General features: G+C 39.3%; 2 protein-coding genes and 1 long non-coding RNA gene across 3 annotated transcripts; all 3 read left to right on the top strand.

The window, feature by feature from the left end:
- The first annotated feature begins 17,211 nt into the window (after positions 1–17,211).
- On the top strand, positions 17,212–22,021 carry LOC142181560 (uncharacterized). Its single transcript, XM_075254476.1, has 3 exons — positions 17,212–20,300; positions 20,837–21,116; positions 21,464–22,021. Exons 1-3 carry the CDS (start codon positions 17,212–17,214, stop codon positions 22,019–22,021), a joined length of 3,927 nt encoding a protein of 1,308 aa, XP_075110577.1.
- A 441-nt stretch (positions 22,022–22,462) lies between these two features.
- Positions 22,463–23,207, top strand: LOC142181559 (uncharacterized). The gene is made up of 2 exons (XM_075254475.1): positions 22,463–22,784; positions 22,930–23,207. Exons 1-2 carry the CDS (start codon positions 22,463–22,465, stop codon positions 23,205–23,207), a joined length of 600 nt encoding a protein of 199 aa, XP_075110576.1.
- A 20,264-nt stretch (positions 23,208–43,471) lies between these two features.
- LOC142181567 (uncharacterized) lies at positions 43,472–47,939 on the top strand. The gene is made up of 2 exons (XR_012710206.1): positions 43,472–46,962; positions 47,614–47,939. It is a non-coding gene; the product is annotated as an uncharacterized LOC142181567 (long non-coding RNA).
- The last annotated feature ends 9,776 nt before the right edge of the window (positions 47,940–57,715 follow it).

Here is a 57,715-nt window from a genome sequence, read left to right as displayed (position 1 = left end):
GCCAGAATTCACACTTTGAAAATTTCGCATATAACTTCTTTTCTCTCAAGGTCTGAAGCACAGTCCTCAGGTGCTGCTCATGGTCCTCCCGACTCTAGGAGTACACCAGAATGCCATCAGTAAATACAATGATGAATGAGTCAAGATAAGGCTGGAATACACTGTGCATCAAGTGCATGAATGCTACTGGGGTGTTGGTCAGCACAAATGACATCACAAGGAACTCGTAGTGACCATATCGAGTTGTGAAAGTAGTCTTCGGGATATCTAGCTCCCTAATCTTCAACTGATGATAGCCTGAAAGCAAGTCAATCTTGGAAAACACTCTAGTGCCCTGTAGTTGATAAAATAGGTCATCAATACGAGGCAATGGGTACCTGTTCTTCACTGTAACTTTGTTCAACTGGCGATAATCAATGCACATGCACATAAAACCAACTTTCTTCTTCACAAACAAGACTGGAGCACCCCAAGGTGACATACTGGGTCGAATGAATCCCTTATCAAGCAACTCCTATAAATGCTCTTTTAACTCCTTCAACTCAGGTGAAGCCATATGATACGAGGAATAGAGATGGGCTGAGTTCCCGGTGACAAACTAATATCAAAGTCGATGTCCCTATTGGGCAGCATGCCTGGAAGATCCGCTGGGAATATATCTGGATAATCCCTCACTACCGAGACTGACTCAATGGTAGGTGTATCAACACTGACATCCCTCATATAAGCTAGATATGCATCGCATCCATTCTCAACCATTCGTTGAGCCTTTAGAAATGAATTAACTCTATTAGGAACATAATCTAAGGTACCTCTCCACTCTAACCGCGATAGTCCTGGCATAGCCATCGTCACGGTCTTGGTGTGACAATCAAGAATAACATAATGGGGCAACAACCAGTCCATGGCCAAAATAATATCAAAGTCTACCACTCTAGGCAATAACAAATCGGCTTTGTTTCAAAACCACTAAGAACAACCAAAAATGACTGATACACATGGTCAACAACAATATAATCCCCCACAGGTGTAGACACATTGTTACATCTCACATTTTCGTATGTTAAAATTTTCATCTTCGGTTATTTGACGTAGACTCGGGGATGAGATTATCTTGACGTTAACATACTTACGCTATTTATAACAAGCGATAAATAAGTGTTATGAATGATAAAGGGGTACACGGATTAAAGAAAACGAGTTTCGCTGAAAGTGTCCAATTTGGAATAAAATACGGGTCAAGCAATAATACCCAATAATTATGAACTAGTACCATGCAAGGTACCATATGACCACGGTAGTATAATATATAAAGTATATATGAATTATTTTAAAAATAAATAGAATTTTAAGTAATTTGTGGTAATTTTTAAATTATGCGAGTATTTGATTAATTATCGAGTAAAAGAATATTACTTAGTTAACTAATAAGCGGACAAAACTTAATCAATTACAAAAAGAAACGTGGCACAAGGCCACTATTCAAGAAAGGTGAGTCATTATAACATGGGGTAGGTGTCTACCTAATAATTAAAGTAACTTACCAAGTCATGACTTAGTATTAAAGTCTTAATAAGACGTGTAGAATCTAAAGACAATCTGTCCTTAAGCTTCAATTCATTGTTTTGCTTGAAATCAAGAAATTGGAAACAGAAATTCATTTTCGTCCAAACTTTAGCCAACCTTTCGATTAAAGTTTCAAAGAGCAACCAAATTTCATTTCAAGATTTCAAGCAGAATTTTGTCCATATTTCGCAGAAGCAGATTCGTTCAAATAATTTTAGGAACAGGTATGTTAAGGCATTCCCTTCTTTCTTTTGGCATAATCCAAATTATACTGAAGAAACGAGCAAACACACAGTTTCCATAAATTACTCTATTCATAGAAATAATAGCGGTGTCTATATTCTTGATTCCCCATGAAAAATATTACTATGTTCTGTTCGTAGGTCTCAGAAAAATACACAGGTGAAAAAGTTTATCCGGAAGGAATATTGAGATTACTACGTATTTTTCATGCATTTCATTCATTTATACATGTGCATTGACCTATGATCAAATGGCGTTATATATGCGTATATATGCAAATATATGTATATGGGATATGGGAAAAGGTTACGGCGTTATATACGCATCACCACCTAATCAGCTGGTATATGTTGATGATATTGCCCATAGTGGCCGAGATGATATGATGGCATGCCCTCAGTGGCTTAATGATATTATGTACACCCATACCTATGCATGGCACGGTATTTATACATACGTGTATGACATTATAAATGTTTCAGAATTTACAAAGTTATTCAGATTTAATGATGTGTTTCTGTATTCCATGTTTCATCTATGTCTTTTACGTACTACTTTTCATGCCTTACATACTTAGTACATTTTTTTACTGATGCCCTATTATACAGGGCATGTGTTTCATGCCCGCAGGTGCAGGTAGGCAAGCTGACGGTCCCCCTTCTTAGGATCCCTGATCAGTGAGAGTTGGCGTGCTCTATTTGATCCGGAGCTGCTTTTGATTTTGGTACGATACATTTGTATATGGGTATGACGTGGATTAGTACCGTCTTTGTACATCTATGTTTCTATTAGAGGTCTGTAGATAGTATGTCTAGTTGGATTGTATGTGGCCTTGTTGGCTTTCAGTTTTGGATGTATAGTTGTCTATAGCAGCCTTGCTGGCTCGCCCATTGTATTCTGCATGTATACGTACATATTCCTTGATGGTAGGTTTCCTTCACGTATGTTAATTTCGTAATGCAGAAGATGTTATTCAAGTTCATATCTTAGACGCATGCTTAGGGATGTTTGACAGGTAGGACTCAGGCACCCCTCGCGGCCCATCGGTTTGGGTCGTGACAAAGTGGTATTAGAGCAGTTCTATCCTAGGGTTGTCTACAGACTGTGTCTATTAGAGTCTTGTTTATGGGTGTGTCGTGCACCACACTTATTAACAGGAGGCTACAGGACATATAGGATGTTATCCTCTCTTTTTATCTCAGATTGTGCAATTCAAGAATTCATGTTCCTAATGATACGTTATATTTTCAGCGATGCCTCCAAAGCCGCCCAAAAGGGAAGGTCCGTGGCTGGTGAGACTACTAGTCAAGCGCCACGAGTTACCAAGGCTCGGGGAGAGTCTCATGGTAAGGTTCCACTTTAGACTTCACATACCACGGCTTTTCTAGAAGAGCTCCGAGGGGCACCAGCTCCAATGCCTGCCCCTATACGTTCAGCACCTTAGTCGGATATGTCGGGTCAGTAGATGAGAGATGCTATTTAGTTATTGACCTTATTAGTATTCGCGCAGGCTTGGCATCAGGAAATAGGTATTGGTCATGTAGATAGGTCCGTCAGTGCAAGGGTTCGTGACTACATTAATTTAGACCCTTCGGTATTCACTGGAGCAGATCCAAATGAGGACCCTCGGGTATTTATTGATAGAGTGCAGAGGACATTACGAGTAATGAAGGCCACTGCGACTGAGTCAGTTGATCTAGCTTCCTATAGACTCCGAGATGTTGCAGTTAGTTGGTACGAGTCTTGGGAATTGTCCAGGAGTGAGGATGCCCCTCCAGTGGTATTGCAGAAGTTACAAAAACTTTTTTTCGTCATTATCTACCACCAAAGCTTAGGCGGGCCAGAGTTGATAGGTTCTTGACCCTTCGACAGGGTAACATGAGTGTTCGGGAGTACAGTCTTCAGTTTGATTTGTTGGCTAGGTATGCTCCCACTATTGTATCTAAGATGGAGGATCGGGGTCACTGGTTCGTGATGGTATTAGAGCCTCACTTGCTGAACAATTGTATGTCAGTCTCACTTCAGCTAGACATGGATATTTCTCGTATTCAGGCATACGCTCAGGGTGTAGAGGAGCGTAAACAAAAATAGAGGGTCAATCGTGAGCATGATAGGGCCCAGAATAAGAGAGCGAGGTCTTTGGGTCCTTCTGGTGAGTTTTGAGATGGTCAAAGGCAGTAGTACTCGAGGTATCCATCCCAACCCTCGGCTAGCACGCCCCCTCAGTTTGGCGGTAAGAGATTTGATCGTTCTACATATTCAGGGTCTGGTCAGAATTTCAGTGCCTCAGGTTCTCACTATAGAGGTGAGTCAAATCAAATGAGGTCACCCTTGCCACGATGTACTAAATGTGGTAAGCAGCATACCGGGCAGTGCCGTATGGGATTAGGTGTTTGGTATACTTGTGGTTATCCGAGCCATGTTATGAGGGATTTTCCGATGAGAGGTAATGCAAGTATAGCTTAGATGTCGGGATCTGCAACTGGTTCATCATCATTAGTACGCCCCCTGGGCAAGGTCCCCAAGCACCAATGAGTCGTGGTAGAGGCAGAGGCGGAGCATCTAGCTCGAGCAACCCTCAGAATCGCATTTATGCGTTGGCAGGACGACAAGACCAGGAGTCATCGCCTGATGTTGTTACATATATATTATCAGTCTCCTCATATGATGTATATGCACTGATTGACCTAGGTTCCACCTTATCATACATTACTCTGTTGGTTGCTAGTAAGTTTGAAATAAAACCTGAATTGGTTAAACCTTTTGAGGCGTCTACACCTATTGGGGACTCGGTGATAGCTAAACAGGTATATGGGAGTTGTATAATAATAGTTTATGGTCGACCTACCGTAGCCGACTTAATCGAGTTAGATATGGTAGAATTTGATGTTATAATGGGCATGGATTGGTTGGCTTCTTGTCATGCCAACGTTTATTTTAGATCAAAGATAGTCCAATTTCAATTTCTAGGGGAGCCCGTTTTGGAGTGGAAAGTTAACACGGCATCGCCGAGAGGTAGATTTATTTCCTATCTCAAGGCAAGGAAGATGATCAGAAAGGGCTATATTTATCACTTAGTTTGGGTTCAAGATGTGGAAGTAGAGTCACCAACCATTCAGTCCATCCCTGTGGTGAATGAGTTTTCCGATATTTTTCCCGATGAACTTTGGGGTCTCCCGCCAGAGCAAGAAATTGAGTTTCTATTGACCTACTACCAGATACACACCCAATATCTATTCATCCCTATAGAATGGCCCCCGCAGAGCTGAAAGAATTGAAAGAACAATTAAAGGACTTACTTGAAAAAGGCTTTATCAGACCTAGTACATCATCGTAGGGAGCACCTATTTTGTTTGTGAGAAAGAAAAATGGTTCCTTACGAATGTGTATTGATTATAGGCAGTTGAATAAGGTGACGATCAAGAATAAGTACTCGCTCCCGAGAATTGATGATTTATTTGATCAGTTGCAAGGTGCTAAGTGTTTTTCAAATATAGACTTGAGGTCCGAGTACCATCAGGTAAGGGCTAAGGATGAAGATATTCCGAAGACAGCATTTAGGACTAGATATGGGCACTTTGAGTTTCGGGTTATGTCGTTTGGTCTGACCAATGCCCCAGCAGTATTTATGGATTTGATGAACCGTGTGTTCAAGCCTTTCTTAGATTTGTTCATAATTGTATTTATTGACGATATATTGGTGTATTCTCGTTCAGAGGATGAGAATGTTGGTCATCTGCGTACTGTGCTCAGAGTTCTACAAGAAGGGAAGTTGTATGCAAAATATTCTAAATGTGAATTCTGGTTGAACTCCTTAACTTACCATGGGCATATCATTTTAGGTGAAGGAACCGGGTGGATACACAAAATATTGAGGAAGTAAAGGCTTGGCCTAGGCCCACAACACCGACAGAGGTTCGTAGCTTTCTTGGTTTGGCAGGTTATTACAGGAGATTTGTGGAAGGATTTTCTTCCCTTTCAGCACCTTTAACAAGGTTGACTTAGAAGGGATCAAAGTTTCAATGGACTGATGCTTATGAACGGAGTTTCCAGGTATTAAAGGACATATTAACTTCAATACTGGTTCTAAGGCTCCCAAAAGGGACCGATGGTTATGTTATCTATTGCGACGCTTCAAGCATTGGATTGGATTGTGTGTTGATGCAGCATGGTAAGGTTGTGGCTTATGCTTCTAGACAACTAAGAAAGCATGAGAAGCACTACCCGACCCACGATTTAGAGTTAGCTACGGTGATTCATGCACTAAAGATGTGGAGGCACTACTTGTATGGCATTCATATTGATATCTATACGGACTATAGGAGCCTCCAATACATCTTCAAGCAAAAGGAATTGAATCTTCGTCAAAGGAGATGGTTGGAGATACTTAAAGACTATGATGTTGATATTTTATACCATCCGGGGAAGGCGAATGTAGTAGCCGATGCCCTCAGCCGTAGATCTATGGGTAGCTTGTCGTATTTACGGCTAGAAAAGAGGGGGATAGCCCATGAGGTTCATCATCTAGCTAGTCTTGGAGTTCGGTTACTGGACTCAGGTGACATTGGAATTACTCTTCAAGATACGGCAATATCCTCTTTAGTAACTAAAGTAAAGGAACGTCAGTACGAGGATCCTGTGTTAGTTCATTATAGGGATACCACCCTTCAAAAGGAGAAGATGCCATTTGAAATTACAGAAGATTGGGTCCTCAGATATCATGGACGATTATTTGTACCTAATGTTGCAGGGCTGCGTCGGCAGGTTATAGGGGAAACTCACTCTTCTCATTATTCTATACATCCAGGAGCAACAAAGATGTATCATGACATTAGGGAAGTATATTGGTGGGACGGAATGAAAAAGGATATAGCAAAATTTGTTGCTCAGTGTCCTAACTGTCAGCAGGTTAAGATTGAGCATCAAAAACCCGGTGGATTATTGTAGGCTATGGAGTTTTAGACTTGGAAATGGGAAGTAATCAATATGGATTTCATCGTAGGATTACCTCGTTCCCAGTATAAGTTCAATTAGATATGGGTGGTTATTGATAGGTTTACGAAGTCAACCCATTTTCTGCGTGTCAAAACTACATATTCCTCAGAGGATTATGCAAGGCTTTATATTAAGGAGATAGTACGACTACATGGTGTCCCTGTATCTATTATCTCAGATAGAGGAGCTCAATTTATAGCTAACTTCTGGAGGTCCTTCCAGAAAAGACTGGGGACTCAATTAAGTCTTAGTACAATATTTCATCCCCAGTCAGACGGACAGACTGAGCGTACTATTCAAACACTGGAGAATATATTACGAGCTTGTGTAATAGACTTCAAAGGTAGCTGGGATGATCATCTGCCGCTTATTGAGTTCGCATATAATAATAGTTACCATTCCAGTATTCAGATGGCTCCATATGAAGCTCTTTATGGACGGACGTGTAGGTCTCCTATAGGGTGGTTGGATGTTGGAGAATCTAAATTACATGGGCCAAACTGTGATGACCCGGCCAGTCGTCTCATGAGTTATCGCTCCGTTTTTCCCCCATTTCATCTTCTCTACACTTCGTTATCCGTATTCTATGTGATCGGGTTGATTAGTTTGAGTTCGTAGAGGATTTTGGTAAGAAATAAGACACTTAGTCTCTTTTAAGAAGGCTTAAGTTGGAAAAGTCAACCGGACGTTGACTTATTGTTAGAAGGCTCGGATGTGAGTTCCAATGTTTCGGTTAGCTTCGGGAGGTGATTTTTGACTTAGGAGCGCGACCGGAATGGATTTTGGAGTTGTAGAGAAGATTTAGGCTTGAATTGGTGAAGTTGATAGTTTGGCGATTTCCGGTTGATAGGCGAGATTTTGATATAGGGGTCGGAAAGGAATTTTGAGAGTTATTGTAGCTTCGTTGTGTCATTTGGGATGTGTGTACAAAATTTCAGGTCATTCGGGTGAGATTTGATAGACTTTTGATCGAAAGCATAATTTAAGAGTTCTTGAAGTTCTTAGGCTTGAATCCCCTGTTAAATTGGTAATTTGATGTTGCTCTGAGCGTCCCGAGGTTTTGAACAAGTTTGAACGATGTCATGGGATGTGTTGGTGCAATTTTTTTGGAATTCCAGGAGTTCCGGGTAGGTTTCGAGATGTTTTAGGCCAAAATCATAGTTGTAGCAGGTCCAGAAGGGTTGCAGGCCTCGGAACTCACCCGCGCGGACTGCACAAAAGGAAGTACGGCTGCGGTATGTGCTGTGCGGACCGCACAAAATGAAGTGCGGACGCGGTGGTTTTGTGCGGGCCACGGTGGTTTTGTGTGGGCTGTGGTGGTTTTGTGCGGACCGCGGTGCTTTTGCGGGGACCGCGGTGGTTCTGTGCGGACCGCGGAGGCTGAAATCTGAGGAGTACTCTATAAATACGAGGTTTTGGGTTTTATTTAATATTTTGACTTAGAGAGCTCGGATTTTGGCAATATTTTCGAAGGTTTTTTAAAAGATTCATTGGGGTAAGTGATTCTAACTCAGATTTGGCTAGAGTACATGAATCTATCATTGAATTCATCATTTAATTCATGATTTGGGATGAAATTTGGGAAGAAAATTGTGAAACCTTTCAAAAATATAAAATGATGATTTGAAGGACCAAATGATATCGGAATTGGATAAGTTTGGTATGGTTAGACTCGTGAGGGTATGAGGATTCTAAAAATGTAAATTTTACTCGATTTCGAGACGTGGGCCCGGGGCTCGGGTTTTGCTAATTTCGGGATTTTTGATATTTTTCGAATGTTTTTGCTTGGGCCTTTTTCCCTTAGTATATTGTGACGTATTCGTTCTGATTTTGGATAGATTCGACGTGCGTGGAGGTCAATTCGAGAGGCAAAGGCATCGCGAGCTAGAGAATTAGTCGGTTCGAGGTGAGTAATGATTGTAAATGATGTCCTGAGGGTTTGAGACCCCGGATTGCACATCGTAGTGCTATATTGAGGTGAGACACGCACTGGATGATAAGCGTGGGATATTTTACTACTAGGGATTGTGACTTGGTCCGTCCCAATTGATGATTTTTACCGTGTATTTGACTAAAAGTTTATTTGTTATCATCATGATTTGGGCTGATTGCCATAGTTGGGCTTCGTGCCAACTATCTGAACCCTTTGGGGATTTTGACTGATTTTCCTCGCTATACTTGTTAAAAATCATATCCTCAGTCATGTTTCTATCTGTTTTAAACGATTCGAGCTGGTTTTATCATACTATTCCTAAATGAAAGGAATTTGTGGGCTGAGATCCCTATCTCCTGTTATTGTGCCCGAGAGGCTGTAAGGTTAATAACTGAGAGGGGTTGAGAACCCAATGGTAAGGATATTATATATGTTATGGATCGGTCTGCACGCCGCAGCAATACTTATATGGATCGGGATGCACACCGCAGCAATATAGCGTTTGGGCTGTAGGAGCCCCTCCGGAGTCTGCACACCCCTAGTGAGCGTAGTCGACTATCTATATGGATCGGTCTAAACGCCGCAGCGATGTACGGATCGGGCTGCACGCCGCAACGGTTATTCTGATTGTTGTTATTATCATAAATACATGGGTCGAGAGCTGAGAATGAGCACTAGTGATGAGAGTGAGCCCGAGGAGCTGATACTGTTCTGAGTGATTGATACTGTGCCCGAGGGGCAGATTTCTACTCGTTATTTACCTGCCAAATTACCTGTTTTACCTGATTTAAAGAGATTTCACTTGACTTCCTCACCGATTTACTACTTTACGTGATTTTTATTGCTTTGATATAGAATTGCTTTATGCCTTACGTGTTTTCATGCTTTCAGCCATTATTTATAATTATTACTCACTGAGTCGGAGTACTCACATTACTCCTTGCACCCTGTGTGCAGATTCAGGCATCACAGAGTCCGCTCTTGAGTGTTGATCCTCCCACTCCAAGTAGTGATTCGGAGACTACAAGGTAGTTGTTGGCATCCCCAGCCCCGTGCCTCCCTTATCTTATCATTTTCATGTTCTTAGAACTATTGTATCCGGATTTCTAGTTGCTCATAACTTGTGACACCCCAGTTTGGGCTATGTCGGAATGGTTCTTACTGAGGTTATCGTTAATCCCGCAAATTATGGATATTATATCATGCTTTAGAACTATTTATGATATTTAACTGTTTAAAAGAGGTGTTCTATTTGGTCTGGCTGGCCTTGTCTTCACGAGAGGCGCCATCACAACCGGGTTTGGGAATTGGGTCATGACACAAATCTGGTTCTGCGGGCCATAGAAAAAGTAAAATTGATCCGGGATCGACTATTGACAGCTCAGGGTTATCAAAAGTCATATTCTGACGTGCAGCGATGAGATTTAGAGTTCGGGGTTGCTGACTGAGTATTCTTAAAGGTGTCACCTATGAAGGGTGTGATGAGGTTTGGCAAGAAAGGCAAACTTAGCCCACGGTATATTGGGCCTTATAGGATCATTCGAAGATTGGGCCGAGTAGCTTATGAGTTAGAATGGCCCTCAGAACTGGAGTCTGTCCATCCGATTTTTCACGTATCTATGTTATGAAAGTGCATTGGCGATCCTACCCGAGTGGTGCCCACGAATGATGTACAGATTACAGAAGACTTATCATACGAGGAAGTTCCGGTTGCCATCCTAGACCGACAAATCCGCAAGTTGCGGAATAAGGAGGTAGCCTCCGTAAAAATACTTTGGAGAAATAACAATGTGGAAAAAATGACTAGGGAGGCCGAGGAAAACATTAAGTCTAGATATCCCTACTTATTTCCTCCTTCAGAGAAAGGTTCGACTGAGACATCATGACCATAAGGTACGTGTATAAATTCTTGTGTCAGATATTATCGTTGGTCATGTGAGACCATTATCGTTATTCATAATTATGGTCTTGTGTGTCGTTAGATTATTAAGCTTCAACAGGAAGAGTTGGTAGTGGTGTTATTACAAGGCGACCCTGCCGAAAGTTACATAGATCACGAGGAGTTGAATATTCGAGGACGAATGTTTCTAAGAGGGGAAGGATGTTACATCTTGCGTTTTCGTACGTTAAGTTTTGTCTTCGGTAAATTGACGTAGACTCGGGGATGAGATCATCTTGACGTTAATGTACTTACGGTATTTATAACAAGCGATAAATAAGTGTTATGAAGGATAAAGGGGTACACGGATTAAAGAAAACGGGTTTCATTGAAAGTGTTTCCAATTTGGAATAAAATACGGGCCGAGCGATAATACCCGATAATTATGAACTAGTACCATGAAAGATATCATATGACTACGGTAATATTGTTGACAACCAATTTTGGCCCTCCTTTTCCTAATCTATTTCTCTATGCTTCCTAATTCTTAATAATTTACTAAATATATTTATCCAAAATATTTGTTATATATTTTTTTTCTAGCCTCAAGATGTTTAAAATAAAGTACAATTATTAGCCTTAATATAATTTAGCATATTAATTTATTGTTACTATATCGTTATTATTTTAGTTACTTAATCACCATCATATTATGCTATTGCATCGTAGTAATTAATACATGTATTGTTTGCCAATTATAATTTAGTTCTCTATTTTCTATTCTATATAAATGCATACGTACTAAATATTATTTTTATAACAATGTAATATAATATATTTTATTATAAATTATTAGAATTATGGAAGCATAGTAAAATTTAAAGTGAAAAGGGACTTTAAATCTAAATTGGATCATCTTGATAAAGTCCAATATTATTTAAAATGGGGCCAATTCTTATAATACATATTCTAGATTTTCTGACCAAAAGAGGAAAAAATCAGATCAAAACAGCCCAAATCGGAGGCCCATATCTATCAGCCCATCTACTCTATTCTACCTCCACGTAGGCGCCATATAAGATCCATGTCAGCAACACCTAGGCTACCAACAACTAAAAACACATGCCTAACACACTATCTCCTCATCCTTTCACACTTTGACCCCACATCTTGCCATATGAATTCATCAGATCAAGTCATTTTTAAATTAATGGTCAAGATCAAATTTCTCCTATCTTCTAAAGAATTCCAAAATAATTGCTAGCAATTATTTATTTTATTGTTTATTTTTTTAATTAAGTTCCATCCCTTTTCCTCTCCCATGTCACTTTCAATCTCTGCCATTTTGACTTTTCCTCCATTTTTTGGCCAATTCTTGATTTTCAAATCCCTGTGTGTTGGAGCATATCCCACCATTTTCGGGTGTAACCTGAAGCATATCACTCAAGAATCCCGAAGATCGAATCCATATAAAAAAAGTTTCAACGTTAAAATTCAAACGGATCCATTTGATTTCTTTTGAAATCTGAACTTTCATGTTCCCGCTCAAAGGAACCAAGAACCTTAATTTTACACCTATAAATACCAGAATTTGTGGCTATTTTCAGCATGTTGGACGCCCCCTCCTACACCGTTCGGTTGACTTCTCATAGTTTATTTTTGTCTTTACTCTATTAAAAATCTAGCTTTAATCCTCTCTACCTCTTGGTCTTTGTTGTCCTATAGCCATAAAAGAGCCTTCATTTTGTTTGTGTCGGAGTTCGATGATTATCTGAAGTAGTCAAATCCGAGGTCGAAAATAGTAGATTTAGTTGACATGCCCCAGTTCCTGCACCACAAAAGGTCAATGACTGAATTTTTTCTTCTCTCTCTGTCTTCAAAGTTTTAAAATGGCTGTATGTTCTTTTGAATGAGTTTTAGTTGGCGCTTGTTAAAATCATGAATTTGAGCCAACTCGTTTAGAAGCCATGGAGTTATAGATATCTTGTTAAATCAAAATAAAAGTCCAATAAAGTATGAATAGGCTTATGGCAGTTAATACATTAGTAGTTGATGAAATGGCCTTTTATTTTATGTATGTTATAATTTTCTCTTTTCTTTTGTCAAAATTACGTTGTTGCATTTTGTCTAGCATGTACCAAATTTCGCTCTTCACTCCACGCATTAAAGTTACAGCTTCTACTCTCTCTTTTCATGTCTCAAAATATATTCCAAGTTTTATTATTTTTTTTAGCGTAAATGCAACAGAAAATATATTGTTAGAAATTAACTATTTGGGTGCTTAGTATAAATATTTTCATGTTTAGCAATAAGTTTTAAAAGTGGTTTGCTTCATTGAGCTTGTGTCTAAAAAAATAATAAGATTTAAGACCTTTTATATAGATACTACAAGTATAAAAGTCACTGCCTTAAGATAACCTTTCAAATTATTTTCCTTTCCTTATTGTTACTATTGAGTGTGGCATTAGTAGAGCATGTGCTAAGAAAGCATGTACTAACAAAGGATATTATTTGTCTTACAAAAGTCTGCTCTGCTTTCTCATTCCTTTTTTTTTTAAAAGCATACTACTAGGACTTTAATATCCAATTTTTAAGACATAAGATGGAAGTAGGACCATATTGTTCTAAGTTTTAATAATCATGTTGGCTATATTAATCTGTTTCATCTTTAGATTTCTGTTAATTCAATATTTAGACTAAGAAGATATGCCTAAACTTAGATATTAAAGAAGTTGTTGGTATAAGATTACTCAAAAAAAAAATTAAAAGGAAATATTTGTTTTATGTGAGCTAACAATCCTGCTATACGTTTAGAATCCGATTCAAAGTTTACTCTTCTTTTATATATCTCAGTTTATTGTCAATATCTTTATTTCTAATTCTCATATTTTCTTTTTTGTTTGACATATTCACTTGGAGCAATATGAGTCTTAATGCAAGACTCAACCCATACCTTGCACGGAGTCATTACTATTGAGCCTTAGACTATGATGGACATCTAGAAGAAGAATAAGCAAAAGCTTGGGGTCGCTTATGGCGGACTTCGTGATTTACATTTTACTCTATTTCAAATTTTTAATTAATTTGATTATATTCCTTTGATTAGTTTAGTTCTATACTTAACTTGGGATTGTTGATTTACTTTGACCTCTTCACTTAGTGTTCTCACTTAGTTATTGGCAAATATTATCTATTTTATTTAATAGTGCTCTTAATTTTTTTTTTGAAGAACCTTTAAGCTTCAGGTTTCTATTATATAAGTTCGGAATTGAATCATTTTTAAAACAAAAGACGCACTTCGATTGAAATTGACAAATTATTTTCTATAACATCATAAAAAATATGAATATTTTTTCTAAAAAAATGCAAAAAAAATAAACGTGATTGTTTTGTTGGTAAACGTCTTTTTTTAAAGGTTATGATGATTTTTCACCTTGATTCTTTTTGAAGATAAGCAAAGCAAAAGGCACCCTTTTTTTATATTTTAATCATCAGCCAATGTCTTTCCCAAATGACTATACCCTTTCAAATTTATATATGATATTAACTAGTTATAAGCTTTGTTTACGTAATAATATTCTTCAAAAGTTTATTAAGGATTGTAAGCTATATTTTGTTAAAATACCTCAAATAATTTTTTTTCATATTTTTATACAACTTATTAACCTGAGCTTGGTCGGTTAACCGTTATTAACGGATGTTAAAAGATGCTTTACAAATCCTTCCTTTTAGAATATTTAAAACCCTAACTTAGAATCTTTAGGTTAAGACCATAAGATAGAGTTTGACTTAATCTTTAAAAATAGGTGTCCTAATTCACCTTAGAATAATTAGGTGGCGACTCTCTTTGATTAATTAAACCCTTAGAATTACCAATATGTTATATTCTAGTTTGACCCGTGTTACAATAGGGTATAACAGCTTGGCGACTCTGCTGGGGAGAAGATGTGTCAGCTTGGCAACTCTGCTGGGGATTTTAGGTTTTAAACCATAACAAACTTAGGTTAATGAAAATGGCTTTTGTATTTTGTGAATGTTTTTGTTTGTTGCCTTATTTGAAAATGTGCTACTTCTTGTAAAATGTAAATACTATATTTTATAAACTGTCATTCCATTTTCACTTCCTCCACTTTTGGAAACTTCACACTGAGCACACACCCAGCGGTTACGTGGTTTGCGGCCGTGCACTTTTTCAAAAATACCTTTTAGGGGAAAATTTGTGGGTGAGTCGATCAGCGGTGCAATCGACAGTCACATCTTTCCACTCTCAAGTTGTCCACTTGGGAAAAGACCAGTCTAGAAAACCCATTCTTAGCCGACCTAGGATAGAGCTAAACCAAATCCCTTCTTAGGGGCATGCATCACGCAACCTTAGGAGGCTTAATACCCTAGGTGTATTAAGTCCATTAGTTAGCCTTATCTAAATGTCCAAGCGGGTTTATAACCTCGAGTGACACCTATTCATCCTTTATGTGCATTATTTGAAAGATAAACACAGTGATTATGTGGACCATTTACTCCTAAAAGGGGAAAACATGTAGGATTAACCTTTTCTGTAATGCAGGAAATCATGAATCAAGTTGTTTACCCAAAGATTGGCATGGTGTTGGACATCCCTCCCAAACTAAAGGCATGGTGGAGAAACTTAGGAGAGACTGCACAGTCCAAAGTACGAAAGAAGCTGGGTCACCTACCATTACTTATGGAAGTTACAGCATGTAGGGAAATTATTGAAGCATCAGTCACCTTTTGGGATGAAGAAAAAGTCTTATTCAGATTTGGGGAAAATGAGATAACACCATTGTTAGAAGAAATTGGAGGCTTCATAGAGAATGTGAGTTTGTTATGGAAAGGCAGACATTCTTGGCAAAGCGCTGGCATGATTATTCCAAAAAATCCCTCGATAAAAGAGTTCCTTGAAAAGTTTGGTTTTGAGAAAGAAATTGGACTAGATAATTTGAAAGAATCCAAGATACCCCTGGACTATCTATTCGACATCTTTGGATGTTCAGATGCTTTTCTACGACATCGAGAGATGTTCTCCTCACATGCTTCTTGGAGCGAAAAGAGGGTATTCGTTTTTTCGGTTTGTTTCTTCGGACTCCTAGTATTTCCCCGAGGAGCAAAACAGGAGATTTATACCCGACTTGTCATGGTTACTGATGCATTATTTAATGGCATTGATGGAAAGCCATACACCATAGTGCCAATGGTTGTTGCAGATATATATCGAGCTTTGGGCCTTTGCAAGAAGGGATTTAAATATTTTGAGGGATGTAATTTGTTGCTGCAGTTGTGGTTTATGGGGCATCTCCAAAAGATCAATGGAAGCCAAGAGCTTTACAAGCAAAATGGTGCTAATCACATCATGTCATACGCGATCCCAGTGGTTGCATTCAAGCATCCAAATAGTGTTAAAGGATGGGGCAAGTTACTTAGCAAGCTAAATGACACCACGATTCAATGGATGTTTTCTTGGTATCCTTCTGAGAATTTTGTAATCCGTGGAAAAATTCTACCTTACCTGGTTCTCATCGGGCTTTGAGGACTTCAGCCATATGCTCTATTACGAGTTATGAGACAAGCCGTAAGAACGCAAGTCATACCGCAAGTTGATAACATGGATCATTATCTAATCGACTATGATAATGATAAGATTCATTTTGCGAAGGAAATTCTCAGGATGTGGAGAAACAAGAGAGCTGTAGTCAAGGATACAATCGCACCAGATAGGTATCAAGCTGGATGTGATACTTTTTACTTAGAATGGTTACACGCCAACCTTGAAGGTTCTGTCACAAAAGGAATTAACATGGGAGGTCGAATCAAAGATAAAGCAGCCGAAGCTGAAATCAAGTATCGTTGGCTGAAAAGAAAGGTGCCCGAGTTTGAAGCAAAGCACAGGGAACAACATGAGAAGGACAACAAAGAGATTGAAATGTTGAGACAATGAGAGGAAATGCAGAAGCAACAAATAGAAATGTGGAAACAGCAAGCTGTGAAAATGGAGCAAGGACTCAAAAGTTTGGATGGAGACCTCGAGGAGCAATCCATAGAATGCTATTGCCGAGGACTCAATGAAGGAGGAAAGTTAGCCATGGTTTACCTTGTGAAGAATTGCCATAAAATCGACGAGGCAATAAGAGCAGCGAAGAGGCTAAGGGGAAATGGAGAACCATCCTGAGTCAATTAGATTAGAACTATATTGTAATCTTTATTTTAATTAAGGCTATGCCATTGTAATCGTTTTAGACTAAGGCGATGTTGGTATTCAATGAAAGTTCATTAAGGAGCAATGGAATGATATATAATGGTGTGTTTATCTCTCAAATTTTTGCTAGGCCTACCTCTGGCACAAAGAGGTCCCGTGCATACCAGGAAACGCTTAACATTGCTTGACTTGTTTGTATTATTACGTGATTTGTTTGTTATGTGATATACTTGCTTTTATATCTAATCACCACTTACTAACATTTTCTTTTATTTCCTTTTTAAAGGTTTTCTATTTTATTACTCCCCAAGGTTGATTTGTGTTGACTGTGAACTGGCTGAACACCCATACTTCACGAGATCCAAGGCACGAGCATCTACCAACATGACTAGTTCAAACACATCTAATATGACAGGCTTGGGACTTGTCACCATTCAAAGAGACGAACCTGAGGCTTCGGAAGGACGGGAGGTTACCCTTCGTGATGAGCACATCGCCCAGCTGTCGCAACAAGTGGCTAACCTGCAAGGTGAAATTGAAAGGCTTCGGAACCTTACCAATCTTTCTATCAGCCTCAACACACCACTTCCTGAAGAAAGGACAAACGCACATATCCCCCCATCTTTCCCATCTTTTGACTCACCTATCCCGGAACACCTTCCACCAAACCCTCCTCTTCACAACTACAAGCCAACATCCACTAATGCACATGCTAACCCGCAACAAGCCAACCCATCGACTTTCAACACATCATATGTTTCCCAACCACTACTTGCCCAAAGCACCCCGCTCACTCAAAACCACCATGTAACCCAACACCTACCGATGGCACACGTTGCTATTCCTAACATGCAGCATGTGCCGTCGGTATATGCAGTGGAAGCACAACCTTTTACTACCCCTATGCCTCACCAACTTCACCCTGAAATGTATCAGTATCAGGAAGCAGAAAAAGAAGTAAGAGACAAAGCCGACGAGTATATGGCGAAGGAGATCCGTGAGTTAAAGGAAGCATTCAAAAGTCTGAAAACCATTAGGAGTATGGAAGGTTTGGAATATGAGGATCTATGTGTCCATCCCGATGTCGATTTACTCGCAGGATATAAAGTACCAAAATTTGACATGTTTGATAGAAAAGGAAATCCACGAGCTCATTTGAGGTTGTATTGTGATAAGTTAGTTGGAGTGGAAAAGGATGAAGCTATCATGATGAAACTTTTTATAAGGAGTCTTACAAGGGAAGCCCTTGATTGGTACACAAGTCAAGACCCAAAGAAATGGCGCAACTGGAGAGTTATGGCACAAGAATTCATGGACAGATTCAGATTTAACACAGAGACCAACCCAGATAGATTCTATTTGATGACGTTGAAGAAGAAAACAACAGAATCCTTTAGAGAGTATGCCATGATATGGAGGGCAGAAGCAGCAAGAGTCCAACCCCCGATGGGAGAGGATGAGATGACAACTAACTTTATTCGATCTCAAACGGATGCAACATACTATGAGAGATTGATAAGCATGCTAGGGCAGAAATTCTCGGAAGTTGTTAGGATGAGAGACGTTATAGAGGAAGGTCTCAAATCTAGAAAGATTACAAACTTGGCAGCACTACAAGCAATGAGTAAGGCAATCCAATCAGGAACTATTGGAGGAGCAAGTAAGAAGAAGGAGAAAGAAGTATCCGCCGTTATGACCATCCAAGACCGCAGGCCCAACCAAATATTAACCGACCAAAACCCGTTACCCCAGCCTTCATACTATAGCCCATACACCCAAACTCCTCAACCTTATTACCAGCCTTCGCCCATTCCCTATCCTGTTTATAATGCCCAACCAAACTATTATCCACCCCGAGCACCCACACACCTGAATCCATCATATTACCAACCCACATATCCATCTCAACCCCGCTACCAATCACAAAATCGTCCAAATGCACCTAGACCTCGCCCGAGCTTTGAAAGAAAACTAGCCAAAACCTATACTCCCCTAGCTGAACCTTTAGCCCAGTTGTATGAAAGGTTGAAAGCCGCAAGAGTACTCCAACCAGTCCCAGGAAGAGTTCCTAACCCTCTCCCAGAATGGTATGATGGGACCAAGCATTGTGCATATCACTCTAGTGTGACTAGACATGACACAAAAAATTGCCTTACTCTCAAATATAAGATTGAAGAGTTGATCAAAGCAGGAACCATTCAGCTTAAGGGAGCTCCCCTGAATGTGAACAACAACCCTCTTCCAAATCACGATGATACTGGTATTAACATGATATCTACCGATGAAGATTGGAATTTGGAAGGAACAATTGTACCAATTGAAGACGAGAAAAAGGCTGTGTCATCTACCTTCATTGCTCCTGTCATCACAGTGCAAGTGCGAGCACCAATTGAGGTAGAAGTACTCCCTCCGAAACCCAAGATCATGGCACTAGTTGCTCATACACCCTCATTTAGAACCAAAGTAGTTCCTTGGGACTATCAGTCTGATGTAAGGAACAAAGGAAAGGTAAAATTAGTTGTAGAAGTTGTTGCTGCAGGTATGACGAGATCCGGTTGGTGTTATGTTCCTGAAGAAGCATCACGAGAAGCTTCAAGTAAGGATAACAACCAGAAGAAGTCCGTGACAGAAGCTGAAGCAGAAGAGTTTTGGAGAAAAATGCAATGTAGCGGATACTCTGTTGTAGACCAACTGAAGAAGACGCCGGCTCAAATTTCCCTCATGTCATTATTAATGAGTTCCGATAGCCACAGGAATGCTTTGGTAAAATTACTTAATGAAGCATATGTTCTAGCCGAGACAACTAGTGAACATTTGGAAACTATGGTAGCCCAAATTCTAAAAGCCCACAAGATTTCTTTTCACGAGGATGAATTGCCCCCTGAAGGTCTAAGTCACAACAAAGCATTGCATCTCACTGTCAAGTGCAGGGATAAGTGTGTTTCTAGGGTTTTGATCGATATTTGTTCTGCACTCAATATGTGTCCTATCAGTAACCTCAAAGCTTTGGGAACTGCCATTGGAAAAGTTCGTGAAAGTCGTGTGAATATTAGAGCTTTTGATGGAGCGCAAAGGAGCGCTATTGGTGAAATTGACTTAGCATTACAAATTGGGCCTGTAGAGTTTGTCATTGAATTTCAAGTGTTAGACATATCTGCTACTTATAATTTGTTGTTGGGAAGGTCGTGGATTCACATGGCTGGTGCAGTCCCTTCCACTTTGCACCAGAACGTGAAGTTTGTGTGGAATCACCAGGAAGTTGTGATTCATGGAGAAGCAAACAATCTCATTTACCTCAGGAATTCAATCCCTATCATTGAAAGTGTGGAGAGGCTGGATGGAGCCACTTTCCACATTGAAGAAATTGTGACTATTACTCGAGGTAAAGAGATAAAGTTGCCAAGTGTGTTCGTGATAGTGGCATCAGAAATGTTGAAGAATGGTTTCGATCTTGGTCGAGGACTTGGAGCAAGGTTGCATGGAATAGTGGAGCCAATTCAGTTACCGGGGCAGAACAACACTTTTGACCTAGGATACGAACCCACTCCAAAAGAAGTTTCGGAGGCTCGCCTCAAAAAGAAAAGTGACATTGTCCTATCCCGCTGCTGGGCCAGTCATTTCCCAAGACAGTTACTATTCATGAGCTAGATGAAGATGCTGAAGACGACCTCGTTGAAGGAATCAGGGACCTATTCATTGCCGATTGCAATATGATTCTGAAAGATTGCTCTGAGACGCCAACTATTTGGGATGCCGCACCTGGAGATGTTTTGAACAATTGGACTTGTACCCTGTCCCCGGTTCGCCGGGAGTCTTGGTAGATGGATTGTATTAGTACTTTTTAAGCAACATGATTCAAAATTGAGGCTTGAATCGTGTCAATGATTTTTATGTTGTTTGCCTCAATCTTTTGGAAGCTTAAATGCAAAATCTGAATATGCTTTTTCGTTTTACATTTAAATTTTTTTTATCTTTATTAATTTTCTTTCTTTTTTATTTTATTTTTCAGCAAACAAATTAATAAAGATGCTGACACCGTGAATGTGACATGCAATGAAATAAGTGAACAAAATAACAAGCAAGATCTTGAAGAATATGAAGAAGATGTGCCGCCTGCGGAATTAACTAAAGAACTTGAGCAGTTTGAGAACAAGTCAAAACCAAATTCGGACGAAACAGAGCTTATAAATTTGGGGAATTCAAAGTCTATAAAAGAAACAAGAATTAATGTCCATTTGACACCTTCAAAAAAAGAGAAATATGTGGATCTTCTGAGAGAATACGTCGATGTGTTCGCTTAGTCGTATGACGACATGCCTGGTTTAAGCACTAATATTGTTTCCCATAAGTTGCCAACGAATCCATCTTGTCCCCCGATATAGCAAAAAACAAGAAAATTCAAAACGGACTTAAGTTTGAAGATCAAAGAAGAAGTCTCCAAGCAATTTAAGGCAAATGTCGTCTGAGTCATGAAGTACCCCACCTGGTTGGCCAATATAGTACCAGTACCAAAGAAGGATGGGAGGATCAGAATATGTATGGATTATCGGGATCTCAACAAGGCTAGTCCAAAGGATGTTTTCCCACTTCCAAATATTCACATACTCATGATAATTGTGCAAAGCATGAGTTGCAGTCATTCGTTGATTGCTTTGCCGGTTACCACCAGATTTTGATGGATGATGATGATGTTGAGAAGATAGCGTTTATCACACCTTGGGGGTTGTATTGTTATCGGGTGATGCCTTTTGGACTCAAGAATGCAGGTGTTATATACATGAGAGCTATGACAACTATTTTTCATGACTTGATCCATAAAGAGATTGAGGTCTATATGGATGATGTCATCATCAAGTCACGGAAGAGTTCAGATCACTTGGTAGACCTGAAGAAGTTCTTTGATAGGTTGCGGCGATACAATTTGAAGTTGAATCCCGCAAAGTGTGCATTCGGAGTTCCAGCTAGAAAATTATTAGGTTTCATTATCAGTAGAAGGGGCGTAGAGTTGGATCCTTCAAAGATAAAGGCTATCCAAGACCTGCCACCTCCAAAGAATCGGAAGGACGTGATGAGCTTCCTTGGTCTCCTCAACTACATCAGTCGTTTCATAGCCCAATCAATAGTGATTTGTGAGCCGATATTCAAGATACTGAGGAAACATGCCACTACCAAATGGACAGAGGAATGTCAATGAGCTTTTGATATGATCAAGGAATATTTATCTAACCCACCGGTGCTGGTACCTCCGGAACCTAGAAGGTCGTTGTTGTTATACATGTCTGTATCAGATAATGCATTTGGATGTGTTTTGGGGCAACATGATGAAATTGGGAGGAAGGAGCAAGCTATATACTACTTGAGCAAGAAGTTCACACCATATGAAGCAAGATATACTTTGTTGGAACACACATATTGTGCCTTTACTTGGGTTGCACAAAAGTTGAGGCATTACTTGTCAGCATACACCACTTATCTCATTTCCAGAATGGACCCACTCAAGTATATCTTTCAGAAACCTATGCCTACAGGGAAGCTGGCAAAGTGGCAGATTTTGCTAAGTGAGTTTGACATCGTGTACGTTACTCAGAATGCCATCAAAGGACAAGCTTTAGCTGACCACCTCGCAGAAAATCCTATGGATGAAGAATACAAGCCACTTAGGATGTACTTCCCAGATGAAGAAGTATTGTTCGCCGGAGAAGACCTTTTAGAAGCATATTCTGGTTGGAGAATGTACTTTGATGGAGCCGCAAACTTCAAAAGAGTCGGAATTGGAGCAGTACTAGTTTCAGAATCTGGACAACATTATCCAATCTCAGAGAAACTTCGATTTCCATGCACCAACAACATGGCGGAATATGAGGCTTGTATACTTGGGCTTAGAATGGCCGTTGATATAAACATCCAAGAGTTATTAGTTATAGGTGATTCATACTTGCTAATTCATCAAGTACAAGGTGAGTGTAATACAAAGAACACAAAAATCCTACCGTACTTACATTGTGTAAAGGATTTGTGTAAGAAGTTTATCAATGTGGACTTCAAGCATGTTCCAAGAGTTCAAAATGAGTTCGCAGATTCTTTAGCAACTGAACTGCATAGACCCCATCAAGGTGAATGTGCAGGATGAACCAGCTTACTGTTTCCATGTGGATGAAGATCCAGACAGAGAACCATGGTATTATGACATTAGTAGGTATCTCAAAACAAGGGATTACCCTAAAGGAGCAACCAGTACCCAGAAGAGAACGCTTAGGAGATTGGCAAATCACTTTTTCCTAAATGGTAAAATCCTATATAGGAGGACCCCAGATTTAGGACTGTTGCGGTGTGTAGATGCAAGGGAAGCAACCAAGCTGATTGAAGAGATACATGCATGAATATGTGGGCCTCACACGAATGGGTTTACTTTGGCAAAGAAAATTCTACGAGCAGGTTACTTTTGGATGACCATGGAAACAGATTGCATTTGTTTTGTACAAAAATGTCATCAGTATCAGATCCACGGTGATTTGATTCGAGTCCCACCAAATGAACTCAATGTGACGAGTTCTCCTTGGCCGTTTGCAGCTTGGGGCATGGATGTCACTGGCCTTATTGAGCCGGCCGCCTCTAATGGGCATAGATTTATCTTGGTAGCTATTAATTACTTTACAAAGTGGGTAGAAGCCTCTTTTTACAAGTCAGTTACAAATAAGGTGGTAGCAGATTTTGTCCGCAACAACATCGTTTGCCGATTTGGAATTCCTGAGTCAATCATTACCGATAATGGAGTCAATCTCAATAGTGACTTGATGCAAGAAATATGTGATAAGTTCAAGATGACTCACTGAAATTCCACTCCCTACCGACCTCAGATGAATGGATCCGTTGAAGCAGCCAACAAGAACATAAAGAAGATATTACGGAAGATGATTGATAATTACAGGCATTGGCATGAGAAGCTGTCATTTGCTCTCCTTGGATATCACACTACAGTCAGAACATCAACTGGGGCAACGCTTTATATTCTGGTCTGTAGAACTGAAGTCGTATTACCAGCAGAAGTTGCAATACCATCTTTGAGGGTCATCCAGGAAGCCGAGCTGAGCAATGCAGAATGGGTGAAGAATCGGTACGAACAACTAATGCTTATTGACGAAAAGAGAATGAATGCAGATTGTCATGGTCAACTCTATCAAAACAGGATGGCCAGAGCCTTCAACAAGAAAGTGAAACCACATTAGTTCAAACCGGGGCAACTGGTTTTGAAGCGCATATTCTCACACCAAAATGAAGCTAAAGGAAAGTTTGCACCAAATTGGCAAGGTTCGTACATGGTGCATCGAGTATTGACTGGAGGAGCACTGATTCTAGCAGAAATGGATGGAGAAGTGTGGCCCAAGCCCATCAACGCAGATGTAGTCAAGAGATACTACATCTAGAGGCATATCTAGCAACGCCTTTCTTTTTTATGAAATGCTTCTCAAATGTAAATGAACTACGTTTGACCTGATTCCCGTTTAAGAAGGGATACGTAGGTAGCCATGTGGATTCAGTATAAAATTCATTGTTCCCCCCAAGTTGGAAACTGGGGCAGTTTTTGAAAGCATCATCATGAGGAGGCATCAATCATCGACAAAATATGGTCAAACAAGATGAATACAGGAATTCAGATGAGGACGCTCACTTTGTTTCACAAAGCATGTCACAATGCAGAGTTCGACAACAATTTTATTTTTATAAAATCGTATATTTATGCATGTTTTATTTATTAAAATTTATTTTTCATCAAAATCTCTTAACTATTCGTTTGCCAAGATTCTGTATTGGGCGGAGGGTGCAATTCCAAACAAAGTTGGAAGCACAGTATTATTAAAGGCCAGAGCATCAAAGTCAACACAAATCAACCTCCCCCCAAACCTCACAATTTTTCTTTGAATGCAGATTTTCAAGATAGATAGATAGCGGAAGCAAAAAAAAAATCAATAACGAGTATAATTACCAAGACCATTGGTCAAGCGGTTTGAATTTCTTTATATTATTTTATAGAAAACTACACCTATGGAACGATGATGACCCTGAGATTACAAGATTTTATTTTACACTAACGGTCATTACTCTTCATCCACTAACATTTGAATGCAAACTGCATCGTACATGGCTTTAAATATATTGCACATTGACTTCCAAATACACCGCACCATTGCTTTCAAATGCAGCACAAATGTACTCCACCACTGCTTTCAGATGCACTGCACCAATGCTTTAAATACATTGCACCATTGCTTGCAAAATGCACAACATAAATGTTTTCAAATGCACCGCACCATTTCTTTCAAATGCACCACAAATGCACTGCACCGCTGCTTTCAAATGCACTGCACAAATGCTTTCAAATACATTGCACCATTTCTTTCAAATGCATAACATAAATGCTTTCAAATGCACTGCACCATTGCTTTCAAAGGCACCGCAAATGCACTGCACAAATGCTTTCAAAAGTACTATATCATTGCTTGCAAACGCACAAAGCAAATGCTTTCAAATTCACCTAAAATGCATCATCATTTGGTTTAAATGCCTCATTTTCATCAATCATTGGCTTAAATGCCTCATTTTTATCATCATGCGGTTGAATGCTTCATTTTCTAATTCATCGTTGAATTTTATAATTTTTTATATCTCGCTTATTAAACAATTTTACCTAGTCTATTGAGCTTAGCAGGTTATATAGCACAACGTGAAACTCTATCTAAGCAGTGAACTGTGGCAGTTTGTTGGAAAGAAAATCAGACTCGCCAGCAAAGTCAAAGATCTACTTTCGGATTCCAATCTGCTTGATTACCAAAATCTTAATCAAAAATCTTTATTTTCGAAACATTTTCTTTCAATCATGACTCCCAGTGTTTAACACCCTTTGTCTCCATAATTTGACACCGGGGCAACATTTTAGGATCAACATCAATCGTTAGGTCCTACTCTATGGCAACATCAGTCTAGAACTATATACGACCTGATCCTCCTAAAACCCGAGGTATGTGGGCGATTCAGAAATCAGAGTTCGACCATAACTCTTTAAAATTTCTTTTCATTTCATAAGCTTTCCAAATTTCTTTTTTTATAATCCTTTCAACACTCTGATCCATACTAACAAGTCGGGAAAAAATTGTCCATTAAGTCAATATCTTTGCCCGAAGACTCTTTCATCGTCCACGATCAAAGAGGGGCAGTTGTTGACAACCAATTTTGGCCCTTCGTTTCCTAATCTATTTCTCTATGCTTCCTAATTCTTAATAATTTACTAAATATATTTATCCAAAATATTTGTTATATATTTTTTTTCTAGACTCAAGATGTTTAAAATAAAGTACAATTATTAGTGTCACACCTCCTTTTTGCGCGCCCCGCCCCGAAGGGTAAGAATGCGCGAGGGGAGTTTTTCCAATTTAAGTGACAATATTCGAAATGGGATTATTTATTTAATTCAGAGTCGCCACTTGGGAAAGGTTTGGCTTTTGGTGTCCCAAGTCACCGGTTTATCTTGAATCCCGAATCGAGGAAATTTTCGACTTTTCCAAATGAAGTCTGCGAACCAGAAATTCTAAGTAAGGAATTCTGTTGACCCGAGGGAAGGTGTTAGGCACCCTCGAATCCCGTGGTTCTAGCACGGTCGCTTAAATTATTATAATGGCTAATTACCTGATTTAAATACATGTTGTGACTTACGTGCTTTTATTAAGTTTAAACCGCTTTTATTATCATTTATTTTATAGAATTGCAATGTCGTGAAAATGTATCTCGAACCACGTCGCAATCAATGCACCCGTAATTGTTAAACACATTTCGACTCCGTTGAGATTCGGATTTGGGTCACATCAATGTGCACCCGTGTTTAAGAAGGTTAAATTATTAAAGGTGCGCCTAAAGCAACTAGCGCATTGTTATTTTGGGAAGGCCGTAAAATTCGCTAAACGGCCTGTCCCGAATTCTAAGTATTTTAATATAAACATTTAGAGGGCCCCGCAGCTTGTGCATTTTTGTTTGTCGAGGCTCGTCTCACTTTTATTTAAAAGGATAAACCTACAGTGACTACATTTTTATTATGTTCAGTCTAAAATAGAAGAAGAAAGATACATGTTAATTCAAGTATATGCTTTGGCCTAATTCTTATCAATTTCTGATTAATTATTTATAAAGTAAAAAAAATGTCATACTTTATGCGAAATGTTCTAATTTGACAAAGAAATTACATACGAGCTGACAAAATGCTATGCTTACATCCGAAACATTTCTTGAATTAAATTTAAACTAGACTCATTTAGGCTAGATTAAGGGAATTAACCACTAGGCATTATTACTAATGGGGATTCGAACGTGCTCCTATATACTGCCTAGCGGGTCCTGATAAAAGAAACTAAAATAAAACAGAACATCATTGTGTAAGGTGGAAGTATTCTATCCTATGCATATCATTATAGCTAAACAGGAATCCGGTCAGTCGCTATGTCAATTATCCGTACATTCTACGTACTGTACCATTACTCACCTCATACCAACAAACAACTATAAACTAAGATGCAAGAGGCTAAAACTCAGTTAAGTATTGACTAACTAATTTTTTTTGCTATTGAATTACACACTAATCAATTTATACAAAAGAAATCAATATACCATGAGCATTACAAACAGACATTTAAACTTCTTCAAACTCCTTTCATTTCATGCTTTCGAACTGTTACAGTTAACACCAACATGGGACTCGAAATGTGTACCTGAATACTGAAATGCAAAGAAGAAGTGGAAGCAAAAGGGTCAGCAGCAGCAGAAAGCAGAATAGCAGCAACAACAACAAGCGAAGCAAGTAGAATCAAGAACCCAACTAGACCAAGTTCCAGAGTAAACCAACAGACAACCAGCAGACTCAATTGGATTTAGAAGAAATCAGTATTGAACAAACAGGTCAAGACCAGTGAAATCAAGACAACAGAGAAGAATGCAATTTCTAGTTTTGTCTGTCTGAGTTATCAAACAAAGTTCTTTTCCAGTTTTCTGTTTTTCAGAACTTCACTCTCCTAAAAGTGTTCCCTCTCAATTCACTCTGTTCTTATCAATGTCTGACTGTGTGTGTGTATATCAAAAAAAATCCCCCTCTAAACTGATGGAAGTCCTCCTTTTATAAGCCTCAAATCAACCCTTTAACAGCCTATTTAGACCATCAGAACACCCTCCCATGTGCTGCCTTCTTTTCAGTTTCCACTTAACAATTAAATAAAAACAAACCCCCATGATATTCCCTGGCAGACTCACTTTTGAGTAATGTTTATTATTTCTGAAACTAAAGTAGAGTATGGGCAGCAGAATGTAGTCTGACAGCATATGCTGTCAAACTATTTTAATTCAAAAAGGGCCTTTATGCACATGTTGTGCACAAGTGCACATGCCATCAATTCAGATTACAATTACATACTACAACTTAGATTTCTGAAATCAAATTGACAATTATAAGTAACTAAACTTAGTTCCTAATTGATTCAAACAATGCTTAACAGAAGCAGGTCAATTGGTTATTGTTCGGACAATCGAAACTAATTAACGACATATGTCGACTTGACTATACTAATCATAACATGTACAATCGTAGTCAAAAATCAGACATTTAACAGTATCGAACACATGATTTGAATTGTACTGACTAAACAAAGTTGTACTCGAGGAATCAGTTGATCAGTCAAAGTTTGAAGTTCAATTGTTCGCACAGCACATACACATATACACATTATCAGTAACAAGTAGGAGAAAGACTTAATCAAACACAGAGGTTCAGGCAAGGTGGACAGGACACAGTTGGTAAAATTCAAAAACACGAATTAAAACAAAACATGAACAGACCTTTAATCAGCACATGGAATAAAGAAAAGAAAACAAAACAAAACTCACCTTAAATCCCGAAAAAATCAAAGAGCCTCAGGTTGGATTCGAACAGGCCTTTCTTAAGGCTGAACGGACTTTAATCGAAGTGTTTCTCAGATGAGAAACACTTCGATTAAGGTCCATTAGACCTTAATCTCTTTGGCTTAAATAGATACAGAACAGGCACGAGGAAACCTAGGGTTCAAAAAATCAGATCTGGGATTCGTGCTTCCCTGGTTAAATTCGGACCAAACCAAGCATGGTTTGGTCACGAGGGGGGTCTAGGGACTGTCTGGTGTGAAGTTGAGGTCGATTGGTGTAAATCGGGTTCCGACTCGAATCTTCAAATGAAGATTCGAGAAGGTTGGAAGGGATTCGAACTAAACGGCCAACAGATCAATGTTCAGGGCGGTGAGGGGGTTCTATGGTGTTTAGGCGGAGGTCACCGGCGTTTATGCCGCCGGCTTTCATGGTGAAGAATACAGGGGCGGCTAGGGTTTGGAGGGGAAGGGGATGAGGACGAAGGCTGGGGTCTTGGATAGGGGGCAGGGTATGGTAGGAGGCTTATATATGGAATGGGTGGGTTGATCTCAGCCGTTGGATCAATCAAGATCAACGGCTTGGATCTGAAGGCTTAGAAGAGACGGTGTCGTTTCATCTAAACGGGGTTTGGGTTGGTCCGGGTGGAAATGGGTCGGGTTCATCATGGGTTATGGGGAAGTGATCTTGGCCGTAGGATGAGGAATGGATTAACGGCTGTGATTAAAAGGCCTCATACGACGTCGTTTAAGTAAAGGATTGGCCAGATCTGGGCCGTTCCTTTGAATCCATCAACGGCTCACAGAGATGGCGCATGTACGACGTCGTTTAGGCGTCTTGCAGAGGGCCTGGTGGGACTGGGTTGTTTTATTGGTTTTGGGCCTAATTTCATTTGAAATTATTGGCCCAAATCCAATATTTCCCTTTTTTTATAACTTAAAAATAAAATTCCTAAAAAATAAAAAATAAAATCATCCAATATTAATTAATACTCAAAAATAACAATTATCACTTGCATTGACATTTAATTATACTAAACACTTAATGGCAAAATACAATGAAGGATGCACACATTTTATTATATATTTTACGACATATATATTTTTTTTGTTTTTTTTTGTTTGAATAAAACAATCGTGGGAAAATCACAAATAACTAACAACAAAAATGCCACGTAAAAATCCAACAAATGTACAGCAAGACCAATTGCTATTATTTGTTTCTTTTGGAGCGGTTGTTGCGTAAAACAAAAATCACGTGCTCACGGCTGCCCCTCTTTGTTCGGAAACACGAAGGGTTTTCGTGCAAAGATAAAGTGAGCGGATATGAGCGATTTTTGCCTATGGACTACTCCGTGTGAAGCATGTTTTGAAAGATCTGGCCGAATCTTTGCTTCAAAGATTTCCTACATATCCTGGGCTAAACAGGAATCAGGTCAATGTAGTTCGGGAAGTTCCGGTAGCTGGGACTACCATGGGACTGTAATGCTTGTTGTTACTGCTGTTGCTGTTGTTATCATTGCTTTACTGACCGCCTTATTACAACCAAAGAAATATTGAAACTGAACTAAATACTTATATGCATGTCAACTGCTAGTTACAAGATCCCTATCTATGATTCTTTTGCGACTTGATCTTGGGTCTTAGCTGATTTTGCTTGTAGACTTCGATCCGAACCTTGATGCTTGCGAGTTGTAGGTACTTGCTTATTCTTTGGGATGCTGAGCGAGGCGTGACTGGCAGAGTTCTGGATCTTAATCAAATGTTGGAGTCGATCCGCCTTCCATTTACTCCGATATCTCGGGACATCTTCTTTTTTTTATTTTTGTCTTTTTCTCATTTGATTCTGGGTTGAGACTCATTTCGTGGGTCGTTTCGATCCGTGTGGCTCGAGGTTAGACCTGCGGGAGAAAACAAACAGACGAACGAAATTTTCTGCCCCAGTTTCACTAGGAAAATTTCGTGAATTATTCGCTAGGAAGTTCATAAAATTGATTAAGGAAGATAAAAATGCTCAGTTCAGGGTTGGAACCCTAATACCGACTAGCTGGGGAGAAGTTCAGTTTTAGAGTTGAAACTCTAATACCGACCAACTGGGGAGAAGTTCAGCTTAGGGTTTTAAAACCATAATGCTGATTAAGAGGAAAAGTTCAGTTCAGGGTTTAAAACCCTAATGCTGACTGAAGGAAAAAGGTTCAGTTTAGGGTTTTAAAACACTAAGACTGACTGAAAGGAAAAAGTTCAGTTTAGGGTTTAAAACCCTAATGCTGACTAAAAGGAAAAATTCAGTTTAGGGTTTAAAACCCTAATGCTGGCTGAAAAGAAAATTTCAGTTTAGGGTTTAAAACCCTAATGCTGACTAAAAGGAAAATTCAGTTTAGGGTTTAAAACCCTAATGCTGATTGCATGGAAAAGCTCAGTATAGGGTTTAAAACCCTAATGTTGTCTGAAAGGAAAAGTTCAGTTTAGGGTTTAAAACCCTAATGCTGACTAAAAGGAAAATTCAGTTTAGGGTTTAAAACCCTAATGCTGACCAAAGGAAAAATTCAGTTTAGGGTTTAAAACCCTAATGCTGACTAAAGGAAAATTCAGTTTAGGGTTTAAAACCCTAATGCTGACCAAAGGGAAAATTCAGTTTAGGGTTTAAAACCCTAATGTTGATTGCATGGAAAAGCTCAGTTTAGGGTTTAAAACCCTAATGCTGGCTGAATGGAAAAGTTCAGTTTAGGGTTTAAAACCCTAATGCTGACTAAAGGAAAAATTCAGTTTAGGGTTTAAAACCCTAATGCTGATTGCATGGAAAAGCTCAGTTTAGGGTTTAAAACCCTAATGCTGGCTGAATGGGAAAAGTTCAGTTTAGGGTTTAAAACCCTAATGCTGACTGCATGGAAAAGCTCAGTTTAGGGTTTAAAACCCTAATGCTGGCTGAAAGAAAAAAAAATCAGTTTAGGGTTTAAAACCCTAATGCTGATTGCATGGAAAAACTCAGTTTAGGGTTTAAAACCCTAATGCTGACTGAATGGAAAAAGTTCAGTTTAGGGCTTAAAACCCTAATGCTGACTAAAGGAAAAATTCAGTTTAGGGTTTAAAACCCTAATGCTGATTGCATGGAAAAGCTCAGTTTAGGGTTTAAAACCCTAATGCTGGCTGAATGGAAAAAGTTCAGTTTAGGGTTTAAAACCCTAATGCTGACTAAAGGAAAAATTCAGTTTAGGGTTTAAAACCCTAATGCTGGCTGAATGGAAAAAAGTTCAGTTTAGGGTTTAAAACCCTAATGCTGACTAAAGGAAAAAATTCAGTTTAGGGTTTAAAACCCTAATGCTGATTGCATGGAAAAGCTTAGTTTAGGGTTTAAAACCCTAATGCTGGCTGAATGGAAAATTCAGTTTAGGGTTTAAAACCCTAATGCTAATTGCATGGAAAAGCTCAGTTTAGGGTTTAAAACCCTAATGTTGGCTGAATGGAAAAAGTTCGGTTTAGGGTTTAAAACCCTAATGCTGACTAAAGGCAAAATTCAGTTTAGTGTTTAAAACCCTAATGCTGACTAAAAGGAAAAATTCAGTTTAGGGTTTAAAACCCTAATGCTGACTGGAAGGAAAAGCTCTGTTTAGGGTTTAAAACCCTAATGCTGGCTGAATGGAAAAAGTTCAGTTTAGGGTTTAAAACCCTAAGGCTGATTAAAGGAAAAAGTTAAGTTCAGGGTTTAAAACCTTAATGCTGACTGCATGGAAAAGCTCAGTTTAGGGTTTAAAACCCTAATGCTGGCTGAATGGAAAAAGTTCAGTTTAGGGTTTAAAACCCTAATGCTGACTAAAAGGAAAAGTTCAGTTTAGGGTTTAAAACCTTAATGCTGATTAAAGGAAAAAGTTTAGTTTAGGGTTTAAAACCCTAATGCTGACTGATTGGAAAAGTTCAGTTTAGGGTTTAAAACCCTAATGCTGACTGTATGGGAAAGCTCAGTTTAGGGTTTAAAACCCTAATGCTGGCTGAAAAAAGTTCAGTTTAGGGTTTAAAACCCTAATGCTGACTGGTTGGGGGTAAAGTTCGAGAATGCTAGCTAACCCTTTTTTTGGATTTTCTTGTTTTAGTAGAAGATGAAAGGGAGTCTCGTGGAAACTTACCTTTCGAGTGAGTTCCTTATTGCCAAGATATTTCTTGTACCCATGTACCTCCTTCTTCGGGCGACACCTGCTTCTTGCACGGTTGTCTTGGATTATACCTGTTTCAACTTTTCAGACAAAGAACAATTGTTAGTTTGGAAATGACGGTCGGTTCGGTGACCTTGATCGTTCCCAGTTGCTTTGTTGCGTCCTCATTCCTGTTGCGAAATCCTGCCATTGATTTGATTCAAATGGCGAAACTCTTTTGACTTCTCTGGCTTTGTATTTCCAGATTCTGTGATGATTTGCCTCGTAAGGCTCTCTTTTTTTTTTTTTTTTGTGTCCCATCTTGCTTGGAGATTCTCAACGGGGATTTTATTGGGGATACTCTGTGGGGATTTGTACAAAAGGAAGCTCTGTGGGGGGGAATATTTACAAAGTGGATTCTTTGTGTGGATTTTTGTACAACGGGGCATGCTGGGGATTTGTTTCAAAGCGGGCTTTCTAGGATTTGTTGGGGTAAGCTTGTTGGGGAATTTTTACAAAGGGACTCGCTGGGGATGTGCTGGGGAAATTCCAACGGGGATTTTTTTTTATATATATATATCGGGGAGACTCTGTTTTTATTTTTTTTTATATATATATTGGGGAGACTCTGTGGGGGATTGTACAAGGGGAGACTCTGTGGGGATTTGTACAGAACGGACTTGCTGGGGATTTGTTGGGGCAAGCTTGCTGGGGAATTTTTACAAGGGGAGGCTTTGTGGGGATTTCTTTTTTTTTTTTCTTTTTTTTTTTTTAACTTCGTGGAGGCGATTAACCATGTGAAACCCAAACCTTTCAACTTCAATTGCCTTTATAGGCTGCCACGACCAGTCGAGGTCGTCTTGATGCCCCCTGCTGAGGCTGGGTGCCCTTTGCACATTAGCGTGTATCCAACGAAAGCCCTGTAAATCAGTCTTGCCATCCTTTCTTTGTCTTGGTTTTGGAACAGTGTTAGACCAAAAGGGATTCAAAGAGAAACAAATAATTGAATGGAGAATGAGTTTAAAACTAGAAGTGTCCCTTTCGGGGAAAGGAGAGAAGGACTTATCTGGAGTACATGCGGACTTCAATGAACATGACATGCCTTTTGGACTGGATGCCTGATTTGTGTAAACCGTCTGACTCCCAAAAATTTATCACAACTTTGCCTTGAATACCGAGGAACCTTGCTAGGACTCTGTTGATGACGGTGGTTGTGAGGATCTCATTTTCGGTCATGGGCGCCCTTTGTGGGTTTTCACGAACTGGCATTTTCATTTCGTTTCTTACCATCTCCTTATAGTGCCCGTGTGGGTGTTCACTAACAAGACTTCTCATTTGATTTTCTCTGCTTACCATCGTCTTACGGTGCCCGTGTGGGTTTTCACCAATAAGACTCTCTCATTTTATTATTCTCATTTTGTTGTATCAGGTCCAAATAACTCCATCCTCCCATTTTGAACCGCTTTGCCGATTGATCAAAGGACTTAAACAAGGTTTGGGGTAAAAGGAATTTGGATTGAACTACAACTTTGGAACCTTTTGGTCGGGATCATTGCCGAACCATTATAACTCCTGCCCCAGTCTCACTTTTGGGGGACTTCTTGGATTTTTGTTTTGGTGTGACTGAACCCCAAGGAGAGGTTGCCTACGTATCCTTTCGGAATCAAGTCAAACGTAGTTCAGGCAACTTTTGTTATGGGATTTTTTTTTTTGCTTTTTTGTATATATATTTTCTTATTTTTCCAATTCTTTCTTCTTCTTTTTTTTCATTTTTCTTTTTCATTTCAATTTTTTTTTCATTTTATTTTCAATAATATTTTCAGGTTTCCAAAGAGGGTAATCAAAGAAGAGTAACCAGCTCAAATGGGTTTTGCAAAGGGTTGATAGTGTTTGGGTAGCGAGAATGAAAGCCTTCGTCATCTCAACCGGAAGAGATTTTATTATAAAAAGGATCCAACATAGTACCTTTTGACTGCACTTGCATTGACAGTTATTTCAAGGACGTTTCCTTCGATGTGTCCCAAGTACAACACACTCTTTCTGGCAGTACTCTTGTTGTAATGTATGGACCTTTCCAATTTCGGGAGTCAATTTTCCTTGGGTTGTTCCAACTCTTTGTCTTGTTTCCTTAAGCTATTCTTCATTGCAACCCAATTCTTGATTCATTATTTCGAGGTCTGACAGAGTTTTAAGATCCGGGCATGAAGTCCGCAAGCATGTCATATTATTGAAATCTGCATTTAACAGAACTAAAAGAGAATGAGAAAATTGACAAGTTTTAAGAAAAGAGACATTCCGGGAAAATGAAATATCAATTTCATTTGATTTTTTTTTTGATTTTTTTTTTGATTTTTTTTTGATGATTTTTTTTTTGTTTTTATTTTTTGAAGATAGAAGGGTTTACATTGGAAAGTAAGACAATAAAGTAAAACATCTGGATCACATCCTGAGACAATCCAGATGCAGAAAGGATAGCAAGACTGACTACCGAGACTCCCGTCTGATGGGGAACTTTCAAGCTTGACAATCGTTTTTTTTTTTTTTGCTTTTCTTCTATCTCGGCAATGGCTGCAATAGCCTACAGTGTCGGATCAAATTCCTCAGCTTCACAGATCATTCCATCTATTGGCCCATTTGTGAGAGTAGGCAGGGGAATGTTCATCATATTAGGAACTTTTTCGTCACGGGGAACGATTCTTTCAGCTTCAATCAAGTCCTCAACTGCCATTTTGAGGGTCCAATGACCAACAGTCCTTTGTACCGTGCCCCACTGCTCTACAGTGGCATTCACATCTAGTATCAGCTCGATGCGGGGAGGGGGGACTCGGTGTTTGGCCGATTTGGGGCCACTGGCTACAGCAGACTTCGCCTGACTAGCTTTTGGAACAAGCCTGAGTATGATACACCAACAGAGGTAAACTGATTCCTTTTGAAAGACTCTCTTGGGTGAGGATTGTACTGAGGAACATTTGATTGGGGACTATATGGAGCTTGGTAAGGATGGGCGTTTCTGGGAGGTGGAGCTCAATTTTGTGTATAATGTTGTGGCCGCGTGCAAGGCTGCTCATCACTGCATACCAACAAAACCAATCACCTGAACAGAACCTGGCTAATTTACTCACACACACAACCTTGTTAGTTTTGAAGCATATAACATATAGGAAATCGCAAGATGGGATGCAATGCACCTAAACAGTTAAACGCTTTTACCATGTGTTTGAACGGGTTGCATGTTTCATCACGACCCTAAACTAGCCCTCTTCACTATGTACCTCTTTTCTTTTATTCTTGCCTCTCTTTAGTCACGCTTGATCTTGTTTTTGCCGCTCTTTTATTTTTTGCACTTTTTTTCTTTCTTTTTTTTTCTTTTTTTCTTTTTTTTTATTTTCTTTTTCACTCGATTTTCTTTTTCCTTTTCTTTCAGTTTTTTTTTTCAATTTATTTTATAGCTATGATCGAATCCGATGGAGATTGCCTACGTATCATGACCCCGCATGAATCAGATCTTGCGTAGTTCGGGCCGAATGAAAGGTAAAAGCATGAAACATTTTTTTTTTCTTCATAATAAAAAATTGGGTTTCAACACTCACAAAATGCAATCGAATGGTTATTTTTGCAAACGTGGCCCCTTCCAAATTTCACATGAATTTTGAGGCCGGGGAGGATCATTTTACAAACTTGTCCGTTCTTTTACGAAAATAACCTTTCGACAACTGAAAGATACTCTAAGGCTACTTCGGCAAGAATGGTTTAAGACGCGACCGAAGCTGGCTCGGCTTATTATGACAAAATTCAAACGGTATTCACCCGACCGCTGACTCTTTATTTTATTTTTTTGGTTTTTTTTTCAAATTACAATAAAAACCTGGTGTTGCAAACACGGCCCTTCAGCGCCTCGGGGCGAAGGTTTTTAAGGCTGTGTGGGTCAACTGGATAAAAAATACTAAACAAGACCCAAAGGTGGCTGTTTATGCAAAGTCAGCCTTCCGGCGTCCCTTTCGGGAACATTCGGCTATTTATGACAAAACAGCATCACCTGACTTATTTATGATTCTTTTTATCGTTTTTTTTTCAAATTAGAAAACTCAATATTGCCAACACGACCTTTCAACGCCTCGGTGACGAAGATTTTAAGGTTGTGTGGGTCAACTGGACCAAACCTTAAAAAATGACCCAAAGGTGGCTGTTTATGCAAAGTCAGCCTTCCGGCGTCCCTTTCGGGAACATTCGGCTATTTATGACAAAACAACATCACCTGACTTATTTATGACTCTTTTTATCGTTTTTCAAATTAGAAAACTCAATATTGCCAACACGGCCTTTCAACGCCTCGGTGACGAAGATTTTAAGGTTGTGTGAGTCAACTGGACCAAACCTTCAAAAATGACCCAAAGGTGGCTGTTTATGCAAAGTCAGCCTTCCGGCGTCCCTTTCGGGAACATTCGGCTATTTATGACAAAACAACATCACCCGACTTATTTATGACAGATTTAAAATTTGACATATATTTTTGGCTATTTTTAGCAAAAGGGAAGGTTGGACACCACCCAACTTATTTATGGCAAAATTTAAAATTTGACACGTTTTAATTTATTGATTGATTTTTGGTTATTTTAGCAAAATGTGGGGTTGGACCCGATGAGGGTTGCCTACGTATCTCACATCCGGTGAGAATCAAACCTGCGTAGTTCGGGACTCGAAAATGGAGTAACTAGACTAACCCTTTTTTTGGAATTTTTGAAAGAAATGCTTTAAAAGAAGAAAGAAAATTTTGTTTATTTTGATTTTTGTTTTATTTTTTTAAAGAAAGACTTCTAAAAATTTATTTGCTTTTGACTTGAACTTTGGAAATGTTTTTTTTCTTTATTATTTTTTAAACAAAAAGAAAATGTGTTTGGTTGATTTTTTTTTGTTTGTTTTACCTTTTCTACGGAAGAAAGAATGTATATGATGTTGCCTCTTAAATTTTGAAAGAGGGACTTTTAAGAAAATGATATGGAATTCTGAGTTTTATTTATTTACAAAAGCACTTCAAAAGAAAAATCCTAATATTTTGAAATTCAATTTTTCAAATATTTTTTTTTTGGACATTTTACAAAAAAGAGACTAAAAAGCAAAGAGTATTTTTTTTGGATTTTTGTTGCTGCTTTTTAATTCTTATTTCATTTTTTCATATGAAAGAGTTCAAAAAGAAGGAGACTATTTATTTTTATTTTTTTTATTTTTTTTTATTTGAGTTTAAAGAAAACTTCTATATTTTTTTTTTTTTTGTATTTTCTAAAGAAACATTTATAAAGAAAGAACTAAAGAAAAATATATTTTTTTGGATTTTTAAAAATTGGGGCCGGAACCGATGAGGTTTGCCTACATATCTCACATCCGGTGAGAATCAGACCCGCGTAGTTCGATCGGATCAAAATAGGGAAGAAAAAAAAAATCCTTTAAAGAAAAGAAGAATAACCCTTCTTTTTTTTTGAAATTTTGTTATATGTTTTGTTTTTCATTTTATTATTTATTTTTGAAAAGAGACCAAGGAAATATTTACACATTTTAAACTTCCTCTTTTTTTTGAAATTTTGAAAATCTTTTAAAGAGGTGCTACAAATGAAACAATAATTTTTTTTTGGTTTTTTATTTATATATTTTTTGGATTTTGAAGAGTGATTAAAAGGAAACTGAAAGGCAAGCTTTTTTTTCATTTTTTTTTTATTTCAGAAAATTCCGGTTAGGTTTGACATTACTCGGACATGGTTTTTTTCAAAAGACTAAGTAATTATCTCCCTACCCTGCTATTTTTTTTTTTTGACATTTTTCGGAAACCGGTCAACATGCAGATCCGAAGCAAATAGATGCGCACAACAAACGGGATGCAGCAGGATGGTCTTTTCATTCCAGGTTGTCTGTCCTAGACGGACCCAACCCCTGTGTTGAGTCCCCTATGTCAAATGCAACATGATGCAGATAAGCGTTCCTACTAGGGATCAGGCATGAGGTTTCGTTATACTAGGTTTATAACCTGGGTAGATGTTCTAGACTGTGCACCCGAGCGTACAACTCGAGTCGAGGAGGGGCAACTTACCGGGAACCAAAAGGCCGTCCGGCTTCGTAACTTATCCGTCCTCTTTCTTATTTTAGGTATCGACACTAACAGAATAGGGAGCCTCGACCAGCGAGCTTCTCCCCGGAGGTGAAGATAGAAGGGTTCGGCACAGTTTATATACAGTTCAGATAATATTAAAGCGGTAAAAGACAACGGTTAGCACGTTATGTCAAAACAATGTAATAAATATCATATAATAAAGCCAAATATAACAATTATTCTAAGCTCGAATTCTTGAACCCTGAACCAGTGGTTCTGGGTTCGATTTCCCCAGCAGAGTCGCCAGAGCTGTCACACCTCCTTTTTGCGCGCCCCACCCCGAAGGGTAAGAATGCGCGACGGGAGTTTTTCCAATTTAAGTGACAATATTCGAAATGGGATTATTTATTTAATTCAGAGTCGCCACTTGGGAAAGGTTTGGCTTTTGGTGTCCCAAGTCACCGGTTTATCTTGAATCCCGAATCGAGGAAATTTTCGACTTTTCCAAATGAAGTCTGCGAACCAGAAATTCTAAGTAAGGAGTTCTGTTGACCCGAGGGAAGGTGTTAGGCACCCTCGAATCCCGTGGTTCTAGCACGGTCGCTTAAATTATTATAATGGCTAATTACCTGATTTAAATACATGTTGTGACTTACGTGCTTTTATTAAGTTTAAACCGCTTTTATTATCATTTATTTTATAGAATTGCAACGTCGTGAAAATGTATCTCGAACCACGTCGCAATCAATGCACCCGTAATTGTTAAACACATTTCGACTCCGTTGAGATTCGGATTTGGGTCACATCAATGTGCACCCGTGTTTAAGAAGGTTAAATTATTAAAGGTGCGCCTAAAGCAACTAGCGTATTGTTATTTTGGGAAGGCCGTAAAATTCGCTAAACGGCCTGTCCCGAATTCTAAGTATTTTAATATATACATTTAGAGGGCCCCGCAGCTTGTGCATTTTTGTTTGTCGAGGCTCGTCTCATTTTTATTTAAAAGGATAAACCTACAGTGACTACATTTTTATTATGTTCAGTCTAAAATAGAAGAAGAAAGATACATGTTAATTCAAGTATATGCTTTGGCCTAATTCTTATCAATTTCTGATTAATTATTTATAAAGTAAAAAAAAACGTCATACTTTATGAGAAATGTTCTAATTTGAAAAAGAAATTACATACGAGCTGACAAAATGCTATGCTTACATCCGAAACATTTCTTGAATTAAATTTAAACTAGACCCATTTAGGCTAGATTAAGGGAATTAACCACTAGGCATTATTACTAATGGGGATTCGAACGTGCTCCTATATACTGCCTAGCGGGTCCTGATAAAAGAAACTAAAATAAAACAGAACATCATTGTGTAAGGTGGAAGTATTCTATCTTATGCATATCATTATAGCTAAACAGGAATCCGGTCAGTCGCTATGTCAATTATCCGTACATTCTACGTACTGTACCATTACTCACCTCATACCAACAAACAACTATAAACTAAGATGCAAGAGGCTAAAACTCAGTTAAGTATTGACTAACTAATTTTTTTTGCTATTGAATTACACACTAATCAATTTATACAAAAGAAATCAATATACCATGAGCATTACAAACAGACATTTAAACTTCTTCAAACTCCTTTCATTTCATGCTTTCGAACTGTTACAGTTAACACCAACATGGGATTCGAAATGTGTACCTGAATACTGAAATGCAAAGAAGAAGTGGAAGCAAAAGGGTCAGCAGCAGCAGAAAGCAGAATAGCAGCAGCAGCAACAAGCGAAGCAAGTAGAATCAAGAACCCAACTAGACCAAGTTCCAGAGTAAACCAACAGACAACCAACAGACTCAATTGGATTTAGAAGAAATCAGTATTGAACAAACAGGTCAAGACCAGTGAAATCAAGACAACAGAGAAGAATGCAATTTCTAGTTTTGTCTGTCTGAGTTATCAAACAAAGTTCTTTTCCAGTTTTCTGTTTTTCAGAACTTCACTCTCCTAAAAGTGTTCCCTCTCAATTCACTCTATTCTTATCAATGTCTGACTGTGTGTGTGTGTGTGTATATAAAAAAAAAATCCCCCTCTAAACTGATGGAAGTCCTCCTTTTATAAGCCTCAAATCAACCCTTTAACAGCCTGTTTAGACCATCAGAACACCCTCCCATGTGCTGCCTTCTTTTCAGTTTCCACTTAACAATTAAATAAAAACAAACCCCCATGATATTCCCTGGCAGACTCACTTTTGAGTAATGTTTATTATTTCTGAAACTAAAGTAGAGTATGGGCAGCAAAATGTAGTCTGACAGCATATGCTGTCAAACTATTTTAATTCAAAAAGGGCCTTTATGCACATGTTGTGCACAAGTGCACATGCCATCAATTCAGATTACAATTACATACTACACCTTAGATTTCTGAAATCAAATTGACAATTATAAGTAACTAAACTCAGTTCCTAATTGATTCAAACAATGCTTAACAGAAGCAGGTCAATTGGTTGTTGTTCGGACAATCGAAACTAATTAACGACATATGTCGACTTGACTATACTAATCATAACATGTACAATCGTAGTCAAAAATCAGACATTTAACAGTATCGAACACATGATTTGAATTGTACTGACTAAACAAAGTTGTACTCGAGGAATCAGTTGATCAGTCAAAGTTTGAAGTTCAATTGTTCGCACAGCACATACACATATACACATTATCAGTAACAAGTAGGAGAAAGACTCAATCAAACACAGAGGTTCAGGCAAGGTGGACAGGACACAGTTGGTAAAATTCAAAAACACGAATTAAAACAAAACATGAACAGATCTTTAATCAGCACATGGAATAAAGAAAAGAAAACAAAACAAAACTCACCTTAAATCCCAAAAAATTCAAAGAGCCTCAGGTTGGATTCGAACAGGCCTTTCTTAAGGCTGAACGGACTTTAATCGAAATGTTTCTCAGATGAGAAACACTTCGATTAAGGTCCATTAGACCTTAATCTCTTTGGTTTAAACAGATACGGAACAGGCACGAGGAAACCTAGGGTTCAAAAAATCAGATCTGGGATTCGTGCTTCCCTGGTTAGATTCGGACCAAACCAAGCATGGTTTGGTCACGAGGGGGGTCTGGGGACTGTCTGGTGTGAAGTTGAGGTCGATTGGTGTAAATCGGGTTCCGACTCGAATCTTCAAATGAAGATTCGAGAAGGTGGGAAGGGATTCGAACTAAACGGCCAATAGATCAATATTCAGGGCGGTGAGGGGGTTCTATGGTGTTCAGGCGGAGGTCACCGGCGTTTATGCCGCCGGCTTTCATGGTGAAGAATACAGGGGCGGCTAGGGTTTGGAGGGGAAGGGGATGAGGACGAAGGCTGGGGTCTTGGATAGGGGGCAGGGTATGGTAGGAGGCTTATATATGGAATGGGTGGGTTGATCTCAGCCGTTGGATCAATCAAGATCAACGGCTTGGATCTGAAGGCTTAGAAGAGACGGTGTCGTTTCATCTAAACGGGGTTTGGGTTGGTCCGGGTGGAAATGGGTCGGGTTCATCATGGGTTATGGGGAAGTGATCTTGGCCGTAGGATAAGGAATGGATTAACGGCTATGATTAAAAGGCCTCATACGACGTCGTTTAAGTAAAGGATTGGCCAGATCTGGGCCGTTCCTTTGAATCCATCAACGGCTCACAGAGATGGCGCCTGTACGACGTCGTTTAGGCGTCTTGCAGAGGGCCTTGTGGGACTGGGTCGTTTGTATTGGTTTTGGGCCTAATTTCATTTGAAATTATTGGCCCAAATCCAATATTTCCCTTTTTTTATAACTTAAAAATAAAATTCCTAAAAAATAAAAAATAAAATCATACCAATATTAATTAATACTCAAAAATAACAATTATCACTTGCATTGACATTTAATTATACTAAACACTTAATGGCAAAATACAATGAAGGATGCACACATTTTATTATATATTTTACGACATATATATATTTTTTATTTTTATTTTGTTTGAATAAAACAATCGTGGGAAAATCACAAATAACTAACAACAAAAATGCCACGTAAAAATCCAACAAATGTACAGCAAGACCAATTGCTATTATTTGTTTCATTTGGAGCGGTTGTTGCGTAAAACAAAAATCACGTGCTCACAATTAGCCTTAATATAATTTGGCATATTAATTTATTGTTACTATATTGTTATTATTTTAGTTACTTAATCACCATCATATTATGCTAATGCATCGTAGTAATTAATACAAGTATTGTTTGCCAATTATAATTTAGTTCTCTATTTTCTATTCTATATAAATGCATACATACTAAATATTATTTTTATAACAATGTAATATAATATATTTTATTATAAATTATTAGAATTATGGAAGCATAGTAAAATTTAAAGTAAAAAGGGACTTTTAAATCTAAATTGGATCATCTTGGTAAAGTCCAATATTATTTAAAATGTGGCCAATTCTTATAATACATATTCTAGATTTTTTGAACCAAAAAGAGGAAAAAAATCAGACCAAAATAGCCCAAATCGGAGGCCCATATCTATCAGCCCATCTACTCTATTCTACCTCCACGTAGGCGCCATATAAGATCCATGTCAGCAACACCTAAGCTCCCAACAACCAAAAACACATGCCTAACACACTCTCTCCTCATCCTTTCACACTTTGACCCCATATCTTGCCATATGAATTCATCAAATCAAGTCATGTTTAAATTAATGGTCAAGATCAAATTTCTCCTATCTTCTAAAGAATTCCAAAATAATTGCTAGCACTTATTTATTTTATTGTTTATTTTTTTTTAATTAAGTTCTATCCCTTTTCCTCTCCCATGTCACTTTCAATCTCTGCCATCTTGACTTTTTCTCCATTTTTTGGCCAATTCTTGACTTTCAAATCCCTGCGTGCTGGAGCATATCCCACCATTTTCGGGTGTAACCTAAAGCATATCACTAAAGAATCACGAAGATCGAATCCATCAAAAAAAAAGTTTCAACGTTAAAATTCAAACGGATTCATTTGATTTCTTTTGAAATTTGAACTTTCAAGTTCCCGGTCAAAGGAACCAAGAACCTTAATTTTACACCAATAAATACCAGAATTTGTGGCTATTTCCAGCAGGTTGGATGCCCCCTCCTACACCGTTCCGTTGACTTCTCATAGTTTATTTTCATCTTTACTCTATTAAAAATCTAGCTTTAATCCTCTCTACCTCTTGGTCTCTATTGTCCTATAGCCATAACAGAGCCTTCATTTTGTTTGTGTCGGAGTTCGATGATTATCTGAAGTAGCCAAATCCGAGGTCGAAAATAGTAGATTTTGTTGACACGCCCCAGTTCCTGCACCACAAAAGGTCAGTGACTGAAATTTTTCTTCTCGCTTTGTCTTCGAAGTTTTAAAATAGTTGTATGTTCTTTTGAATGAGTTTTAGTTGGCGCTTGTTAAAATCATGAATTTGAGCCAACTCGTTTAGAAGCCATGGAGTTATAGATATCTTGTTAAATCAAAACAAAAGTCCAATAAAGCATGAATAGGCTTATGGCAGTTAATACATTAGTAGTTGATGAAACGGCCTTTTATTTTAAGTATGTTATAATTTTCTCTTTTCTTTTGTCAAAATTACGTTGTTGCATTTTGTCTAGCATGTACCAAATTTCGCTCTTCACTCCACACATTAAAGTTACGACATCTACTCTCTCTTTTCATGTCTCAAAATATATCCCAAGTTTTATATTATTATTTTTTTTTAGCGTAAATGCAACAGAAAATATATTGTTAGAAATTAACTATTTGGGTGCTTAGTTTAAATGTTTTCGTGTTTAGCAATAAGTTTTAAAAGTGGTTTGCTTCATAGAGCTTGTGTCTAAAAAAATAAGATTTAAGACCTTTTATATAGATACTACAAGTATAGAAGTCACTGCCTTAAGATAACCTTTCAAACTATTTTCCTTTCCTTGCTGTTACTATCGAGTGTGTCATTAGCAGAGCATGTGCTAAGAAAGCATGTACTAACAAAGGATATTATTTGTCTTAGAAAAGCCTGCTCTGCTTTGTCATTCCTTTTTTTAAAAAAAGGATACTACTAGGACTTTAATATCCAATTTTTAAGACTTAAGATGGAAGTAAGACCATGTTGTTCTAAGTTTTAATAATCATGTTGACTATATTAATCTGTTTCATCTTTAGATTTCAAATGAACAAGGAAAGTTTTTTTTTTCTGTTAACTCAATATTTAGATTAAGAAGATATGCCTAAACTTAGAGATCAAAGAAGTTGCTGGTATAAGATTACTCAATTCTTTTTTTTTTTAAAGGAAATATTTGTTTTATGTGAGCTAATAATCCTGTTGTACGTTTAGAATCAGATTCAAAGTTTACTGTTCTTTTATATATCTCAGTTTATTGCAAATATCTTTATTTCTAATTCTCATATTTTCTTTTTTGTTTGACATATGCACATGGAGCAATATGAGTCTTAATGCAAGACTCAACCCATACCTGCACGGAGTCATTACTATTGAGCCTTAGACTATGATGGACATCTAGAAGAAGAACAAGCAAAAGCTTGGGGTCGCTTATGGCTGCCTTCGTGATTTACATTTTACTCTATTTCGAATTTTTAATTAATTTAATTATATTCTTTTGGTTAGTTTAGTTCTATACTTAACTTGGGATTGTTGATTTACTTTGACCTCTTCACTTAGTATTCTCACTTAGTTGTTGGCAGATATTATCTATTTTATTTAATAGTGCTCTTAATTTTTTTTTTTTGAAGAACCCTTTAAGCTTCAGGTTTCTATTATATAAGTTCGGAATTGAATCATTTTTTTTAAAACAAAAGACGCACTTCGATTGAAATTGACAAATTATTTTTTATAACATCATAAAAAATATCAATATTTTTTCTAAAAAAACGCAAAAAAATAAATGTGATTGTTTTGTTGGTAAACGTCTTTTTTTTTAAAGGTTATGATGATTTTTCACCTTGATTCTTTTTGAAGATAAGCAAAGCAAAAGGCACCCTTTTTTATTTTAATCATCAGCCAATGTCTTTCCCAAATGACTATACCCTTTCAAATTTATATATGATATTAACTAGTTATAAGCTTTGTTTACGTAATAATATTCTTCAAAAGTTTATTAAGGTCTTTCAAATTTAAACTACTATATTATAAGCTATATTTTGTTAAAATACCTCAAATAATTTTTTTTCATATTTTTATACAACTTATTAACCTGAGCTTGGTCGGTTAACCGTTATTAACAGATTTTAAAATGTGCTTTAAAAAACCTTCCTTTTAGAATATTTAAAACCCTTACTTAGAATCTTTACGTTAAGACCATAAGACAGAGTTTGACATAATCTTTAAGAATAGGTGTCCTAATTCACCTTAGAATAATTAGGTGGCGACTCTCTTTGATTAATTAAACCCTCAGAATTACCAATATGTTATACTCTAGTTTGACCCGTGTTACAATGAGGTATAACAAGTATAATATATAAAGTATATATGAAGTATTTTTAAAATAAATATAATTTTAACTAATTTGTGATAATTTTTAAATTATGCGGGTAATTGATTAATTACCGGGTAACAGAATATTACCCAGTTAAATAATAAGCGGACAAAACTTAATCAATTACAAAAGGAAACGTGGCACAAGGCTACTATTCAAGAAAGGCGAGTCATTATAACATGGGGTAGGTGTCTACCTAATAATTAAAGTAATTAACCAAGTCATGACTTAGTATTAAAGTTTTAGTAAGACTTGTAGAATCTAAAGACAATCTGTCCTTAAGCTTCAATTCATTGTTTGGCTTGAAATCAAGAAATTGGAAACAGAAATTCATTTTCGTCCAAACTTTAGCCAACCTTTCGATTAAAGTTTCAAGAGCAACCAAATTTCATTTCAAGATTTCAAGCAGAATTTTGTCCATATTCTGCAAAAGCAGATTCGTTCAAATAATTCCAGGAACAAGTATGTTAAGGCCTTCCCTTCTTTCTTTTGGTATGGTCCAAATTATAGTGAAGAAACGAGCAAACACACAGTTTTCATAAATTACTCTATTCATAGAAATAGTAAGGGTGTCTATATTCTTAATTCCTTATGAAAAATATTATTATCTTCTGTTCGTGGGTCTCAGAATAATACGCAGCTGAAAAAGTTTATCCGGAAGGAATATTGAGATTATTACGTATTTTTCATGCATTTCACTCATTTATACATGTGCATTGACCCATGACCAGATGGCGTTATATACGCGTATATATGTAAATATATGTATATGGGATGTGGGAAAAGGTTACGGCGTTATATACGCACCACCACCTGATCAGCTGGTATATGTTGATGCTATTGCCCACAGTGGCCGAGATGATATGATGAGATGCCCTCAGTAGCTTGATGATATAATGTACACACATACCTATGCATGGCACAACATTTATACGCAACGTGCATGACATTATAAACGTTTTAGAATTTACAAAGTTATTCAGATTTAAATATGTGTTTCTGTATTCCATGTTTCATTTATGTCTTTTATGTACTAATTTTCATGCCTTACATACTCAGTACATTTTTCATACTGACGCCCTATTTCACGGGGCCTGTGTTTCATGCCCGCAGGTGCAGGTAGGCAAGCTGACGGTCCCCCTTCTTAGGATCCCTGATCAGCGAGAGTTGGCGTGCTCCATTTGATCCGGAGCTACTTTTGATTTTGTTACGATACATTTGTATATATAAATGTGTATGGGTATGACGTGGCTCAGTCCCGTCTTTGTACAACTACGTTTCTATTAGAGGTCTGTAGACAGTATGTCTAGTTGGGTTGTATGTGGCCTTGTCGGCTTTCAGTTTTAGATGTATAGTTGTCTATAGCAGCCTTGGCGGCTCGCCCACTGTATTCTGCATGTATACGTACATATGGCTTAATGACAGGTTTCCTTCATGTATGTTAATTTCGTAATGCAACAGATGTTATTCAGGTTCATATCTTAGACGCATGCTTAGGGGTGTTTGAAAGGTAGGACTCAGGCACCCGTCGCGACCCATCGGTTTGGGTCGTGACACACATAAATAGGGAAACTCATAGACTCACAGGATATACCCAAATATGGAGCAAAATAAGATGACACATAAGAATAAGTGGAGCCCAGATCAAATAAGACTGATGCATTTCTATGACAGACCGAAACAATACCTATAATATTAGAGTCGGATGCAACTGCCTCCGTCCGAGCAGGAAGAGCATAATATCTGGCCTGACCTCATCCTTTAGGGCGACCTCTACCTGTCCGACCTCCACCTCTAGCTCGCTGAGCAGGTGGGGTGGTAGCTGGTGCGGTAACCATAGCTCAAGGACCCGGTGGAGCACATAGTGCCTGAAAAATCTGTAGAGGTGCACCCCTCTCGAGTCTAAGGCAACCCCTCACCACATGATGAGTGTCCCCGCACTCAAAATAAGCTCTCGGAGGACATGACTGTTGGGGCTGGCTCGGGCCTGATTGGCTGGACTGACCGTTGAAAGCACCCCGCGCAGAAGGTGAACTAGACACCGGTGGTGCACAATAGGGAGCCTATGGCCTAGAAGTTGCAGGAATACCGATGGTAGTTGGAAGCTCTGAATGAACAATGCGACTCACATAGCCCTTGCCATGACGAGTTGTAACTAGGGCACGGGTACCACTTTATGTGCCAGACTCTCGAGACCTCTTGGCCTCGCTCTCCTCTCTCTCCCTCCAACCTCCTAGCAATCCCCACAACCTGCTAGTATGTGATGTCCATCTCAAATTCTCGGTCCATACTTAGTCTGATGTTGGGGTTGAGCCCCTAGATAAATCGACGGACCCACTCTCTAACAGTAGCAACCAAGGCTGGTGCATGCCTAGCCAAATCACTAAACCGAACCGCATACTCTGACACGGTGATGGAACCCTAGCGCAACTGCTCAAACTATGCGCGCCATGCAACTCTAAAACTCTAGAGAACATACACCCTGTGTGCAGATTCAGGCATCACAGAGTCCGCTCTTGAGTGTTGATCCTCCCACTCCAAGTAGTGATTCGGAGACTACAAGGTAGTTGTTGGCATCCCCAGCCCCGTGCCTCCCTTATCTTATCATTTTCATGTTCTTAGAACTATTGTATCCGGATTTCTAGTTGCTCATAACTTGTGACACCCCAGTTTGGGCTATGTCGGAATGGTTCTTACTGAGGTTATCGTTAATCCCGCAAATTATGGCCTAGCCTCGGGCCGAACTGGGGCTACAAGCTGTACTGGTATGACCTCTAGAACCTAGTCTACCTGAACCCGCTGCTCTGGGGTGTAGGTAGTTGGATTCTGTGCTTCTTCCCGGCCTGAGATGTGGTGGGAGCAAGTGGTATCAACCCCGCTTGAGCCAAAGTGCTAAACATGCTCAGAAATTGGCGAGAGTCTCCTGAAGGGCTAGTGCAGTAACACGTGTCTCAGGTGCCTGCCCTCTAATTGGAGCTATTGGTGGCTCATTTGTAGCATCTCGTGCGGGTGCTTTGGTTGCACCATGCGGACGTCATCGACCTCTACCCCGGCCCCGATCTCTCGCTGCTCTAGCAGGGGGCGCTTGTGTATGGTCATCTGATCCAGATGTACGTGTCCTTACCATCTGTGAGAGAATAGAAAGACAGAAGTTTAGAATCCTGAAGTCAATAATTTCGCACGATAAGGAATCAAGGAAGTGAAACTTTTCCTAACAGTTCCATAGCCTCCCGAAAATAAGTATAGACGTCTCCGTATCGATCCGCGAGATTCTACTAAACCTGCTTGTGACTCATAACACATATGAACCTAGAGCTTTGATACCAACTGTACGAAGTCGATCCTAAATCACATTAACCTTTTCCAGTGCATCCTGTACCTAATAGCCTAGCCTCGCCCTACTCGAACTAACCCACTAAAAACCGGCACCACCTACCATACAAAGCATCATATGGTGCCATCTGAATGCTCGATTGATAACTATTATTGTAGGCAAACTCCACAAGTGGCAAAAACTGATCTTATGCACCCCCAAAACCCATGACTCATGCACGAAACATATCCTCTAATATCTGAATAGTGCGCTCGGACTGTCCGTCCGTCTGAGGGTGAAATGTTGTACTCAACTCCACTCGAGTACCCAACTTATACTGTACAGCTCTCCAGAACCAAGATGTAAATCGTGTGCCCCAGTCAGAGATGATAGATACCAGTACGCCATGAAGTGTGACAATCTCGCGAATGTAAAACTGAGCTAGCTACTCTGAAGAGTAAGTAGTAACCACAGGAATGAAATGAGCTGACTTGGTCAATCTATCCAAAATCACTCAAACTGCATCGAACTTTATCTGAGTCTGCGGGAGCCCAACAACAAAATCCATAGTGTTCTGCTCCCATTTCCACTCCGGAATCTCTAGCATCTGAAGCAATCCACCTGGGCGTTGATGATCCTGCTGACAATTTAGGCACCGAGCTACATACTCCACTATGTCCTTCTTAATTCTCCTCCACCAATAATGTTGCCTCAAGTCTTGATAAATCTTTGCGGCCCCTAGATGAATGGAGTATCACGAACTATGAGCCTCCTGGAGGATCAACTCATGCAAACCATCTACATTGGGCACACATAACCTACCTTGCATCCTCAATGCACCATCATCTCCAACAGTGACCTCCTTGGCATCACCGTGTCCCTATGGACGAGCAGATGGGGGGTCATCATACTGACGCTCCCAGATACGATCATAAAGAGAAGACTGGAAAACCACGCAAACCAAAACTTGACTCAGCTCATAAACATCCAATCTAACAAACTGGTTGGCCAAGGCCTTAACATCCAATGCAAATGGCCTCTCTGCTGCTGGTAGATATGCTAGACTGCCAAAACTCTCCACCCTACAACTCAGGGCATCGACCACCACATTGGCCTTCCCGGGATGGTACAAAATGGTGATATCATAATCCTTAAGCAGCTCTAACCATCTCCGTTGATGCAAGTTGATATCCTTCTGTTTGAACAATGCTGCAGAATTCGGTGATTGGTGTAGATCTCGTAAGGGACAACGTATAAATAGTGTCGCCAAATCTTCAAGGCATGAGCAATAGCTGCTAACTCAAGGTCGTGGAAAGAATAGTTCTTCTCATACACCTTTAGTTGTCTAAAGGAGTAGGCAATCACCCTACTATACTGCATCAACACCGCATCGAGACCAATCCGCGATGCATCACAATATACAGTATAAGAACCCGAACCTGTTGGCAATACCAATATTGGGGCTATAGTCAAATCTGTCTTGAACTTTTGAATGCTCTTCTCACACTCGTTTGTCCATCTGAATGGAGCACCCTTCGGGTCAGCCTGTTCATAGGCACTACAAATAGATGAGAAACCCTCTACAAATCAATGTAATACCCCGCCAAACCAAAAAAAAACTCCAGATCCCCGTAGCTAAGGACGGTCTGGGCCAAAACTACACTAGTTCAACCTTCTTTGAATCCACCTTGATCCCCTTACTCGACACTACACGACCCAAAAATGCCACTGAATCTAGCCAGAATTCACACTTTGAAAAATTTCGCATATAACTTCTTTTCTCTCAAGGTCTGAAGCACAGTCCTCAGATGTTGCTCAGGGTCCTCCCGACTCTGGGAGTACATCAGAATGTCGTCAATAAATACAATGATGAATGAGTTAAGATAAGGATGAAATACATTATGCATCAAGTGCATGAATACTGTTGGGGTGTTGGTCATCACAAATAACATCACAAGGAACTCATAGTGACCATACCGAGTCGTGAAAGTAGTCTTCAGGATATCTGGCTCCCGAATCTTCAACTGATGATAGCCTGAACGCAAGTCAATCTTGGAAAATACTCTGCGCGCCCTGTAACTAATCAAATAGGTCATCAATACGAGGCAATGGGTACCTGTTCTTCACTGTAACTTTGTTCAACTGGCGATAATCAATGCACATACGCATAGAACCATTCTTCTTCTTCATAAACAAGACTGGAGCACCCCAAGGCGACACATTGGGTCGAATAAAGCCCTTATCAAGCAACTCCTGTAACTGCTCCTTTAACTCCTTCAACTCAGGTGGAGCCATAAGATACGGAGGAATAGAGATGGGCTGAGTGCCTGGTAAAAAGTAAATATCAAAGTCGATATCCCTATCGGGCAGCATGCTCAAAAGATCCACTGGGAATATATCTAGATAATCCCTCACTACCGAGACTGACTTAACGGTAGGCGTGTATCAACACTGGCATCCTTCACATAAGCTAGATACGCATCACATCCCTTCACAACCATTTGCTGAGCCTTTAAAAATGAATAAACTCTATTAGAAACATAATCTAAGGTACCTCTCCACTCTATCTAAGGCAGTCCTGGCATAGCTAGCGTCACGGTCTTAGCGTGACAATCAAGAATAGCATAATGGGGAGACAACCAGTCCATGCCCAAAATAATATCAAAGTCTACCATACTAAGCAATAATAAATCGGCTCTGGTCTTAAAACTACTAAGAATAACCAAACACGACCAATACACACGGTCAACAACAATAGAATCCCCCATAGGTGTAGACAAATAAATAGGGGAACTTAAAGAATCACGGGATATACCCAAATACGAAGCAAAATAAGATGACACATAGGAATAAGTGAAGCTCGGATCAAATAAGACTGATGCATCTCTATGACAGACCAGAACAATACATGTAATGACAGAGTCGGATGCAACTACCTCCGTCCGAGCAGGAAGAGCATAATATCTTACCTGGCCTCCCCCTTTAGGGCGACCTCTACCTGTCCGACCTCCACCTCTAGCTGGTTGAGCAGGTGGGGTGGTAGCTAGTGCTATAACCATAGCCTAAGGACCCGGTGGAGCACGTGGTGCCTGAGAAATTGCTGGAGGTGAACCCTTCTCGAGTCTAGGGCAACCCTTCACCACATGATGAGTGTCCCCACACTCAAAACAAGCTCTCGGAGGACGTGGCTGCTGGGGTTGGCTCGAGCTTGATCGGCCGGACTGACAGCTAAAAGTGCCCCGCACAGGAGGTGCGCTAGACACTAGCATTGCATAATAGGGAGTCTGGGGCCTAGGAGTGGCAGGAATACCGTTGGCGGCTGGAAGCGCTGAATGAACGGGGCGACTCACATAGCCCCTACCATAACGAGATGTAACTAGGGCACGAGTACCACTATATGTGCCACACTCTCGAGACCTTTTGGCTTCCCTCTCCTCTCTCTCCCGGATCAGCATACCCTCCAACCTACTAGCAATCCCCACAACCTGCCGGTATGCGATATCCATCTCCAACTCTTAATCTATACTAAGTCTGATGCTAGGGTTGAGCCCCTCGATAAATCGACGGACCCACTCTCTAACAGTAGCAACCAAGGCTGGTACATGCCTAGCCAAATCACTGAACCAAACCTCATACTCTAACACGGTCATGGAACCCTAACACAACTACTCAAACTCTGCGCATCATGTATCTCTAAGACTCTGGAGAACATACTACCTCAAGAACATATCCGAGAATTGAGGCCAAGTGAGTGAAGTTGCCTCGGCCGAACTACCCAACTCGTATGCACGCCACAATTGATAGGCGCTCCTCTAAGCTAGAACATAGTGAATGAAACCCACTCAACTCCACAACACCCATAGTACGGAGGATACGGTGGCACTCCTCAAGAAAACCCTAGTATCCTCTAACACCAAGCCACTGAAAGTAGGAGAGGGGTATTTTTTGTACCTCTCGAGCCTGAGCTGCTCCTCTTTAGAAACTATTGCCCTAGCCTCGAGCCGAACTGGGGTTATCGGCTACACTGGTATGACCTTTAAAACCTAGTCGACTTGAACCTGCTGCTCTAGGGTGCAGACGGCGGGAGTATGTGCTCCTCCCCTAGCTTGAGATGTGGAGGGAGCAAGTGGCATCAACCCCGCCTGAGTCAAAGTGTTGAACATGCTCAGAAACTGGGCGAGAGTCTCCTGAAGGGCTAGTGCAGTAACAGGCGTCTTAGGTACATGCCCTCCAACTAGAGCTACTGGTGGCTCATCTGTAGAAGCTCGTGTGTGTGCTTTGGTTGCACCACATAGATGTCCTCGGCCTCTACCCCAGCCCCAGCCTCTCGCGGCTCTAGTAGGGGCGCGAGTGTCTGGTCATCTGATCCGGATGTACGTGTCCTCACCATCTGTGAGATAATGGAAAGACAGAAGTTTAGAATCCTAAAGTCAACAATTTCACACAAAAAGGAATCAAGGAAGTGAAACTTTTTCCTAACAGTTCCATAGCCTCCCGAAGATAAGTACAGACGTCTCTGTACTGATCCGCGAGACTCTACTAAACCTGCTTGTGACTCATAATACCTATGAACCTAGAGCTCTAATACCAACTTGTCATGATCCAACTTTTCTGTCTATAAGATGTTGTGACGACACCTAGTCTCAAAGACTAGGTAAGCCTAACAATTTCGGAATAACTGAAATGATAAATGAAATAACGACTGAACTTCAACAGATATATATATAGTTGAAACTGTCATTCAGAATGTACAAGTAAAACCAACAGCTCCGAGTAAAAAAACTCCCAATACCCGGTGGTCACAAGCCACAAGGTCTAAGGGATGTACTAACTGTCTCTATACATCAACATCTAAGAGAATAAAGAAAAAGACAACATAAGGATAGAGGGGGACTCCGAGGTCTGCGAATGCTGGCAGATATACCTTGAAATCTCCAAGTAGCAGCACACATACTCTACTTATATCGGGGCTTGTTGGAGGTACCTGGGTCTGCACACAAAACATGTGCAGAAGAGTAGTATGAGTACACCACAACGGTACCCAACAAGTGCTAAGCCTATACTCGGTAGAGTAGTGACGAGATCATGTCAGGGACCTACTAGATTAAAAAGGAAACATGGCAGAAGATATAATATTAAAATAAAAGACTGAGAATTTAATAATGAGAAATTACATGAAATAACAACATTGCAAATAGAGGTAAACAACAGGGGCGCTACCGAGGTACCGCCTTGTAGTCCCAAAAGTAATTACACAACAGGAGAGCTCCCGAGGTACCGCCTCGTAGTCTCAAAATAAATACATAACTCGTAATCGGTGGAACAACGAATTTATAGCAAGGAATCGTACAATAAGAGGCTAAATACAAAATCAAGAAAACAAAAATTCAACTAAGCATGTTGCACATATTGCAAGTAAGAATTAAGATATGTAGACATGCGATATTAGGCTAAACATGATAACTACACATGCTAAGGCAACTAAATTAAGGAATTAAAAGGAGACAACTCATCAAGAACCGGATTTTTCAACATTTAACTCGAGTACGCACTCGTCACCTCACGTGCACGACCTTCTTGTATTTCAAATACCATAACAATACCAAAACTTAAGGGGAATTTTCCCCACACAAGGTTAGACAAGTTACTTACCTCAAACCAAGCTCAATCAGTCAATAAGAATGCCTTTCCTCGACTTTCCCACTCCGAATGGCTCAAATCTAGTCAAAATCAATTACACAATATAAATATAACTATAAGAAACTAATCTAATTAAAGAAATTATGATTTTAACAAGAATTTAGAAAACTCCCCAAAATTTCCACTTGGGACCACGTTTCGGAAATTAGGAAAAAGTTACAAAATCCGAACACCCGTTCAACCACGAATTCACCCATATCAAAATTATTCAAATCCGATATCAAAATCTCGATCAAAACCTCAAAATTCGGCCTAAGAGCTTTTCTCAATTTTTCCCAGTTTTCTACCCCAAATCACTAATTTAATGATGAAATCAAAAGCATAATGATGGAAATTAACTAAAACTAGGTAAGAACACTTACCCCAAACACCCACGTGATAATCTCTCAAAGAATCGCCTAAATTCGAGCTCTCTAGGTTCCAAAATTGAAAATGGGAGATAAACCCTCGGTTTGAACTTTAATCTGCTGCCCAGGTCTTCTCTTCTTCACGAACGAGGAATGTGCCCCACATTCGCGAAGCACAAAAATTCTCAGCTGCCAGATTGCTCTTCGCGAACGCGAGCTCCTCTACGCGAACGTGATGCATACTGAGCCTAGGCCTATGCGAATGCGACTCCTTATATGCGAATGCGGTGAAAAACTTCCTACACTTTCGTGAACGCGTCTCTTCACGAATGCGAAGAACAAACTTCACATACCTCCCAGATACCCTTCGCGAACGCGAGACCTCTCTCGCAAATGCGATGAAGGAAACCAACATTAGAAGCATCAGTGATTTTCTGCAATTAAACAAGTCCCAAAAATTCCGAACATAATTCAAATCGCACTCGAGGCCCTCGGGACCTCAACCAAATATACCAACAAGTCCTAAAACATCATACATACTTAGTCGTGCTCTCAAATCACATCAAACAACAACACAAACACAAATCGCACATCAATTCAAGCCTATTGAAACTAAGAAATTCCAACTTCTACAAACGATGCTGAAACCTATCAAACCTATCAAATTTGGAGTCACGTCCGATTGACTCCAAATTTTCACACAAGTTACATTTGACATTATAGACCTGCTTAAACTTCCGGAATCGGAATCCAACCCCGAGATCGAAAAGTCCACTCCTGGTCAAACTTTCCAAAAATTCTAAAATTTCCAACTTTCGCTAAATAAAGCCGAAATGGCCTAGGGACCTCCAAATCAACATCTGAACGCGCTCCTAAGACCAAAATAACCATACAAAGCTATTGGGACCAACAAAACTCCATTCCAGAGTCATCTTCACACAGGTCAAACTATAGTCAACTCTTACAATTCAAACTTCACACTTAGGGACTATGTGTCCCATTTCACTCCAAAACTCCCTCGAACCCCACACCAAACACCTCAGCAAATCAAGTAAGCATAAAATAAAACAGAGGGGACAATAAATAGGGGATCAGAGCTCATACTCTCAAAAAGACTGGCCGAGTCGTTGCATCCCCCTTAAAATAATCGTTCGTCCTCTAACGAGCATAGAGACATACCTGAAGTGCTGAAAAGATGAGGATAACGGTTGCGCATATCATACTCGGACTCCCAAGTTGCCTCCTCAACCGGATGAACCCTCCACTGAACCTTCACTGAAGCAGTGTTCTTTGACCTCAACTTTCGAACCTGTCGTCCAAAATGGCCACTAACTCCTCAACATAAGACAAATCCTTGTCCAACTGGATTGAGCTGAAATTTAACATATGTGATGGATCACCGTGATACTTTCGAAGCATGGAAACATGGAATACTGAATAAACTTCTGATAGGCTGGGAAGCAAGGCAAGCTCAAAAGCAACCTCCCCAACTTGCCGCAACACCTCGAATGGGCCAATAAATCTTGGGTTCAGCTTGCCCTTCTTCCTGAACCTCATAACACCCTTCATGGGCGAAACCCGGAGCAAGACCCACTCCCCAACCATGAATGCAACACTGCAAACCTTCCGATTCACATAACTCTTCTGACTGGACTGGGCTGTACAAAGTCGATCCTGAATCACCTTAACCTTTTCCAAAGCATCCTGAACCAAGTCTGTACCCAATAGCCTAGCCTCAACCCGGCTCGAATCAATTCATTGGAGACCGGCATCGCCTACCATACAAAGCCTCATATGGTGCCATCTGAATGCTCGACTGATAACTGTTGTTGTAGGCAAACATCGCAAGTGGCAA

The sequence above is a fragment of the Nicotiana tabacum genome, chromosome 6 (genome assembly GCF_000715075.1).
Source record: "Nicotiana tabacum cultivar K326 chromosome 6, ASM71507v2, whole genome shotgun sequence".
NCBI lineage: Eukaryota > Viridiplantae > Streptophyta > Magnoliopsida > Solanales > Solanaceae > Nicotiana > Nicotiana tabacum.
The sequence above is the reverse complement of the archived record's forward strand: the minus strand, read 5'-3'. Positions and strand labels throughout refer to the sequence as shown.

Excerpts from the sequence above, each read along its gene's own strand:
- LOC142181560 (XM_075254476.1), top strand. The coding sequence starts at position 17,212 with ATGACTAGTTCAAACACATCTAATATGACAGGCTTGGGACTTGTCACC. Across the intron at positions 20,301-20,836 it reads GGTCGAGGACTTGGAGCAAG|CAAACAAATTAATAAAGATG; the intron begins GTTGCATGGAAT and ends TTTATTTTTCAG. Across the intron at positions 21,117-21,463 it reads TTCTGAGAGAATACGTCGAT|TCATTCGTTGATTGCTTTGC; the intron begins GTGTTCGCTTAG and ends CATGAGTTGCAG.
- LOC142181559 (XM_075254475.1), top strand. The coding sequence starts at position 22,463 with ATGGATGAAGAATACAAGCCACTTAGGATGTACTTCCCAGATGAAGAA. Across the intron at positions 22,785-22,929 it reads GCTAATTCATCAAGTACAAG|ACCCCATCAAGGTGAATGTG; the intron begins GTGAGTGTAATA and ends TGAACTGCATAG.